Below are 72,089 nucleotides of genomic sequence, written 5' to 3'. Positions count from 1 at the left end.
AAATCAGAATAAGATAAAAAAAAAGAAAAGTGGCCAAAAAAAGGGATAAGAAACATATGCAAATGCAGAATTTAGACACAGAGACACACATTCACACACATGGGAATTCCATAAAAATACAAAACTTAAAGCTGTAATATATATACAAAGGAACTGTAAGAAAAAAAGAAAAACATAAATAACACAAAAATGCAAGAAACCAACAACATAACAAATGTCTTGCCAGTTATTAAGAAAGTAAAAGAATCTCCAAAAATACCACTAAGCTCATTTTTATTGTCATTTACTATACTACAGGACATAGGACTTGGCTTTAAGAGTGGTTTATATACCCAGTGACACCCTGCTGGGGAAAACTAATTTAGTCTTCATTTGAAAGTTATCAACTGGAAATAGCTTCTGGGTTAGGTGTAGGGTATTGTGTCTACTCCCCTCTCAGAGCAGGGACCCCATCTAACCCAGACCTGTACAGATACTGCCTGTTGTCACAGTCTCTGTGAGTTCATATGTATATCAGTCCTTTTCTGTTTAAAGGGCTTCACTTCATTGCTGTCCTCCCTCCCCTCTAGGTTTTACATTTTTTCACCTTCTCTACTACAAGGCTCCTTGAGCACTGAGGAAGAGATTTGATGGAGACATTTTTTTTCTTTTTGGTTTCTTTGAGATAGGGTTTCTCTTTTTAGTTTTGTTGTCTTTTCTGGCTCTTGTTCTGTAGATCAGGCTGGCCTTGAACTCACAGAGATCTGCCTGGCTCTGCCTCCTGAGTGCTGAGATTAAAGGCGAATGCCACCGTTGCCCAGCTGGAGACATTTCTTTAAGTACTAAGTATTGCAAGATCCTTCATTTTGCATATTGTACAGTTGTGGGTCTCTGCTCCTGGGTCCCTGACCTATCTAATCTCAAGTTCTTGGTCCCCCAAGCAGTGTCTGGTATTGGCTCCAGCTTATTGAATGCTTCTTAAATCAGATATTAGTTGGTTGCTTTCAAAAACTTTATGCCCTTGTTTTACTAACTCTCCTTGCATATTCAGGGGTTCCCTTCTGGCTTTCTGTTAACTTTTAACATGCCTGGTACCTTCCAGGACTATGAACACTAGGTCAGTAGGGGTCTAGGCAGGCACCCGACCCATTCATCTGTGTTCAGTGAGTTGTGTAGCTGTTCTTTTCAGCAATATGGCTTTACTGCCAGTGTGTTCAGAGCAACAATAGTCTTGGCAACATTCTGTGTTGTTTGGGGTTTCCCATGTGAAACCCTTCACCAGCAATTGGATCAGATGTAACCCATCCCAGCATAGGAGGCTTCATTTGGTGATGAGATGTCCACCTGGGGCTCTGTATTATCCATTATTTGTGATTCTATTTAGATCACCTTTGCATATGTATACCTTTTAGGAAAACTTATACTGTATTAGGTTTCCAAATGAGCCCTCAATTATCCATTAATTTCATCTGGACCTCCCTTAATTCCCTCCTTCACACCTCTCTACCCTCCTCTTCATTTAATTCCCCCATTCCACCCCTCCCATCCATCTATCCAAAATAACCCTATTTTACCTTCCTAAGGAGATTTATACTGCCCCTTCTCCTTAATCTCTACTTCATCTTTTAAGCAATGTTGATTGTAGCCTGCATACCAAAGATTTAACATATAACATCCATATATAAGTGAATATATATCATATTTTTTTCTTTTAGAGTATGGGTTACCCCATTCAGAATAATTACCTCTAGCTCTATCCATTTCCTGCAAATTTCAAATGAGAAATATATTATTTTGCAAATGTAGCACATATTTGTTATCCATTCATTTGTAGATGGAAAACTAGTCTGCTACCAATATCTAGCAGTTTTGAATAGAGCAACAATAAACCTTTGTTCATCATATATTAAATTTATACCTAGAAACTAAGCTTTACAAGACTTGAAAGAAGGCTTAGAGTTAAAAGCGTATACTGCTCTTCTAGAAGATCCAAGCCTGGTTCCAGAAACCCATTGGGAGAACCCACACTTGCCTACTGCTCTAGTTCCAGAGGAAATGACATACTCTCTGGTCTCTATAGGCACCTTCACTCATGAAACCTGCCCTGTCCTCTCATACAGATAATTAAATTTAAAAAAATTGCAAGGTTAAACTTTATATGTTCACAAGACATGTCTAATAAATCTGTTTGTTTTCTTATTCAAGGATTTTTGTAGTGATATATTGTGTACCTAAGTAAAATTTACCTGAAGAACAGAACAAACTACTAGATTAAACATAGAGGCCAGACAGTTGTGGCACAAACCTGAGATCCATTCAGATGAGGACACAGAGGCTTCCAGTTTGAGGAAACAAGATTAGCTGAGAAGTTGGCAAGATTCTTGTTATAACCTTTAGTTCCTTTCTCCTCGAACTTTTTATGCCTTTCTTCACCCAGCCATCCCTTCCTGGGATTAAAGGCATGCGTGTTTCCCAGTACTGGGATTAAAAGTATGTGCTACCACTGCCTGGCTCTGTTTTCTTTCCTAGAGTGAATCAGTCTCATGTAGTCCAGGGTGGCTTTGAACTCACAAAGATCTAGATGGAACTCTGCCTCCTGAATGCTAGGATTAAAGGCATGTGCCACCACTGCCTAAACCTATGTTTAATATAGAGGCTGTTCTGTCTCTGATTCTCAGGTAAGTTTATTGGGATGCACAATACATATCAACCACAAAAGGCTTTTCAGCAGAAACTTCCCTTTCAGCTAGAGGCTTTTTCAGCTGGAGCCTTTTCAGCTGAGGAAGTTCATCCAGCTAGAGGCCTATCAGCTGAGGCCTTCCAGGCTGAGGCGTCCTAGAGGTATGACATGGCAGCAGCTTGTTCCTTTGTCTCTCTGGATTTCAGCATTTGCCCCAATATCTGGCTCTGGGTATTCTATTAAGAACCATTTAGGATTCTTGTTAAAGCTTTTAAAGATCATTTGACATGTAGATCCGTTTTTAGAAATGTTGCTGAAGAAATAGGAAAAATAAATGTCTTTCACTGCAACTTCAACTTCAGACGTGAATGTGTACGTACTCTATGAATATGCACCACTGTGTCTCATTGCGTGGTCTGCCAATGAAAGCCAGTTTGTATGTGGTACTTTGGGCTACATTTTGAATTTGGACACTATTTCAAACAAGTAAGAGTTTATAACTAGAACTAACATGGTAATATATGAAGAACTTTTTCTGAAGTTCAAATAATGATATCTAGTTGTTTTTTTTCCAACATTTCAAAATTGCTCTGGCCAATCAATGTGAACAATTCACATTAACTACTAATTACTGAGCCTCAAGGAAATCAGTACTTGTGAATATGTTTCTCATACCTTAAGAAATTTATTAATTTGTATAGTCTCAAATTATAAACAAGCATTTTCATATGAAAAAATAAATATGCTAATATGGAGAAGAGGAAAACTTAAGAGGAATCAAACATGCAAAAATAACTATAGGCAACCTAGGAATGCTAAGATCTGAGAAATAGTCATCCATATGGAAGAGCAGGCCATTTGGCCTCTAAATGCAAAGTGGTCAGCCATGATGACATACATAGAAGTAACATTATCCAGACTGAACAAACTGTGTTTGTGTATTTGGAAATATACCTGTATATAGTACACATAGAAGTATGGAACAACAATTAATTTTAAAAAGGCCATGATTTTGAAAATGAGCAAGTAGGTATATAAGTGAGGTTATGAATGGAGGAAAAAGAATGAGGAATTGATATAATTTTATATTACCATATCAAAAAAAGTGTATTTGAAAAGGCAAATTAAAGTGCTTTGGGAATACATTTTTCTTTTTCTTTTTCTTTTTTTTTAATGCAAAGACTTAAACATTCCATCTTGCCAAACTATGTGATGACCTCAATCAACAATCAATTTTATGAAATTTACCATGTCTTTATGGTAAAAATCCTAAACAAATTGTTCATAAGGCAAACATAATTAAAGTTATGTATAATAAGCCATCATTACAAAATCTCCTATATCGAAAAAGCTGAAAGCTTTCTTTCTGATAGCTGTGCTGAAAGATGAATGGAACAGCTTAATGTTGTAAAAATTCCACTTTAAAATTGATTTAATGTTAAGAATTTTGAATATTAATATATTGTACTTTGATCATATCCACCACCCAACTCTCCTTGTACTCCTTTCAGAGGTGCTTAGTTATGTACCACTCCAAAATTTTTGTTCTTAAAAATATTGCAATAAACACTGTCCTTATGTTCATGATCATAGGGCCAACCATCCACTAGACCAAAGACAACCTGACACAGTCCTCACTCCTGGACAGAACTGACTCACTTTCTTCCAGCAGTACTCAGTTGTCAGTAGCTCCTCAATTCAGGTTGGTACTTCAGAAGCTCATTCACCTATAACTCTACTGTAACATTTATTGGCTTGCTATAAGACAAACAACCAGTCATATCCAGAATACACTACATAAAAATATATATTAGTTTTCCTTTTTAATTAAAATGTTCTAAACAAGGGTTCTAATTGAGTCTAGTATATTTAACATGTGCACAAAAATGAATGATGATCTAAACCAGCACTCTTTTTTTTTTTCTTTGTTTTGCTCTTTCAAGACAAGATTTCTCTTTGTACCCTTGGTTATTTTTGAACTCATCTATAGACCAGGCTGGCCTCAAAATCAGAGATTCACCTGCCTCTGCCTCCTGAGTGGTGGTATTAAAGGGGTGTGCCACCAGATCTGGCCACTATTAATGATGTATTCTATTTTCTTTTATTTGTGAGCAATTGATATTTTATTCTGCATTATGTTTGAATTATGTCTTCTATATTTAGAATGTATTCTTTATCTACTTATATGTTAATGAATATCATATACTATAGCTCTCAGAAATAATATATGTATTATTTCTGTGTGTGTCTATTGTATGAGATTTTCATTTACTTTAGAAATACATCCAGAAGTGAAATATCTAGGTCATATGTTCTATATATAATTAGATTTTTAAAGGAACTTTAAAATGGGTCTCAATAATAGTTATACTAATTGACATTCTCAACAATAGTGTATGACACAGATTTTTTTCTTCTCATCCTGGATGACATACTATTTTTTAATAATTGTCATTCCAATTAGGATGAAATATTTCATTGAAGTTTTTTGACTCATCTTTCCAAAGGTTAATGATATTAAGATTTTATTTCATATATTAATTGGCCTTCTTGTCTTGCTTCTTTTGAGAAGTGTCTATTCAAATTGGTTATCTTTTTCTTATAAAAAGTGGATTGCAAGGCATTTTTTTACATTATAAAATATTTTAAGTTATTTATGACTTCTGGATATTGATTGTCTGTCAGATGTCTAGGTGGCACATAAATTTAACCATTTTGCAGGTGGTGTGTTTGTCATTTATTAATTCTTTTATGTTTAGGAAACTCAGTGTGATGCAGTCTAGTTTTTTGTTTTGTTTTTTGATTCTGTCTGACATGCTTTTGGTGTCATGTTCAACTCATTTCCTTCATTTAACAGTATTAAAATGTTCTGCATATTCTTCAAGTAGTTTTGTTCTTTCTGGTCTTAATGTGTAGCTCTTGATCGATTCTGAACTGCGTTTTTAACAGGATGAGAGCTGTGGTTCAAATGGCCCTTTTCTACTTATGGACATAACATTTTCTGAGCTCTAGTCATGGAAGAAGATATTCTGTGTGTACAGCAAAGTTTTAGGTCCTTAACTGCAGGTTTTGTCATTCCTGCCAATAAATACCTGAGGAGAAACACAATAATGGAAGAAAGTTTTATTTAGGGATGCAGTTTGAGATGATTAAATTAATCATGAAAGGAATCACATTATTGTGGCAGTGATTTATTATTTATGGTAACAGGATTGTGAAGATACTTTCTCAAAACTCAGTCAATCAATAAGCACGGACCAGACAAGGTTTAAGGTATAGGTAGAGTTTTACTGTCCTGACTGCCTGCTCCCAAATAATCACCCAGAGGCTTAGTATAAATTATAAATGCTCAGCCAATAGCTCAGGCTTATTACTGACAAGCTCTTACAACTTAAACCAATTCTATTAGTCTATGTGCTGCTCTAAGGCTCATGGCTTAAACCTTTATCCCATTTTGTGTGTCCAAATCATTCTCTATCTGCCTGGAGATTCATTCCTTATCTATTAATTCTCAGTGTGTCTTTCTCACTGAACTTGATCCTCTTCAGCTATTGACCAATAAGCTTGTTTATTAAACCAATCATAGCAACATATATTTAAACAGTGCACAGAAGGATTATTCCACAGCATCAAGATCAGGATGTAAAAGATTAAGACTACCCCCTTTTAGTGATCCATTTTGTAGCTAGGTTATAATCTCCAAATAAAAACACCAATTAAGGACCACAGGTGAAAACATGTGATACTCTTAATCCTGTGAGGAATAATTTTTTATTCAGATCATTAATTTCTTCCCTTTGCCATTATGTGTTCATAGCTATCTCATAACACAAAATGATTCACTCAACTTTAACAATTTTTATTGTCATTAACATTTCCAATACTATTCAATCATTTTAAGTAGAAAATCCCCTTTAGGACTCAAGATAATCATTTAACTATGATCACCTGTAATATTAAAAGACATAGAGCATATTTCCAACATCTAATTGCATGTATATTATCATTTTAAAATGGACAAATAGGAGGATAAGTATAGTGATATTTTATTTATACTGAAATGTGATTTGCATGTTAATAAATAAAGTTGCCTGAATATATAAGGAACTCAAGAAATTAGACATCAAAATGCCCAACAGACCAATTAAGAAATGGACTATAGAACTAAACAGATAATTCTCAACAGAGGAAACTCAAATGGCTGAAAGACATTTAAGGAATTGCTCAACATCCCTAATCATCAGGGAAATGCAAATCAAAACAACTCTGAGATACCACCTTACACCTGTCAGAATGGCTAAGATCAAAAACACTAAAGACACTTTATGCTAGAGAGGATGTGGAACTAGGGGAACTCTCTTCCACTGCTGGTGGGAATGCAAGCTTGTACAACCACTTTGGAAATCAATATGGTGCTTTCTTAGAAAATTGTGAATCAAGCTCCCCCAAGATCCAGCTATACCACTCTTGGGCATATACCCAAGGAATGCTCAATCATACCACAAGAGCACTTGCTCAGCTATGTTCATATCAGAATTGATTGTAATAGCCAAAACCTGGAAACAACCTAGATGCCCTTCAACTGAAGAATGGATAAATAAATTGTGGCACATGTACACAATGGAATACTACTCAGCAGAGAAAAGCAATGGCATCATGAGGTTTATAGGCAAATGGATGGATCTAGAAAAAATGATCCTGAGTGTGGTAACCCAGACTCAGAAAGACAAATATGGTATGTACTTACTCATTGGAGGATACTAGATGTGGAACAAGGATGACTGGACAGCTACTCACATCACCAGGGAAGCTACCTGGAAAAAAGGACCCCAAGAAAGACACGGGGATCACCCAATGACAGAGAAATGCATGAGATCTACATGAACAGCCTGGACAAGAGTAGGGGTAATGAAGGGCAAGGGTTGAGGGAAAGAAAGCTTGGTGCTGCAGGAAATCCCAGCTGGACCAAGAACAGAGAGTGAGAACAAGGGATAAGAGACCATGACAAATGAAGACCACATGAGACTAGGAAGAAGCAAAGTGCTAGAGAGGCCCACAGAAATCCACAATGGTTACCCCACAATAGACTGCTGGCAATGGCCAAGAGACAGTCGGAACTGACCTACTCTGCTGATGGGATGGCGAAACACCCTAATAGTTGTGCCAGAACCCCCATCCAATGACTGAGGAAACTGGATACAGAGATCCACGGCTAGGCCCAAGGTGGAGCTCCAGGAGTCCAATTGGTGAGAAAGAGAGGATTTCTATGAGCAAGAATTGTTGAGACCAAGTTTGGATAAAGAACAGGGACAAATAGCCAAACAAATGGAAACATATGAACTATGAACCAATGGCTAAGGGGCCCCAACTGGATCAGGCCCTCTGAAAAGGTGAGACAGTTGATTGGCTTGATCTGTTTGGGAGGCATCCAGGCAGTCAGACAGGGTCCTGTGCTCAGTACATGAGTTGGCTGTTTGAAACCCGTGGTTTATGCAGGGACGCTTGGCTCAATCTGGGAGGAGGGGACTGGACCTGCCTGGACTGAGTCTACCAGGTTGATCCCAGTCCTCGGGGGAGGCCTTGATCTGGAGGAGGTGGGAATGGGGGGGTTGGCTGCGGGGAAGGGGAAGGAAGCAGGAGCAGGGAGAACAAGGGAATCCGTGGCTGATATGTAGAACTAAATTATATTGTATATATAAAAAAAAAAAAACAATCCCAAAAGCAATAGAATTGATCTTATAAAGAGAGCTGATTGGATCTTGCCTAGAACTGTCTGGCAAAAACCCATATCTGGAGTTCATACATTTTATACAGATGCCAAGAAACAAGGAAAGGCATGTTACAATTCAGAAAATTTAAATAAAGTGGTTCAAAGTCCTTATAATTCAGTTCAAAAATCAGATTTGCATGCTATTCTGTTGGTATTAATGGATTTTTCAGAACCTCTCAACATAGTAACTGACTGTCAGTATGTTGAAAAAGTAGTATTCCATATTGAGACTGTAGAATTTATCCCTGATGCTTCAGAATTTACTTCACTATTTTTTCAATTAGAAGATACAATCAGGAAAAGGAGTCATCCTTTATGTATAACACACATTCGATCCCATACTAGTCTGCCAGGCCCTCTATTGATAGGAAATGTGCTGGAGGCCTCAGAATTTCATAAAAAAACATCATGTCAATAGTAAAGGTTTAAAAAAGGATTTTTCCATAACCTGGCAACAAGCCAAAGAAATAGTAAAGAAATGTCCTACTTGTTCCTTCTATAATCAAACGCCATTACCAGTAGGATGTAACCCAAAGGGTACTCAGAGGAATGAAATTTGGCAGATGGACGTGTTTCAATTTGCAGAGTTTGGAAAATTAAAATATGTACATCTTACCATTGATACTTATTCAGGATTTTAGTGGGCAACTGCTTTGAGTTCTGAAAAAGCTGATTCTGTAATCACTTATTTGCTAGAAGTTATGGCCATCATGGGTATACCTGCACAAATCAAAACTGACAATGCTCCATCATATGTCTCTGTTAAAATGAAACAGTTTTTTGCTTATTACAATATAAAGCATATTACAGGTATATCACATAATCCTACAGGCCAAACAGTTATACAAAGATCAAACAGAACTCTAAAGGATATGCTAAATAAACAGAAAGGGGTAACAAAACCCCCAGAAATAGACTGCATAATGCTCTATTAACTTTGAATTTTCTGAATGCCAATGAGAAAGGAACAACAGCTGCAGAGAGACATTAGATAATAGAAAAAACTACAGAATTAAATCAGCCTATATACTTTAAGGATGTGCTGACCTCAGAAAGGAAACCAGGATATGTATTACATTGGGGATGAGGTTTTGCTTTTGTTTCTACAGGAGAAGATAAGCTGTGGGTACCATCAAAATTGATAAAAGTTCGATTTGAACAAGAGAGACCTCTTAATTAGAGGAGGTGATAGTTCATCAACCAGCATGAACATCCAATTTAAACTAACTTATACCAGTAACACATACCTTTTCATTTAATCAGATAATAACTTGCCAGAAAGGAACATCCCCAAAATTAGCCTTGGGGAAAGGTTTTTGTTTTTGTCTTTTAGGAGAATGAAGGTTAAGGAATCTGAAGAACACTGGACAAATGAGACAACTGAAGAAAAGGGACAAATCATCTATCCCAGGAAATAGAGTGAAATGGCGTATGGGTATATCATGTAAAAAATTTTATGTCTTCCTAAATGTTTGTTTCTGCCCTTCTTTAGAGACATTTAACACTATTGGTCTTCTTGTAGTTCCAGTTCAATTAAAATTTAAAGCTGTCTTTGGAGTTGGAGAATGGTTCTCTCCTTCTTTAAACTCAAGCATGTTGTTCAAAGGAAAATGCAAACTCCCTGTATCATGCCAGAAGAAAAGAGCCATCTTCTGCTATGGGACTGGACAAAAGCCAAATTAATTAAGGGACTATTCTATTACCAATCTCAACTCTTTGATTCTATTCTGATTCTTTAAACTTTTCTTAAAGTATGAATTTTATATCAAAATTTACAAGATTTATATATATATATACACATTTTAAACTTTGTTAAGATACGAATGATCATATAGAGTACTAACTAATTCTAGAAAGAAAAAAGGCTTCAATTAGCTGTATGTGTGTATATATGCATATATCTTTCCAGTCTCTTATCAGTTTTCTGCAGGAAATCACTGCCAGGCCTAACATTAACTGAAGTCTCCAGGAAGAAGATGGGGCCCCACAACAACAATTCCATGTGGACAATAATAATATCACTAAGCTGACAAACATTATCTACAGATCAGCTTTAGACTACAAAGTGCTCAGAGCAATTTTGAGATGACTAGCTGAGATGATCTAGTCTCAAAGACTACTTGAAAAAGGACTTGAGATAAACCCTGAACTTTGGCATTATAAACACACTGGATAATGAAGGATTTAGTTACCTTTCCTAGAATTTGAAAATTAACCTAAATTTTTTCTTTTCAGGATAAAGATACCTTCACCCATACCCAGGAGGATGCAATTTTAAAGAATACGATGCCCACATTCCCAAAGAAGTGGTGTAGGGGGTGGGTGGTGTTTTTGGTCTTTTAATGGGTTTTGTGTCTGGGATAATTTTCATTGTTTAGGGGCGTTGGTTACAAGTTGTTGTCAAGGGTTAGAAAAATGGCTAAGCAAAGGAGGTTAGATTTAAGGTTCTTGTTTTAAAAAAAAGAAAGAAAAGCATTGGTGAAATTATTATGGCCACTCCATGTAGTTAAAAGGAAGATTTATTTAGTGGGCAACTTACAAAAAAGGGAAAGGTAGGTTGTGGGGTCTGGGGAAGGTGTATCAAAGTCCAGCGGTGTTCTCTGGAGCTCTGCTCAGTCAGTCTCCACCATCTAGGGTCCCAGGACAGAGAGAGGGCTGGCCCATCCAGATCTTGGGTCTCCAGGCACCTCCCTTGGCCCCGCCTTGTAGGCGTGAGAGTTAAGGAAGCCTCAATGGGGGTTGGAACTTCCAGATCCAAGCTGGAATGGCTACCCACTACAGAAAAGAAAAAGAAAAAGACAATTACTAGTTTTAAATACTTTACATTGGATTCGATTGTTTTATATTGTATACAAATTATATATATTGAAATTGATATTGTTAGAAAAAGCTATATGTATATTTCTAATTGTACTTATACCATTCATTTAACAATGTAATGCAATTTTCTGATCCTTGAATGTTATTATTACCATTAGGATATAAAGAAATGTAAGTTAGTAGTTAGACATTATAACAGAACTTGTAGTAATATTACTATGTTTTTAAAATTGAGCAGATATATTTTAAATAGACAGGTCATCTTCAAACCTTTCAGAGATCTACAGAATATGGCATTTAAAATGTTTTAAGAACTTAGAAAATTTTTCTTTACTGTTATGACTATGAGACATGTCGGCTCCTGGCAGTACTAATCTACTTCAGAGAAAATATGGGCGTTGAAGAAACTGCATATGGAGTTAACTTTCATTGTGGCAAAAGTTAGCCACTGGACAACAAAGTATCCTCGAATCAACTGTTGACAACAGGACAAAATGGACAGACAGGAGAAGAAACAAAGGACTACTGATTCTTGCCAAAACAAGTGTGGTTATAAATTTATCAGAAGGCATCTTCTGAGGCCAGGACAATATGGCACCATCCCTGATTGGCCTTCGCAATCCGGAAAAGGTACAGTGCCCTTTTCTTCGAAGGCAGCTGAGCAGGCAGTGGGCCGATGGCTTCTGTTGTGCAGTGGAACAGCAGCTGAAACAGTTATTCTTGAAGAGTAACTAAACTCACACCTCTCAATAGTAGACTGGCATTTAATAGAAGGATATGGAAAAGAACAGAATGCTGAGATGAAGCCACACACACACACACACACACACACACACAGCCAAGAAGAATGGACAGCTTTAAATTTAAAAATACATGAACAACTTCCAGAATTTAAATTCCTGAATTATGACATGACACTAGTAGAATTCAGGTGATTCTGGTACATGGACTGCTCTTACCCAATGTGAAGTCAAACTATTGACCTTGTGTACATCCTACTTCACAAATGAGTCTGTCAGATATGCTAAGCCTATAGGCTGAAGATGATGCCCCAGCACTGCGGAGAAACCTCAGGTGACTGTCCAGGAAGCTGGCTGTTTCTGTCAACTCACATTTTTTTTTTTTTTTTGGATGCTGCTTGCATGCACTTCACGTTTTTATTTTTTATTAGGTAATATTATTTCCTTCTTTGGTCTCTGAGGGAGTTGAAAATTAGTTAGTTATAGTTGAAGATTAGTTAGGATAGAAAGTGAATTAGGTACATTTTGGACTTACCAAAATAGGATAGATAATGGAATTATTTTTTCTGAATTTGTCAAATACAAATGGACTGGACATTGTTTAGATATTTTTTTACTTGTATATATTGTATTTAGTTATTGTACTTTTGTATATAGTTTTTCTTATGTTAGTTATAACCTTTTCCTTTTTTCTTTTTATTAAAATAGAAAAGGGGAAATATAGTGATATTTCATTTGTACTGAAATGTGATTTGTATGTTAATAAATAAAGTTGCCTGGGGGTCAGAGCTATTAGCAAGCCATAGTGAAAGCTGGCCGGTGGTGCACGCCTTTAATCCCAGCACTTGGTAGGCAGAGCTAGGTAGATCTCTGTGTGGTCAAGGATACAGCCAGCATTGGAGACACACGCCTTTAATCTCAATACCAACCATAGAAGACCTGGAGGTCTGCACAGACAGGCAGTGACGAGGAGGTCATGTGGTTGGGTTTACAATCAATGAGAAGGCAGAACAGAAACTATAAAAAAAGACAGACACAGGAAGTAGGTCTCTTTTGGAGAGGTACAGCAACAGTGAAGGGTAAGGTTTTTAGCTCTTAGCTATTGCTCTGACCTCTTGGCTTTTATCTTTGTATTGACTCTGTGTTTTTTATTGAATAAGACGGCTATTTCTACAGATAAGAGGAATCATTGACCACAGCAAGAACAAAAGCCAGCAAGGAAAACATCAAATTCTGCTACTCCATGTCTTGCATCTGAGACTTTTCATATTTGCTCTAAAACACATCCTTCAGCTCTGGTGCCAATATCCTCTCTTTTAAGCTAGCTCCCATCAGAGTCTGCAGCTGTTTTTAGTAAACATCCTTTGTTTCTGGATTCTCCAAAATTGCTAAGTTTTATTGCAAATTCACATCATTAGCTTCATATACAACCCATTTAGGAGCCCCATGCAGAGAATCTGATCATGCTCCATGTTGTGTAGAATCATATATTTTCTAGAAATCAAATGCAAGCCTGTAGGGCCTCCTTTTCTCCTGAATTCTCCATACCTGATAAGCAAACATTTGGATATTGACACCAAATTCTCCTTCTTGTATAGAATGGTGACTCTGCCCTCACAGCTGCAGTGTCCTCTGTGTTCTATGTGACTACACTAGGGAAAATAAATGCCTAGGAAACAAATGCCCCTGCAGAATGCCCTCAAAGTTCTCTTTGATCAGGTATTGTCTTTCCAAATTAAAACTTTTCAAATGAAATTGCATTATTGTATTCCAGAGCTTTCAATAAGTATTGTTTTTCTTTCGAGGTACTTTTTAATTTTCTCATTACAACGTATGTGATTAATTCTTAATCACAAAACTCTATTTAAAATCTATGGCCAATTTCCCTCACTTTTCTTGTTTTCAATTATAATGAGATTCATGGTCTTTTCATTATTATACTCCACATTTTTCACATCTTTCTGCTACAGTTTCAGCTTCTTCTTCCTGTAAATTTTAGTAAATGCAGTGAAGAATAAAAATGATACAGTTAAAATTTTTTATTGTCAGGGGAATTTCTCTACCCAACATTTTCATTTACTACTTTTTAATTCAGCCTCAAATTTTCAGGCTGCATGCACAATTCAGCTATATACTTTACTACGATGAATCATGGGTGATTAGGGACTCTTTCTCTGTTAGACTTCTTTTCTCCCTCAGGAAGTACCATTTGGCTAACAGACATTAAAGCCACCCTAAATGGTCAACTCCCTATAGTAATGCACTTTTTCCTAATAATGGAACAACTGCTCACAGAATACTTAGCACTTGGTGACCAAGACTCCAAACTGATGATCTTTTAGTACATATGTCAAATTCAAACAGTAACACATAATTTTATAAAAGATAAGTTGGCTCATTAGATGTTCATATTTCTGGGATTTTTGTTCTGTTCCATCATTCTAAATGGCTGACTTTTTTGACACCATATTATTATAGTTCCTATGTCTATTCATTGTTTTAAAAGTAGGTATTGTAAAAACTTAAGCATTGATCATTTCATTCAGTGTTAATGTTTTCTGATTTCACATTAATCTTTAAAAAGTGTACATATGTTGTTGTTATTTTTATTAGTGTTCATTAAATATATAAGTAACTTTGAATAGTTTTGACATGTTAATATTTCTTCTAAAATATGAAAATGTAAGGTCTTTCTAAGTATGTATGACATCATGTGCTTCAACTTTTCTGGGCTTTTTGTAAATTATTACACACATATTTTACCTTCTTGCTTATATTTATATGAATGAGTTCTGATAAAATAATTTGTAATGGACTCTTGCTTTTAATTTATAGCGTTCAAATGATTTTCCATATCTACCTAGAGTATAATGAAGCTAGACTCAATTTGTATGAATCTACTGAAAATGATGCTTGAAACTCTACAATGAAAGCCATGGAACTATGCAACCACTAGAACACGGAGCCTAGGCTTCATTCTTTTTGAACTTCTGAAGAGATTTGCCTTTGGCCTGGAGCTATTACTACAGTAATAACCCACTGTTTCCTCCAGGGAAACTGTTTCTGGGAAGCTGTTCTTGTTTATTGAAACACAATAATTTTTTTTTCTTACTTTCTCTTTACCAGTCTCTCCCCAGCTTTTGATATAGCAACAGTTCTTGAAAAGATCAATTCAAGTCCAACAACAAACATAAGACTCTTGGAGATAATTAGTGCTTGTGGAAAAAACTCATAAAGGAAAAATGCAAGTAAGTATTTGGATTGACTACAATTCACCAAACATGACAGAGGACTAATTAGCACAACAAGTTTGTGAAACTCATTGTTTTGTCATCACACTAAGGTTTGAATAGACACTAATATAGATGAAGACAGAATTATTTTAAGTTAAAAATATGTGAAGATATCAATGAATTAGAACAGATAGACTTGAGTTAGATTGTGGTTTTGAAAGGAGACACTATGTTGTGTTAATGAAAATGAAAATAATATGATATTCACGTGTATGATCTACAATATTAGTGACCTTTCAATTGACCACAAATTAAGTGACATGAAAAGGTTTACCTGGGCCTTTCTTTGGTAACATATATGCTAAAATGCAAACCAGAGAATATTTTAAAATTCAAAAGCTTTGATAAAAATAAATATAGATATCCTTGAAGACTTTTATGCTATAATATGATTATAACTACTTGAAATATAAATATTTAATCAAAATTTATTGATGTCAAATTCTGTTCAAAGTCTTATTGACAGAGTAACTATGAATACATGATATAACCTCCTTTGCTTCAGTATCCATAACAAAAGTTTAGAATGAGACATGTCTAATCATGATGAATTTAAATTAAAATGAGTGTTGTAAAATATGTGGAGTTATGAATTAGATTCAGTAAATATGATATGGAGATGCTATGTGTTACCATTAAGGGCAGCTTCAACACTGTGGCAAAACAAAGAAAACTGTCATCTGTAATCAGATGGTTTCTCCAGTCCCACCTCTCCCTGCAGTCCTGCAGCCACTTATAAAATAATCACTCAGAGGCTTATATTAATTATAACTGCTCGGTCATTAGCTCAGACTTATTACTGACTAGCTCTTACACTTAAATTAACCATTTTCTATTAATCTATGTTTTGCCACATGTTCCATGGCTTACCTGTCTGCTGGCATGTTGTTCCGTAGGGGGAGACTGGCGTCTCTTTTGCCTCTGCTTCTTTCTTCTTGTCTCTGTCTTGGATTTCCTGCCTGGCTACTGGCCAGTGTTTTATTAAACCAACGTACAAGAGCATTATCCCACAGCATTTACCCCTTTTTGTTTAATTATAAAGGAAGCTATTAACTTTAACATAGTAAAATTATATATAACACAGTTATCAAGCAACAATTACAATGATGATATCTAGTCTATGTTTATTTGGCAAAATTAAAGAAAATATTCTATCTATCCTATATTTGTGGGTCTAAGATTTCATATCTACCTTATTTCTTATCATAACCAAGGAAAATTATAATTATAACTAGTCTTCAACTACATTAATAACCCCAGAAGGATATAATATTATCTAAGTACACAAGAAGTGCATTGTAAGTATCTTCCAAAAATCTAGAATGACAGAGACAGCTGGCTGCCTGTACAGTCACCCAAATTTCCTCTGTAATGTTGGGGTATTCATCTTCAGCCCATAGGCCTAGAGCCTCTCAGTCATTTTCCTGGTATCCTGTAGAATGTTTGGCAGTCTCCTCTGCAAAGCAGGGACCTGATGGACCATTTTGCCTTGTTTTGAAAAAATCAGTGATCATTTTCCTGTCAGTTCTGTAATGTCCAGTTTATACAACATTTTGTCCATCAGTCCAATCAAGAACAGTTTCTTGCCCAAATGCCTATTTTTGCCAAGAAGAAGAAGAAGAAGAAGAAGAAGAAGAAGAAGAAGAAGAAGAAGAAGAAGAAGAAAAAGAAGAAGAAGAAGAAGAAGAACAACAACAACAACAACATAAGGAGTGTTTTCAATGCCCATCTTCCTCTTTGAAGTAAATTGGTGCTGCCAGGAGCAGACATGTCTCAATGTACAGAAAGTCTAAGTTTTTTGAAACATTTTAAATGACATATTCTGTATGTCTTTGAAGTTTTTGAAGATTACCTACTTAATTGAATCATATCTATCTATACCTAGAAAACTGAACATGACTATAAGTTTGACTATCATAGAAGACTAATTATTAAACTGTATTTCTTAATTACCATTATAATTTAAATGAGTTACATGAACATAAGGTATCTGTTTTAAGGTATTTTAAAAGAGAATATATATATATACATATATATATATATATATATATATATATATATATACATACTGCTGTGGGATGTTGTTCTGTATGCTGTGAATATATGTTACTATGATTGGTTGATAAATAAAGTGCTAATTTAATTGGCTAGTAGCCAGGCAGGAAGTATAGACTTGGTAAGCAGACAAGGAGAATTCTGGGAATAGGAAGGCTTTATCAAGAGTCACCAGCCAGACAAAGCAGAAGCAAGATGACAAGGCAGAACTGAGAAAAGGTACCAAGCCATGTGGATAAACATAAATAAGAATTACGGGTTAATTTAAGTGTAAGAGCTAGTCAGTAATAAGCCTGAGCTAATGGCTGAAGAGTTAAAATTAATATAAACCTCTGTTTGTTAACTTGGGGGATGAGAGTGGGGGAGATTTGTCCTGACTTCCGGGCGTCTGGGACATAGAAAACTTCCAACTACAATATACAGTATAACAAAATTAACTTCAAATTTATATCAATAATCTAAAATCCATATCAATGTAAAACATTTTAAACAAGTTGTTACTCTTTATCCTATCATATCTATATCCCCTTTTCTTCTTTTGAAAGAGATTGCATTTATAATCAACCCTCTAAATAACAATAAACATTTATAAACAATATTTTGGGAATTTGGGTGTAGTTTCTCTTACTACTTCCTTCTGAATGGGGGTGCTGGTAATCTTAAGGGGATTCTGATAAAATTAAGAATTATTGTCAAGTCTTGACTGGAGTAGTCTGTGAGGCTGTATTCTTTGTGCCAGTTGCCTTGAATCTGTCCTGGATGTTGGATCATCTGGAGACTTTTCAGGGGGTCTTGGCTGATCAAACCTGATGTATCTTAACCTGGAACAAATTCATAACCTATTGCTTTCTGTGGAAACAAAAGCAGAGTCTCCTTTTCAAAGATGTAGCTAGAGTTTTCCTGCCTTGCCCACAGTCAGGACAAATCTTTGTCACCCACCAGTCCCACAGCCACTCAGAACCAACCAAGTAAACATAGCGACTTATGTTGCATACAAACTGTATGGCTGTGGCAGGCTTCTTGATAACTGTTCTTATAGCTTAAATTAATCCATTTCCATAAATCTACACCTTGCCACGTGGCTGGTGGCTTACCGGCGTCTTCACATGCGGCTTGTCATGGCGGCGGCTGTCAGTGTCTCTCTGCCTCAGCCTTCGCTTCCCAGAATTCTCCTCTCTCCTTGTCCCACCTACTTCCTGCCTGGCCACTGGCCAATCAGTGTTTTATTTGTTTACCAATCAGAGCAATTTGACATACAGACCATCCCACAGCACAAAACAACTTATCCTTATACCCAAATTTTGAAGTCAAGATACCTTTAAAATATACGTAGTGGTTTAACTAAGCAGCCTTTATAATCAAATGTCTTTCTGCAGTTAAAAATCCCAAAGACAGTATAATCCAGTCTGTGTAATTTCTATCTTTATGTGGCTTATTTTATATTACTTTTACTATCTCTTTAAAAATTTTATTTTTTAAAAACTGTTTCTTTATATAACTGTCTATTCTCCTTTTCCACTTTTTTCCAAGCTTACATACATTTTAAAAGACATTGTAAACCATTTAGGGTTTATGCCATCTGAGTCTGTCTTATTGTGAATCTAGTTCTTTAAACTGCAGCAATGCTGGGACAGAAAGGGCAGCTTTGGCTGTTGACTCCACCCACCTCAGCTTCCCAACATGGCTGAGGTAATTCACTGCCTGCTCTGTGAGCCATGTTCTCTGCTGATTCTGGGAAGCAGTGGGTCCATGCCTCCATCCAGCAGTGTGTAGCCCAAAAACCCCCCTCCTCCTCCTCCTCCTCCTCCTCCTCCTCCTCCTCCTCCTCCTCCTTCTCCTCCTCTTCTTCCTTCTATACTAGCAAAAGCTAAATCCACCATGCAGTGCACTGCACAGCTTGAAGATACCACTATATACTGTGGCGGGAATCTGCCATGCTGCACTCAAGCACACATGCTGTGAACCCGCCATATTGTAACTCAAGTACTCATGCCAAGGCGTCTCTGTACCTTGGTGTCTCTATGTATCGGACTGAATAAGACAAGAAATAGAAAGCTGTTCTTAGCTCAATTTTAGAATTTCTTTTTTAAATTCCCTCAAGTTTTAGGTGGAAAGTCTTGCTACCACATCTGGGTGTCATTTTCAGTCAGTAGGTTTCTCTGGTCCCACCTGGCCTGTGGTCCCACAACTGCTTATAAAATAATTACTCAGAGGCTTATATTAATTACCAATTGTATGGCCTATGGCAGGCTTCTTGCTAGCTAGCTCTTATAACTTTTAAGTTACAAATTACCCCATTTCTATTAATCTGTGCTTTGCCACGTGTTCCGTGGCTTACCTGTCTGCTGGCATGTTGTTCCCAGTGGGGCAGGCTGGCATCTATCTTGCTTCTGCTTTCTTCTTCCTGACTCTGTCCTGGATTTCCTGCCTGGCTACTGGCCAATCAGTGTTTTATTAAACAAGGGTGCAAGAACATTATCCCACAGCAGCCATCAAAGTGTCCAATGATGGCATAGCAATTACAAAAAAAGTCATCACATACTGCTGTAAAGACATGAGAGCATGCGTGACACCATGTAGAAGACAAGCTTGCTGTTAAGGACACACTAACAGTATGTATGTGAGTTCTGACTATGTCATCTGTAATGATTGAAACATATTAATAGAATGATTTAAGTGTGTTATTAAATATTTTGATAAAAGTAGTTACTAGATAATAGCATGAATGTACAAAGTATCATAAAGCTGGATTATATGTAGCTCAAAGCAGTAATGGCTTTAAATTAAAGCTGAGAAACAGTGACCATAAAGTGTGATAGGAGAACCATACCCTGTCAGAGTCACACAGTGACACAATTCTGAATGATAGTTCACATGGAGTAAAAGTTCATTCTATCTTAGTGTGTGAACTAAGGTTCCAATCAACTAAGCTTGTAATTATTTTGACAATATTTTCTTATATACATGGAAATATTGGGAAGGGAGGACAAGACTCAGGGAAGAATTTAGATAAATGAAAACAGACATATTTTTGCTTCAGTTATAATTGTATTGTGTAACAGAGTAATTTTATTTAACCATAGTTATTAAAGTTTTTTTTTTTTAATTTTTTTGGGAGAGCTTCTGAGGTTTTGCTCCTCCCTCGGTTGATTATAATAGACAGAGAGTGTGGAATTTTCTATGATTTCAGGGTAATCTGCATTGCAGTTTTTTTCTTAGCTCTTCATTTATTTGTGGGACCTCTTGAAATTTCTCCTGTTCATGTTGGAATACCAACTACAGAGATATACAACTAGTCAAAACACAGAAATTAAGTGACAGTAGGATATCCAAAAATAATTTGTAGTATATATTTAATGAAATCCCTACACCTAGCATCTTGATTGGGGGAGGTGATTACAAGATCCTGAAGAACAAGATGATAGATAGCATCTTCTAGATATGTCAAATAAAACTACACCCATGAAATATCAAAAACATGGTTGCCTAAAATGTATTTTGCATTTTTTTAATTTGAGAAATTATAAGATATTAGGGGATCAAATATGCCATAATCCTAGAAAAATATGTTAGTGTGTTAAGCCAATTGAAAATGTGACCTGCAGTGGAGGTAACAGTTAACAAAATGCGATAGTACAAATACTTTGATTGTAGTAGTTTGAGCATTTATTCATAATCTCTTAGTCACTTTCTTCTAACCATCTGTATATGCACAGGTAAGCATGTAATCCTTTCTTCCTGTGATTTTTTTTATTAATATTAGCATCTGATCACACTTGGATGAAAGAACACTGGATGTATATTGGTTGTTAGAAAATATACTGAGCATGCACAAACACCGGTATGGATACCCAGTAACAGCAGAACATGAGGTATCTGTGTGCCTGTAATCTTCGTACTCAAGAGGGAGAAAAGAGATCATTCTCACTAATATCAGGAATATAAGGTCGTGCCCCCAGTCACAAAGAGAAATGAAAATAGTTGAAGTACATAGGATTCATGACACTTCATTCACTTGATGTGACTAATAAGTCATTAATGTTACTAACTGTTTCAAACTTTGTGACTAGTAGTTCCAGGTGACAGTGTAAAGTAAATTCATTGGGATAATTAGGAAGGGATCATAAAGTTTTGCTTTTGAATGAAAATCAATTATCTTGAATTATTAACAAAATGATGTTTTGATATGATCAGGAAGGTTTTTAAAAGGGGATGCAAGTCAACTGAAGAGGTATATATTTAACATAAAGAGCTATTTCCTATTTCTTTCTAATAACTATAATGTGTCATTTTGTTACTATGATACTTTGCTTTATATTAGCTTTAAGTAAGAAATAAAATTTCCAGAAGTTCCATGTAAAACTGACTTCCAGTAAGTCTGCTTCTTTCCTGTCATAACCTAGTAATTTATAGGAAATACCAGTCACACTCAGTCATTAATTTTGTCTCAAATAAAGATCATCAAAACTCATTATTCTTTCCATATAAAGTAAACTTTGAGTCAGTAATTTGAGTGACAAACCTGAAACATGACTGCTATATTCTGGGAACAAATTTTAATCTTATTTAAAAATTATCTCATTTAAGTAGAAATGAATTAAATACTCTAAGGTACCCACTTCCATCAGAGGAAGTAGATCTCCCTGACAAACATAATAGAGAGTAATTGAGAATACTGTTCCCTTGGGGCATTCTTTTAATGTCCAAACTTTCTATTGAGATACTCTTCCTTGCAGGTAATACAGAAGTTGTATTGTTTACTTGAGATATCTACTAATGTCATAAATTATCTTTATTATATTTACAGATAAAAACATTGTTCCATATTAACATGGACGGAATCATAAATCATAGTATATTTTGCCTCTGTTTGTTTTTAAATTTCAGACCACTTACTCATTCTTTCCAACCCACATAAAATAATCCCTACTGCTTCTATTTGGTTTTCTATTTAGTATATGGAAAATCATAGGAGAAATGATTCAGCTCAAAATTATCAGAAGATATGAATAGATTAAAGAGCACAGCTACTTCAACAAATTATGATAGTGTAAATGGATTTCAAGACAGACTATAAACAATAAGCAAATACAGCATCAGTTTGAAGTTCAATCAATGAAATGAACAATGAATTATCAATTTCAAAAACCTTGTTGAATGTAAGTTTAATGAAACAGAATTGTAAAATGGTGAATAAATCCAGTTCCGTGTCAGAGGGAACACTAAGATGTTTCTGAAAATGGGAATTTATAAAATGTTATAAAATAATAAGTACTTCCCATTTTTGAAATTAGTTGACTATAAATATTTGAATTTTTAATAAGTATGTTGTTTTATGTTAAGCTCACTTTAAAAGGTACTATTAACTATCTCAGGGAAGGGAACCTGAGTGTTATTAAACATCAACAAAAAAAAGTTCATCTAAATTGAGTAATATTTTTTTCTTACACCAGTATCTAGTACTGGTGGATGGAGAAAATTGACATCTACAGGCCATCCTCTGACATCCATAAAATACACAGATATGCATACATGTACACATGTGCACATACACATATTCACACACACACACACACACACACACACACACGAATAGATGTATTTTTCCCCAAATGTTCCACATTAAAATCAAAATCTTACATAGCATGTAAATATAAGTATGAAAATCATGCTATTTAGTGTTTTGTATATTTATTAATTTTTTAAGATTTTTCAAATGAGTATGTGTGATGTTCAAATAAAATGTAGTATTTTATGGGAAAGACTATCTCACTGAAAAAAATAACCAGCTCTTTAACAGACACTTCTTAAAATCAAGACATGAGCTCTTGATTTTGAGAATTCAAAAATTATTTGATACAATAAGCAACATTAGAAATGCTTATTAAAATGAATTATTTTATAATGTATATGACACTGGAGTCAGTGTCTCATTAAATGAAAATATCATTCTTAATTTAAAAATAAATCAAAAGAAATGTATAATTTCAAGTAAATTATATTTGGTTAACCCAAACCATTTTAGGATTTGTATTCAAAAATGAATTTATCTCTTGTTTCTTACTATAGAAGACACAAATCATGAATATTATCTTAGAATAGCTAAACTAAGAAATATGTTCTTAATTTCTAGAGATTATGAACTCAGAAGTCAGGAGTAAATTGAATTTAACTGTGTACATAGAGCTAATAACATATAGAAGATAGATACAAACCCTATGTCTAGAGAGCCTGATCTATTACTTTAAGTTCATATTGTGAAATAGAAATAAGAATGTTAGCACATTTCATGAACACAACCAAAGAAACTGAGATGACAATATACTTATTATGAGAATGTGGTTTTTATAAACTATCTCTGAAAAATAATTTACCATTGTTTTTGTAGTAAATGGTATAAGAAATTTCTATAATGAAAAAATGTCCCGTATCTGACACCCACAACTTAGAAAATGATTACATATCTAAGTAAATTAGCAAATACATAAAGCCCAGTCATTTTTTTTATTCCCCAAACACATCTTCTCTCAAGACGTTTGCATCTAAGATAAATAAAACTAAACACAGACCAATACCAACACATGCAACTTAACTGAGAATGGATATGTAGGTCTTTGCAATTATCATGCTCTTTAAAGTAGGCTAAAAAAATAGTTTGTCATTACTGTATTTATCTTTCCTTACTATATATTTTAACATGACACACATTTAAATTTTATATATTAAAGTGAAATTTAGATGTAATATATGTTGAAGACAAAAATACTTAAAGGCAATTCATAATTCATATTTCAAATCTTGAAAGTAGACAAAACATTTATAATTGACTTGCACAAAAATCAACAGTAACATAAAATACTATGAAATTATTTTCTCCTCTTTAAAAGAACATTTGTGGAATACATTAAAAATATTGTTGCATATTTACCCTATGAGAAAGTAAGAAAAAATTGGAAAAAAAATCCAAAATTGTATCAAATTATATATATATATATATATATATATATATATATATATATATATATTATATATAATATATATATTAAATATATATATAATATATATTAAAAATGGACTAATATTTTTCCTTTTTTAAAACATGAATAATTAATAGGATCATGTAGTTCTGCAATGGAAGATGTAAAGATTTATCCTAAAGGAAATAGTTAATCCTTGGTCAATAAAATTTCAGTATACCCAACATTTTAGTGCTCATCAATTAGGAGTTTATAAGTGTCAAGATTTCTTAATCCAGTAACTTGCCCTGTTGAGGGAGATTTGTTTTAGGTGTAGTCCAATGTCATTAAGTGACTGCCAGCATGTCTTTACCTAGAATGGGTTTCCAATATAATTGATTGACTTTAGGTTTACTCTGAATAGGGCTTAGTATAGCTGATAACTTATTTCGCTAAATATCACCTAAAGCTATATTTATTTACCATAAGTGTTTCAAAGCATCATATCATGAAAAATGAAAAAAGTACAGGTACATAGCTTTTTGTATAATAATGCAATAAATGTCACTATTTTATTGTTTTTCTTTGGTGAACCATTTAAAATCAATTTAAAGTATAGAAAAGTGACAACAATTTTAAATTAAACAAAACCTTAAAGTACAGATATTTTTTACAATAAATGGCTCATGATAAATCAATATGTATTTATTATGTTTACTCATAGAGTTATATGTACTTGAATTTCATAATAAAATATTGAACAGCTAGAGACTTGATACCATATAGAATATAAAATATTGCACATTTAATATTCATTAAAATATATGGAATAAATATGAAGTAATTTGTCAAATATACAGCTTAGATCACTACATATTTTTAAGTGCCTTACTTCTTGGAATTTTCAGTTTAGATCTTGACATTTTTAATAACTAACTTTCCCCAAAGTAGCACCATTAGAATGACTGTCTTATAACAGTCTTATAATGGTTGCATTTAAGTTTCATGACAGCCCTCACTATTTCTTAATTTAACAATTTTTAATATTATACACTTCTTACTTGATGTACAAAAAGTACTTATGAATATTGTTCTTGAATATGCCCTAGAATCCAGAGAGCAAAATAATATTTCTCATGGTTGTCTAATTATTGATAGCATTTCTCCAAATATCTAGAAAATTAAATAAGAAAAGTGGATAAAAGTGTAAAGTCCTTCTAAGTGTAGGTTAGTTGAAGAACACTGGCATATTCATGATTATTTAATTGTAATAATCCTCCATGATCTGTAAGACATCATTCGATTTTTCTTAAAACTCCTTCTTACTACTTGATTATAATATTACACTTTCAAATTTACCAAATAGTCTCTATATTATCAGGTCCATCAGACATACAAGTATTTATATGATATCTTATAGTCCAAGTACATATCGTAATATTTTTTAACTTTTGAATAATATGAAAATTGACTCACATTTGAGCTATATTTCTTGCATTGTTACTATGTAAAACACAAAGAGTTATAGTGAGAGAAGGATGAGAAAAAATAATAAAAGGAAAAACTGGAGTAAGAATGACAGGTAGAAGAAAAGCCTGAAAATGTGGAAAAGGAAGTTTACAGTGATTTTTAATATTCTATTGCAAACTATTTTTTGTAAGCTTTATACTAATATGTTTAATAACTGGTCAAAATTCATCAACAATTTTAAAGAATGGATTGTAATATTGTTGGTGACTATGAATTCTATTGATGTGAAGAGACACCACAACCAAGGCAACTCCTATAAATGAAAGCATTTAAATGGGGGCTGCTTATGGTTTCAGAGGGTTACTCCATGCTTGTCATGGCAAGAAGGAGGCAGACATGACTCTATAGAGTAGTTCAAAGCTTTGCATCAGGTTCCACAGGCAACAATCTAAGGAGAGAGAGAGACTTGGCCTTGTTTGGGCTTTTGAAAACTCCCAGTTCACGCCCAAGTGGTATACCTCCCACACCGCCTCACCTCCTAATTCTTATCAAACAGTTCCACTAACTGGGGGCCAAGCATTCAAAATATGGACCGACAGGGGTGTTCTCACTGAATCACAACAGTGTCTTATAAGTAATGAATCAGCAACATTAATTACAAATTTGAACCCGAGGCTAGTGAGATATTTCTGACCTTGATATATGTGCAGTGACATATGCTTTTTAGAGGTGTGGTCTTCCATTTGTAGTTAGAATGATAAATTGTACTCTCTGAATTTAAGAATTTGCAGAAGTTAAGGAATCTGAGTGAAACACGATTCCCTTGTGATCTAAAACACATTGTAGGTTGCATGTTCTTTGAGGATAAAGAGACTGAATGGCAATGACTGTGTGTGGTTTGGTAACTCTGAGGATCTTGAAGGCAAGTGAAATTTGTGACAGAAAATATAGACTTCCGGAGAGTGATTCCTGGAGAGCATCACATGAATGATCTCTATAATGAAAATAAAGAATGACACATTGGAGGAGTGTGGAGAAAGGCACTGAATTTTAACCCAAAGTAATCGCAGTTAATAAAAGACTGGGAAGATGAGCACAGGGAAGTTTATAAATGGCTGCCCATACATATGGCACTCTTAAAGCATCTGTACTCTTTCCTGAGGATAATGGGAGCTCTCAAATACAATTAGGTAGACAAATGGAATGGAAATATTTGCATTTTAGAATCATTTTTATGTCTTCACTAAGAAATACAGATTGTGGGAGAGAAGAAAAGCAGTAACTAGAAGAGATTGCAATGGTTGTGGGACTCTAATTGATTAATGGTAATGATGCTACAAATGAAGAAATGGCAAGTGCTACTTAGACAAGTCATGCATTTAACAGAATTAGGAGATAATGCCAAAGGAGTTTGAAAACCTATGCATCTTTATATAGTGATAGAGATTTTTCTGTTTGGGAGGATTCATACAACAATTCATGTAAGTAGAGGTTAATCAAGCACTCGTTAAGAACAAGAGGAACATCAGTCTGTCTCTTCAACCCATTCTTCTTTTCTGTCCTCTTTTTTTCATTCAATTTTCCTTCCTGTGAATAGTATTTTAAATGCACCTAGAGTAAGTTAAAGTTTTTTTTTTTTTTTCAAAAGCTTCTCAAATATCTTTCTTGAGAGAGCAATGTAGATTTGTGGCTTTCAAGTAAGATAAACATTTTTATATAGAGGAACAAAATATATGGATAACAATATCACTTAAAATAATTATAAAAAAAAGGCTTTAGTGTGTAAGTAAAAAAAAATCAACAAAGTATAAAAGAGAATAAGAAGATTGCAGCATGTTCAAGTTAAAAGCAGAAGAAACATACAGATATCTAGTGAAGAAGAGTGGCAATAATGTGTCCTTGGTCAGTAAAAATAAGAACAAGATGACAAATATGCATTAGATTAGAACTACATGAACAACCTGGACATGAGTGGGAGCAATGAAGGGTGAGGGTCGAGGGAAAGAGAGTGGGAGATCCCAGCTGGATCAAGAACAGAGAGGGAGAACAAGGAATAGGAGACGATGGTAAATGAAGACCACATGAGAAAAGGAAGAAACAAAGAGCTAAAGAGGCCCACAGAAATCCACAAAAATACCCCCACAAAAGACTGCTGGCAATGGTCAAGAGACAGCCGGGACCAACCTACTCTGGTGATGGGATGGCCAAACACCCTAATAGTTGTGCCAGAAACCCATCCAAGGACTGAGGAATCTAGATGCAGAGATCCACGGCTAGGCCCCAGGTGGAGCGCCAGGAGTCTAATTAGCGAGAAAGAGGAAGGTTTATATGAGCGAGAATTGTTGAAACCAAGGTTGGATAAAGCACAGGGAAAAATAGCCAAAAGAATGGAAACACATGAACTATGAACCAAAGGCTGAGAGGCCCCCAACTGGATCAGGCCCTCTGAATAGGTGAGAAAGATGATTGGATTGATCTGTTTGGGAGGCATCCAGGCAGTGGTACCAGGTCCTGTGCCCATTGCATGAGTTGGCTGTTTGAAACCTGGGGCTTATGCAGGGACGCTTGGCTCAATCTGCGAGGAGGGGACTGGACCTGCCTGGACTGAGTCTACCAGGTGATCTCAGTCCCCGGGGGAGGCTTTGCCCTGGAGGAGGTGGGAATAGGGGGTCAGCTGGGGGGAAGGGGAGGGAGGCAGGAAGGGGGAGAACAAGGGAATCTGTGGCTGTTATGTAGAACTGAATGGTATTGTAAAATAAAATAAAAGGAAAAAAGATTTTTTTTTAAAGAAAATTGTAGATGTAACCAACCGTCTTATTAAATAAGAAACACAGAAACAATGTAAAAGAGAAAGCCGAGAAGTCAGAGCTCAGAGCTAAAATCTCACCCTTCCTCCTGCTGTCCCAGCTTCGCGAAAAGAGACCTACTTCCTGTCGGCTCGTTTTTTTATAGTATGTTGTTCTGCCTTCTCATTGGTTGTAAACCCAAACACATGACTGCCTCGTCACTGTCTGAATGTACAGCCCCCTAGGTCTTAAAGGCATATGTCTCCAATGCTGACTGTATCCCTGAACACACAGAGATCTTATGGGATTAAGGGCGTGTGCCACCACCGCCACACTCTTGCTATGGCTCTAATAGCTCTGACCCTGAACACACAGATATCTATGGGATTAAAGGCGTGTGCCACCACCGCCACACTCTTGCTATGGCTCTAATAGCTCTGACCCCCCGACAACTTTATTTATTAACATACAATCAAATTAATATTTCAGTACAAATCAAAATAATATTTCAATACAATTAGATTACCACCACATTTCCCCTTTTCTATTTTAATAAAAAGAAAAAAAGCAAAAGGTTATGACTAACAAAAGAAAAACTATATACAAAAGTACAATAACTATATACAATATATACAAGTAATAAATACCTAAACAGGTATTTGACAAATCAGAGAAAACAATTCCATTATCTATCCTATTTTGGTAAATCCAAGATGTATCTAATGTACTTTCTATCCTAATTAATTTTCAACTATAACTAACTAATCTTCAACCATAACTAACTAATCTTCAACTCCCTCAGAGACCCAAGAAGGGAATAATTAGCTAACAAAAATAAAAACCAGGAAGTGCATGCAAGCAACTTCCAAAAAATTTGTGAGTTGATAGAAACAGCCAGCTGCCTGGGCAGTCACCTGAGGTTTCTCCGCAGTGTTGGGGCATCATCTTCAGCCTATAGGCTTAGTGTATCTGACAGACTCATTTGTGAAGTAGGATGTACACAAGGTCAACAGTTCAACCTCACATTGGGTGAGAGCAGTCCACATACCAGAAACACCTGAATTCCACTAGTGTCCTGTCATGATTCAGGATTTTAAATTCTGGAAATTGTTGACAGTTTTTCAATTCAGCTGTCCATTCTTCTTGGCTGTGTATATATGGCTTCGTCTCAGCATCCCCTTCTTCTCCACATCCCTCTATTAAATGCCAGTCTACTTTTGAGAGGCATGAGCTTTCAGCTGCTGTTCCATTGTACAACAGAATCCATTGGCCCTCTGCCTGTTAAGCTGCCTTCGAAGAAAAGGGCACTGTACCTTTTCCGGATGCGAAGGCCACTTCAGGGATGGGGCCATATTGTCCTGGCCTCAGAAGATGCCTTTTGATAAAGCCATAACCACACTTGTTTTGGCAAGAATCAGTAGTCCCTTGTTTCGTGATCTGTCTGTCCATTTTGTCCTGTTGATTCGAGGATACTTTGTTGTCCAGTGGCTAACTTTTGCCAGAATGAAAGTTGACTCCATATGCAGTTTCTTCAATGCCCATATTTTCTCTAAAGTAGATTGGTACTGCCAGGAGCTGACATGTCTCAAAAAAGAAAAATTTTCTAAGTTATTAAAACATTTTAAATGCCTTATTCTGTAGATCTCTGAAGGGTTTGAAGATGACCTGTCTAAAACATCTCTGCTCAATTTTTAAAACATATCTAATATGACTACAAGTTCTATGATAATGTCTAACTACTAGCTTTCATTTCTTTATATCCTAATAGTTGATAATAATAACATTCAAGGATCAGAAATTTGCATTACATTGTTAAATGAATGGTATAAATACAATTAGAAATATACATATAGCATTTTCTAATAATATCAATTTCAAATTTGTATACAATATAAAACAATTCAATCCAATGTAAAGTATTTAAAATTAGTAATTGTCTTTTTTTTTTTTTTTAAACAAGAAACTTAAATCTAATCTCCTTTGCTTAGCCTTTTTCCTAACCCTTGGCAATAACTTGTAACCAACCCCCCTAAATACTGAAAATTATCCCAGACCCAAAACCCATTAAAAAGACCAAAAAACCACCCACCCCACACCACCTCTTTGGGAATGTGGGCGTCGTATTCTTAAAATTGCTTCCTGCTGGGTATGGGCGAAGTTTTCTTTATCCTGAAAGAAAAATTTTAGGTTAATTGTCAAATTCTAGGAGAGGTAACTATATCCTTCATTATCCAGTCTGTGTATAATGCCAAAGTTCAGGGTTTATCTCAAGTCCTTATTCAAGTAGTCTTTGAGACTGGATCATCTCAGCTAGTCATCTCAAAATTGCTCTGAGCACCTTGTAGTTCAAAGCTGATCTATGGATGATGTTTGTCAGCTTAATGATATTATTATTGTCCTCGTGGAATTGTTGTTGCTGTGGGGCCCCATCTTCTTTCTGGAGACTTCAGTTGATGTTAGGCCTGGCCATGATTTCCTGCAGAAAACTGATAAGAGACTCGAACACAAAAACATATATATGCAGCTAGCCTTTTTTCTAGAATTAGTTAGTACTCTATGTGACCATTCATATCTTAACAAAGTTTAAAATGTATATATATATATTAATCTTGTAAATTTTGATATAAAATTTATACTTTGAGAAAAGTTTAAAGAATCACAATAGAATCAAAGAGTTGAGATTAGTAATAGAATAGTCCCTTAATTAATTTTGCTTTTGTCCTGTACCATAGCAGAAGATGGCTCTTATTCTGGCATGATACAGGGAGTTTGCATTTTCCTTTTAACAACATGCTTGAGTTTAAAGAAGGAGAGAGCCATTCTCCAACTCCAAAGTCAGCTTTAAATTTTAATTGAACTGGGACTATTAGAAAACCAATAGTGTTAAATCTTTAGAGAAAAGCAGAAACAAACATTTAGGAAGACATAAATTTTTTTTTTTTTTTTTTTTTTTTTTTTTTTTTTTTTTTAGATAATATATACCCATACACCGTTTCACTCTGTTTCTTGGGATAGATGATTTGTCACTTTTCTTCAGTTGTCTCATTTGTCCAGTGTTCTTCAGATTCCTTAACCTTCATTCTCCTAAAAGACAAAAACAAAAACCTTTCCCCAAGACTGATTTTGGGGATGTTTCCTTTTGACAAGTTATTATCTGATTAAATGAAAAGGCATGTGTTATTGATACAAGTTAGTTTAAATTGGATGTTCATGCTGGTTGATGAACTATCACCTCCTCTAATTAAGAGGTCTCTCTTGTTCAAATCGAACCTTTATCAATTTTGATGGTACCCGCAGCTTATCTTCTCCTGTAGAAACAAAAGCAAAACCACGTCCCCAATGTAATACATACCCTGGTTTCCATTCTGAGGTCAGCACATCTTTAAGTATATAGGCTGATTTAATTCTGTAGTTTTTTCTATTATCCAATGTCTCTCTGCAGCTGTTGTTCCTTTCTCATTGGCATTCAGAAAATTCAAAGTTAGAAGAGCATTATGTAGTCTATTTCTGGGGGTTTTTGTTACCCATTTCTATTTATTTAGCATATCCTTTAGAGTTCTGTTTGATCTTTCTATAACTGCTTGACCTGTAGGATTATGTGGTATGCCTGTAATATGCTTTATATTGTAATAAGCAAAAAACTGTTTCATTTTAACAGAGACATATGATGGAGCATTGTCAGTTTTGATTTGTGCAGGTATACCCATGATGGCCATAACTTCTAGCAAATGAGTGATTACAGAATCAGCTTTTTCAGAACTCAAAGCAGTTGCCCATTGAAATCCTGAATAAGTATCGATAGTGTGGTGTACATATTTCAATTTTCCAAATTCTGCAAAGTGAAACACGTCCATCTGCCAGATTTCATTTCTCTGAGTACCCTTTGGGTTACATCCTGCTGGTAATGGCGTCTGATTGTAGAAGGAACAAGTAGGACATTTCTTTACTATTTCTTTGGCTTGTTGCCAGGTTATGGAAAAATCCTTTTTTAAACCTTTACTATTAACGTGATGTTTTTTATGAAATTCTGAGGCCTCCAGCACATTTCCTATCAATAATTTATCAATTTCATCATTGCCTTGTGCTAGAGGGCCTGGCAGACCAGTATGGGATCGAGTGTGAGTTATATATAAAGGATGATTCCTTTTCCTGATTGTATCTTGTAATTGAATAAATAGTGAAGTTAATTCTGAAGCATCAGGGATAAATTCTGCAGTCTCAATATGTAACACCACTCTTTCAGCATACTGAGAGTCAGTTACTATGTTGAGAGGTTCTGAAAAATCCATTAATACCAACAGAATAGCATACAATTCTGATTTTTGAACTGAATTATACGGACTTTGAACCACTTTACTTAAATTTTCTGATTTGTAACCTGCCTTTCCTTCTTTGTTGGCATCTGTATAAAATGTACGAACTCCAGATATGGGGTTTTGCCGTACAATTCGAGGCAAGATCCAATCAGCTCTCTTTATAAGATCAATTCTATTGCTTTTGGGATATTTGCTGTTAATTTCTCCCAAAAAATTACTGCAAGCTCTTTGCCAAGGTTCACTTTCTGTCCATAATTTTTCAATGTCCTCCTTAGTTAATGGTACGACAATTTCTGCTGGGTCTATGCCTGCTAATTGACGAAGTCTCAGTTTTCCTTTGTAAATCAAGTCAGAGATTTTTTCCCCATAAGTTTTTAATTTTTTATTTGGTTTATTTGGTAAAAATATCCATTCCAATATAATATCTTCCCTCTGCATTAATATTCCAGTAGGAGAATGCCTAGAAGGTAAGATAACCAAAATGTAATCCAGCTTTGGATCAATACGATTCACGTGTCCTTCATGCACTTTCTTTTCTACCAAGGCTAATTCTTTCTCAGCTTCAGGTGATAATTCTCTTGGACTATTTAAGTCCTTGTCACCTTCTAAGGTTTTGAACAAATTAGTCAGTTCATCATTTTTTACCCCAACAATAGTTCGTAGATGAGAAATATCTCCAAATAATCTTTGAAAGTCATTAAGAGTCTGTAGTCTATCTCTCCGAATTTGCACCTTTTGGGGTCTAATTTTTTGTAGCTCTATTTTATATCCTAAATAATTAATAGAATCTCCTCTTTGTATCTTTTCAGGAGCAATTTGTAATCCCCAGCGAGGCAAAATTTTCTTTACTTCTTCAAACATTATTTCTAAAGTATCTGCATTTGAGTCAGCTAGTAAAATATCGTCCATATAATGATAAATTATAGATTTAGGAAATTTTTTACGTATCACTTCCAATGGTTGTTGTACAAAATATTGGCACAGAGTTGGGCTATTCAACATTCCCTGAGGGAGGACCCTCCATTGAAATCTTTTAACCGGTTGAGAATTATTATAAGTAGGCACTGTAAAAGCAAATCTTTCTCTGTCTTTTTCTTGTAAGGGTATTGAAAAGAAACAGTCTTTTAAATCAATAACTATGAGAGGCCATCCTTTTGGTAACAGAGTAGGCAAAGGCATCCCAGATTGTAGAGAGCCCATTGGCTGAATTACTTTGTTAATTGCTCTAAGGTCTGCTACCATTCTCCATTTACCAGATTTCTTTTTAATAACAAATACAGGAGAATTCCAAGGGCTGGTTGATTCTTCAATATGCTGAGCATTTAACTGTTCTTCTACCAGCTCTTCTAAAGCCTGGAGTTTCTCTGTTGTTAAAGGCCATTGCTGGACCCATACAGGCTTGTCTGTTAACCATTTTAAAGGTAGAGCTTTTGGTGTCTTTGGAAGATCATCAGTTATTGTGCCCTGTTCTTGTATAATATGGATGGCTGGTGACCACTCATTAGAACAATATCTTCTAATATTTCTCTCAGTAACATGTGCTAGTTTATGATTTGTTTCTGAGATTGGAGGGATGTTAATCTGAGTATTCCATTGTTGCAACAAGTCTCGACCCCACAGGTTCATAGTTATGTTAGCCACATATGGTTTTAATTTTCCTCTCTGTCCTTCTGGACCTATACATTCGAGCCATCTTGCACTCTGTTTCACCTGAGATAATGTCCCAATTCCTAACAGTTGAACGTTTACCTCCTGAAGAGGCCAAGTTGGATGCCAAAATTCTGGTGCTATTATGGTAACGTCCGCACCTGTGTCTACCAGACCAGACAACAAAACACCATTTATTTTTATTGTTAATTTTGGTCTTTGTTCATTAATAGAAGTTTGCCAAAAAAATTTTCTTTATGTTTTCTCCTGAATTTTCTATTCTCTCTGTTTCATCATTCTGACCAGCATGATTTATTCCAATAGGCATTTGGTTATTTAATCGCTCTCCAGAGCAGGCATTTCCTCTATGGCTGCCGGAAAGGTTTGAACTGGATTTGCACTGGGGGCCTGCCTGAGGCCCCTCTGGGAGTTGCCCGAAGACTGAGGCAAAGGATTACCCTGTCTGTCCTTTGTTGATCTACATTCGTTGGTCCAGTGTTTTCCCTTACCACACCTTCTGCATACTCCAGAAGGAAGGGGCATTCTGTTGCCATTGTTCCTTGAAGAAACATTGTTTCTGGGAATGACCTGTCTACAGTCCCTTTTCAAATGTCCTTGCTTTCCACATCCAAAACATCTAACACTCCTCAAACCTTTTGAAATTACTTCTCCTACCCATGTATCATCATGCTCATCAGCTTCAACATTAATTGTTTCTCTAATCCAATCTTCCATAGGTGCAGATCTTGCCCTTAATGGCCTGATTATTCTTTTGCATGCTGCATTCGCATTCTCAAAGGCCAAAGATTCAATTATTGCCTTACCAGCTTCTGAATCCGAGACCATTCTCTTTACTGCTGAAGCCAGTCTTTGTAAAAAATCTGTAAAAGACTCTTTTGGGCCTTGCTTCACCTTTGTAAATGACTCAGATTTTTTTCCTGGTTCCTCAACTTTGTCCCATGCATTCAAGGCTGCCGTTCGACATAAAATTAGGGTTTGGACATCATATAAACATTGTGCTTGTGCTGAAGCATATTGGCCTTCGCCCATAAGCTGATCCTGGCAAGCTTGTACTCCTTTATCCCTCCATTGTTTTTCTATGTTTTTAGCCTCCTCCTTAAACCAAGTCAGAAATTGAAGTCTCTGGCTGGGCTCCAGAACACCTTGTGCGAGGTCCCGCCAGTCCTGTGGTACTATCCTATTATATCTTGACCAAGTGTTTAACATTTGCTTTACATATGGGGAATGCATGCCATAAGATACTATTGCCTCCTTAAACCTTTTTAAATCCAACATTTCAATTGGAGCCCAAGTATTTTGTGTAGCCATTTGATCAGGCATCTGCTGTACGGTTACAGGATAAATTAAGGGTGACTGTGTGAAAACAGGCTTTCTTTCTGCAACCTTATGATCCCGACTTGAAACAACTTCACTGTTAATTTCTTCTGTCTGAATTTTTACAGGTTTAACAAGTTCTTCTAAAGCTGTTATCCTGGCACTTAAATTGACTATCTTTTTAAATATTAAAATGTGGATTATTATAGTGATAAGGTGCATAATTCCACCAATACTAATATTATATAGTTGTTCCATTGCCAGACTGCCTAAAATTTCGAACAAAAACCAATTTTCTTCCAATGTACACATAAAACCCATTTGTTTTTTAATGTGGAAAAAATTCTCTTTTAGATAGTTTCCTTTAAAATATCTGATATGTTATGACTTACCAAATCTGCGTAGAACAGTAGAAATCCGAGGGGATTTTCAAAGCAGCCACCTAGTGTCCCAGGTGTAAATCCAAAAAGAAAGAGAGAGAGAGAGAGAGAGAGAACAAGAAAGCGTAGCTGGCTAAAGTTTAAATGCAGCCACGTGTTCCCTCTTGTGCCGAGTCAAGGCTTGGGTCTGGCTTCCTTAAGCTCTGACCACGTGCGTTGGCTTTACAGGCAGGGCCCTGTTCGGCAGGGCAGGTCTGAGTTGTTTATAGCACCGGCTTTAAGCAAGCAGGATTTAAGCAAGCAGCTCACCGAGAGTCCAGCCTGAGGTCAAGCAGAACTAGACCCAGGCTAAGAAGCCGCTGCTCAGACTAAGAAGCTGATCGCCGCCTACCGCCGCCGCGGGCCGCCTGCCGCCCTTGCGGGAAAGCGGACCTGCCGCCAAGCCAAGCAGTTTTTAATGGATTCTTGTCACGTTGGGCGCCAGATGTAGATGTAACCAACCGTCTTATTAAATAAGAAACACAGAAACAATGTAAAAGAGAAAGCCGAGAAGTCAGAGCTCAGAGCTAAAATCTCACCCTTCCTCCTGCTGTCCCAGCTTCGCGAAAAGAGACCTACTTCCTGTCGGCTCGTTTTTTTATAGTATGTTGTTCTGCCTTCTCATTGGTTGTAAACCCAAACACATGACTGCCTCGTCACTGTCTGAATGTACAGCCCCCTTGGTCTTAAAGGCATATGTCTCCAATGCTGACTGTATCCCTGAACACACAGAGATCTTATGGGATTAAAGGCGTGTGCCACCACCGCCACACTCTTGCTATGGCTCTAATAGCTCTGACCCTGAACACACAGATATCTATGGGATTAAAGGCGTGTGCCACCACCGCCACACTCTTGCTATGGCTCTAATAGCTCTGACCCCCCGACAACTTTATTTATTAACATACAATCAAATTAATATTTCAGTACAAATCAAAATAATATTTCAATACAATTAGATTACCACCACAGAAAATTTCTAAGAGATTTTTATTTTCGGTACTTATGCAATGTTAAGTTTATCAACATCACACATAATAATCTGATTACACTAACACTGGAAGATAACTTGGGGGAAATTACTTTTAAAATTTGTTGTAAATTCTGTTCATATGGAGCTTGCATAAGCAAGCAAGAAATAAATAACAGGAAAAGGAATTATTATGAAACTGTTTGCTAAAGTAAAAGACAGAAAATCAAATGTGCAAATAAGGTAGAAACTTTGAATTTATAAATGGAAAAGGTACTTAATATAGCAAAATAGATCCTTTATAAAAGCATATTCAGGGTACAGAAAGTCTTACACTCAACCAATATAATGAATAAATTCCCCATGTATCTCTTGCATAAGCATGACCATGAATCATTTTTTAAAACATGATTGGAACAACACAGAGAACCTCTGGTCTCATGAAACACCTAGTTTGTAAGCTAATTAAAATATAACATTAAAATGGAGTTTCAGCAGAGGTACCTCACAAGAGTAAACAATGCTCTTCCTTGAAGACATAGGTTATTAAATGAAAATTACACTGCCAATCTGAAGCAACCTACCTTTAAGCTGTTTCTCATTGACCCCACCACCACCAGAGATATATACAGACTACTATTTCAATTGCTCTTGGTATCCTACATACTAGATGGTTAGACCCTATTGTGAAGTCATGACACACTTTGCTTGCAGGACACAAAGAATTCAACCTAACCAAGGAATACTTTATTGACTAGGCTTGAAAGTATTTTGTAGACTTTTGGGGGTAAACAGGCATGATGATGAGAACAACCACTCGACCCTGTATATTACAAAACTGACCAAACAGGGAAGATGTTCACACTAGTCTGTTAATAAAAACATGATGAAAGGCCAAGGTTATAGTAATCATAAGCCTAAGGGAAAGCATATTGATGTCGTTTTGCAAAGTAGTCATGTTGTCAAATTCCCTGAAAACATTTATGTTTCTGTACATAGATTTGTGCTGCTTTTATCATTGGTAAGCTTCATATAGCAGTGGGTAGTGTGTAATGCAATGACTTATAACTCTTTAAAATGCAGGGCTTAAGTGACTACTCAGCCATAGATGGTGATATCTATTACAATCTTCTGCCATCTGAGACTTATGAAAAGTTGCAAAAGTTTAGGCAGAAAGAAATTACAGGAGTGCAAATAGAAAGGAATCCTATCAAATGTTCTTTGGATATAACATAACATAGTTTTTACATAAATAACTCACATTAGCAATGATAACCTACAAGCATGGACAATATGAAGTCACATACAAATCAATCATGGGGGTAGGGAGCATCTGTGACCCCATTCCTTGCTGAGGAGCTATTGTCAGTTGATTGCTGCTATGAAAGAGAGACTGATATTCTTCTGGCGGTGGGCTATTAATGCATTACCCATGCTCCAGTATATGACCACACTTTTAAGTTCATGGAAACACAAACACTATTTTGGTTTCATGGATTATACAATAAAGGATTGGAGTGAAAGATTGGGGGTGTGTATGATCAAGAGATATTTATGCATTAATGACCTTTTCACAGACTAAAGAAGAATACAGAAAGGATACTTCTACTTTTTAAGACAAAAGTAAGTGCAAAAGTGAATAGTATTGCAGTTCAATTGGGAATGCTGAGAAAGTGCTCAAAAAATAGAAGAATCTCTAACTTATTAGATTGAATAGCAAGGCCATCTTGTAAACATGTAAAGTTGTGTTGTAGACTTGCAATAAACAGAGTAGAGAAACTTATAGATGTCTGATTGAGATGCTATGTGAAAAAATTAAGTGATAAGGATAGCTTTGATGGTTCATTCAAATTGAATGTCCTCTGTAGTGTACAGTGTATACAATGGTTCCATACTGAGGAGTACCTTCTCACAATTTTCATTAGTCTTAGATTTTAAAACAAATCAATAAACAGCTGCAGTGGTTCAGTATTAGAACCATTTTTGCTGTATATTATAGTTCAACATATATAAATAAATGCAGAAAAACAGAAAAAATGTTTAAGGAAATAAATGAGGACATAGACACACATTTGTATGAGATTAACAACTTAAGTCATGAGGTTGAAGAACTGCAAAAGTAACAAAATTGGACATTAGAAATAATAAAAATATGTAGTTTAGTATTAAGAACTCTGGCACGTCTGTTTTGAAATGGAACATTTCCAAAAATCTCGTGTAAAAGTTAAGATTTTAGGAACAAGGATAGGGATGAAGTTGAGAGGTGGCTGTGCTTGTCCAACAGTAGTGTGGTATTTGTAGTGTAATAAAGCAAACAAAACCACTACAAGAGTGGTTACTACGTCCTGGTGGCCATGGGAGAGGATCAACGGGGAGCACTTGAATTCAGAAGTATGGCCCACCCGAGTGCAAGGCACTGATGGGTGAATAACAGATAGGCAAGGCTCTGAGGGGACTTCAGCTCCAACATGTTTCTTGCTACTGGTGTGCCTTTACTTGTTTGCCACTGCCATTTTTCTCTGGTATCTGGCATGGTGTGAATGGGTGTGGGGGGATCCCCACTGCCTTTTTTGTAGTGTGATTATCTCATGGAAATATTCCTTTCAACTGGGCATTTGTACATTTGGATTATTATGAAGGTGATTTCCTCTTAAGCTGTAGTGTTGAAAGTGTTACCCTTGCCCCTGATAAAGCAGAGATGGTAAAGAATAGAAAATAAGATCAAGGAAGTGTCACACAGCTAGGATATATGAGTTTCTCTTAAGGATCCATTTAGACTATGGTTTAAGTTAATGATTAAGCAAAACAACTGAGTCCCAGGAATTAGCTTAAGTTCCTTTTGATATTGGGAAACGTGTCCATGGGCTTTGGTGTGCATCGTACCTAAAACAAACCTTTAAGCAATTGACTTCATGTATTTAAAAACAAAGAATTAGATGGTTAGTTAAGATAATTGGGCAGGATTCTAAAATATAAAAAGTAAAACAAGTATCCTATTTTTCTGGCAATTATAAAAACTACTGCATATGTAAATGGTTATGACTGAAAGGTTCCTGACCTATGAGAAGTCTAAAAGATAAATGCTTAATTGCATGTGGATTATTGGAAATGATTTTTTTTTCACCTGTAATATGTAAAATGTTTAGTCATGTATGGGATCTGGAAAACATGTTTTTTTAACTTGTATTCATTCATTTAAAAGTAGAACATAACCACATTGTAATTCTTATACTGCTTGAAAGGTTCTGCTGGGGTAGATGAGCTGTAAGGCACAAAGTAAAGACACAGTAGAAGGAAAACACCAGACAAGATGTAGAAGGAAGACGTCAAGAAAGACAAAGGAAGAAAACATCAGGGTAGAAGAACAGAACCAAAAAGAGTAGAGTAGAGGCCGGGCGGTGGTGGCGCACGCCTTTAATCCCAGCACTCGGGAGGCAGAGCCAGGCGGATCTCTGTGAGTTCGAGGCCAGCCTGGGCTACCAAGTGAGTTCCAGGAAAGGCGCAAAGCTACACAGAGAAACCCTGTCTCGAAAAACCAAAAAAAAAAAAAAAAAAAAAAAGTAGAGTAGAACAGTCAGGAGAAAGAATAATAAAGGAAAGAAAGCTTTTATCCCTCAGAAAAGAAGTCTGTGTGTTCTTCTCCCTAACTCTGTATCTTGTTCCACTCTTTCTGACCTGCAGAAAGCTGGACTCTCTGCAACTATGAAATGTAAATGGCCACTATCATTGATATTTTCATGCAAATGACAGACTCATGTTATTAATAGTGTTATGCAATTGATGGCTGAGATGAAAATACAAGTTGTTTTTTGAGCAGTATATTAAGCAATTAGCCTTGTATAACATTAAGTAGGAAACATTGGATTCCTAATTAATGCAAGACTGTATCATACCTTTTGTAGACCAAAGAGATCTTTGATGTTGAGATGGGGACATACAATCCACATGTGTGAATATATCTGGAACACCAGAGAGCTAATATTCATACTTGTAATCAGATTGAAAATGAACACAGGAGGTGTCATCAAGAAGAAATAGTCATTAAAATATTTTGAATCACACCATTATTATAGTGGCTACCTCATGATGAGTTACTACATTATCTTGAAGCAAACAAATACCAAATTAATGCTGGAAGCATATTTCAGAAATTGCATTTAAGTTTTAAACAAAACACTATTTATTTGCCCCAGTAAAGAATAAAGTTTTAAAAAACTTTATGGCTCTTAATTTAATCAAGTTTTACAATCCTTTTTTTCAATGAGAACGTTTCATTAACTTATTACAAATAAACAAACAAACAAACAAAAAACACAAGCAGGCTTAGGATAAAAGTACATGCTCTTGGAGCTAGAGAGTTAGTTCCGTGCTCAAGAGAACTTGCTGATCTTACAAAGGTCCTGGGTTCAGTATCGAGCACCTACCTGGTAGGTAAACAAATATTTACTACTCCAATTCTGGAAAATCTGATGCCTTCTGCTGGCATCCAGGAAAACGGATACAAATTGTCATACCTTACATGCAGCCATTTACTCATAAGCTACACACACACACACACACACACACACACACACACACACACACACACACAGAGGGCTATTGTAGAGAAGGCATTAAATTCATGATATAATGCAGACTAGTAAAACAATAAAAGATAATGTATGCATAAGATGTGTATCACAGTAATCAGATAGAGACAAATCAATAATGTGAGCAAATTTTTGTTTAGTGATTTCATCTTGAGTGAAAACCTTATTTCATTATGTGATAGGGTTAAAACATAGGAACAATTCCTTTTTTAAAATTAATTAATTAATTGTATATCCCAACCTCTGTTTCCCTCTCTCCTCTCCTACCATTCCCTTCCTACCCCTCCTCCCAATTCACTCCATTTCTGTTCAGAACGAGCCAGGTCTCCCATGGGTATTAACACAGCATGACATATCAATTTGCAGTAGAGCTAAGTTCTTCTCCTTGTTTTATGGCTGGGCAAGTGTAGATGAGTTGATAAATGGTCTTATTAAATAAATAAATAATAAATAAATAAACATGAAGCCAGATATAGGGATAAAAAACCTGAGAGGTCAGGGAAATAGGAAAAGACACAAGCTAACCTTACTTCACCAACACCTCAGTCTCCAAAGAGAGCTACTTCCTATATCTCCACACCTATATGCCTTTCTGTTCTGTTTTCTTCTTGGCTCTCTAAGCCTAGCTACATCACTTCCTATTCCTGCCCAGCTCTGTCACTTCCTGTCTGTCTGTACAGACGTCCAGACCTCTATGGGTAGTGCTAGGATTAAAGGCGTGTGTCACCACACTTGGCTCTGTTTCCTAGTTTGGCCTTGATTTACAGAGATCCAGACAGATCCCTGACTCCCAAGTGATAGGATTAAAGTCATGTGTGACCATTGCCTGATTTCTATGTTTACTATGCCGGCTTTTTCCTCTGATCCTCAGGTAAATTTTATTGGGGGACACAGTATATTAGGAGACACAATTCATCACCACAGGCAAGACATCCAGTATGAGGGGTAGGTTCCCATATGCCAAAGAGTTAGGGATAGTCTCTCCTGTGACTTAGGAATCTCACTAGAAGACCAAGTCACACAACTGTCATATACATGTAGAGGTCAGTCCCATGCAGGCTATCTGGTTGTCAGGTCAGACTCTTTGAGATGGTATGAGACCATGTAAGTTGTTTCTGTGGGTTTTCTTGTGATGTCCTTTACCACTGGCTCATACAATCTTTCCTCCTCCTATAACCAGGCAAGACTTCCAGTGGGAGACCTGGTGCCCTCTTCTGGACTGCAGGGACACATGTAGGCAGAATACTGTATAAACAAATACATCTTTGCCAGGCGGTGGTGGCACACGCCTTTAATACCAGCACTGTGAGTTCAATGCCAGCCTGGTCTACAAAGCGAGTTCCAGGAAAGGTGCAAAGCAAAAAAAAAAAAAAAAGACTTCTAGTGGAGGGATTGGGACATCAACTCAGCCACACAACCTTTGACCTACAGTCTTGTAGGGAGCCGCCATTCTAAGATGGCGCTGGCTTCCTGGTAGCCTAGCTGTAAACAACTCCATATTTGGCTATGATGCACGAGTATGGTAATTGGCCTTATGTCCTCAGCCTATCCCGTGGCTCCCCGTGCTAGCATTCTGGCGGGACCCAATCACAGTACGGCACGTTTGCCTGATTCCCTATATAAGCAGCTGCAGTTTAGTCCTCGGGGCCCCTCACCTCCCGCTCTCCCTTAACCAAGAGGCGCTCCAATAAAGTGTGTTCTGAGAAGGATCCTCGCATGGTGGTCGTTCTTCCTCGCTGGCCGAGGAGCGCGCTGCACAGTCTGTCCTGCCTATGGGATGTGTAGGGGGTAGGAGTTGTTCAGATATCATGGGAGTGGCCAAACAATGACTGGTTCAGCCCCAGACCCACGCCACTTGATTAACCCTGTGCCTGAAACTGTCTGGAGTGCCAGGACCTAGATGCTGGATGGCCTGGAGACCTGGGACATAACTAAAACTATTGGAGATTAAAAAAAAAAATGTCAATGTAATGATGCCTAATGATATTCTGCTGTACTCATAGAGTGGTGACTACCTGAATTGTCATAATAGAGGCTTTATCCAGTAACTGATGGAAACAGATACAGAGACCAACACCTGAACATTAGACCAAGCTCAGGGAACATAGCAACAATTCTTACTGGGACTTGGTAATTTTTTTTCTTTTTTGTATGTAATTATTTATTTAATTTTGGTTTTTGAGACTTGGGCTCAGTCTCTATCACAGTCTAGTCTTAAACTCATTATGTAACCCAAGCTGTTTCAACACCTGATCTGACATCTCTTTTAAGTTTCTTGCCTAGACATATATAACTCGCACAACTTAGTTTTGAAATTCTAAGACAATCATAATTATATACATGTACGTGTTCTTGTAGTGCATAAATATGATAATCACATAGATAGAACATTGCGTGTGAGTTACAATGAAACAAGATTTTGCTGTGCTCCTCAATATATGGGTCATGACCCTTTTGGGGGTTGAATAACCCTTTCATGGGGGTCACACATAAGATACTTACATTATAATTCATAACAGTAACAAAATTACAATTATGAAGTAACAATAAAATAATTTTATGACTTACTGTCACCACAACGTGAGGAACTCTATTAAAGGGTTACAGTGTTAGGAAGGTTTAGAACCAGTGCTTCAAAGCAATCTTCAGGCTTGCCATAAAAGCTACTTTGCAGGTTTGCTTCCTGACAACATGCATCTGGAATTAACAAATGCAGCTATATGATATTTAAATGTTTTCCAAACAATGTTCGTCAAAAATCTGGCTGTTCATAAATTCTATACCACTCATTCTCATTATTTTATGTCATTCACAATTGTCTGTGAAAAAAGCACATATAATGCCAAGGATGGATGCTAACCAGGAGCCCAGCAACTTAGGTTATTCTTTGCTTGGGCTAATGTGACCCTCCAACTGTTAGTAAATAAACATCAAAATGGACCATTACTTGGCATTCTGATGTGATATCTTTCCTATATGGGGAAGCTATTCACTATGTAGCAGAGGATAGAATCCTTCTCCCTTTTGAAAAAGCAAGTCATCTATTCTCACTGTAATTTAATAGTGGACTTAATACGGATTTTAGTTCATTCACAAATGATTACATTACCATCACCAGAAAGCTCACAGAAATGTATTTCCAGGATCAAGAAACACACCCCAGTGCTCTCCTTGAAGGAATATATTCCAGTACAAGAGATACAAGGGACGCTTCTCTTTCTATGTGTGCACCACTGTAAAATCCAATACCATAAGCAGTAATAATATATGACCTACTACAACACTGAAATACTGTATATCTGATGATTATTTACAATATTTATAGCAAAGGAAGAATGCGGAGATTCAAGAGTCAAATTAATCAATGGAACACTGTGCTCTACTATTCACTATTAAAATACAATATCCCTGTGGAACCTTACTCTGAAATCATGAGATACAACAATTAGGATGCATGCAGCCCAAGTGACAGTTGAGGGGGTAAGAACACTTGCTGAACAAGCATGAGGATCTGAGTTTGGAACCTAACACATGCAAAAGCCCAGCTTGGCAGTGAGAACCTATAAACAGAGATTAGGTAGATGAAACAGACAGATCCTGGCAGGTTACTAGACAGCAAAGCTCACCAAAACAATGAGCTTGAAGACGAGTGATGTTCAATAAGAGGGACTTTCTCAAGAAAGTAAGGCACAGAGTGAAGGAGCAGGACATCTGACATTTTCCTTGGACTGATGTACCTATACACACATGTACGTATACATGCATACAGCACATGAACTTCCATAATTCATAACATTCAAATATTTATTAAGTTGTAATTCATTTTTATGTCTTTTTTCAATTATAATTATATACATACGTGTTTGTGTGGGGGCATGTGTTTACTCCCATTCAGGCTGTCTTCATATTACTCATATAAAAGTATACTTTGATGATTAATTTTAAATGTTGAGTTTAGAGGATTAAATATTACTCAGTGACCCAGTAATGTTTTTCTTTTAAAAAAAAATATTTTCTGATGTGTCTATGAGAGTCCTTCTGGAAGAGACTAACACTGAATCTATGACATGAAATCAAGAGTGTGAGGAAAAAACATTTGTCTCACTTGGTTAAATATCCACTTGGATGGGATCTGGCATATGGGACAGAGAATTAGCTTTCTTTAAGGATGTACTGCACACAATACGCTGTTCACGATCCAGTGGAGTGGCCCCACACCATGTACCCATTGCAGCACTGAAAGGAATCAGGGAGTTTTTTTTTTTTTTTTTTTTGGTTTTTCGAGACAGGGTTTCTCTGTGTAGCTTTGTGCCTTTCCTGGAACTCACTTGGTAGCCCAGGCTGGCCTCGAACTCACAAAGATCCGCCTGCCTCTGCCTCCCGAGTGCTGGGATTAAAGGCGTGCGCCACCACTGCCCGGCGAATCAGGGAGTTTTAAGAGATATCACATAAAGTTGGAAGGGAAAAAGAAGAATTGAAATGGGATGTGGATTTGATCAAAACATATTACACTCAGGTATGAAAATCTCCAACAACAGTAATTCATTTGTCAATGGAAAAAAAAAAAGCTGACATGATGTGCTAAAAAATAAATTTTACACATTGTCAATGGAATTATAAATTAATAAAGCTACCATGGAGACTGGTGTGAAGATTCTGCAACAAAGTGTGGTGTTTCGATAGGCCCTGTATGTGGCACATGGCAGATAGATGTCTATAGAGTCAATGCAGTACTTCAGTTCACAGAAAAAGAAACATCAGGTCTTCCAGTACAATGTAGTTATTTGTATAGCTTCTCCTGAATACTCATTTATTCTTGTTTTCCTATGACTCAAGGCCATCTGCAAAGGGTAAGAATAATAGACTTCAAAGTGAAATATGTATTATACATTTCCAGAAACTTACCCCTGACCTCATAAGCACCTGCCAGTTGCTATGGGAAGAAAACAGCAGAACTACTCCAAGACTGCAGCTCAGGTCTAGATCATACACCCCCCACCCAAAGTCTGAAGAAAACTAAGGATATGCTCCTTGCACAAGATTCAGAGATGACAGCAATCTTTATCTGGGACATGTTTACTACATCATGACACAGCAGAGGAAGTCTTTGTTACCCCTGGTTGATTAAGTTAAAATGTGATCTAAGTCACATCTCCAGGGTACAATTGTGATCGCATGATCTAGTACTATATTAGTTCACATAGTACAATAAAATAATGGTGACAGATATAAGTAACATAAATCTGACACCTGTCTTAGGCCTGAATCTATGAAATCAATGTATTAATTCCTTCTGTTTTGGATAGGTGTGTATGCTGATGTGTATATGTGTTTATAGTATGCATGAATATATGCATATACGTGTGGAGGCCAAAGGGAGATGTCAAGTGTCTTCCTCAAACATTTTCACCTTACTTTTTAGTGAGAGTCTCTCACTAAACCTAGAGCTTACTAGCTCAGCACGGCATCTGGCCAGTGAGCAACAGGCATCTTCCTCTGTCTAGATCCCCAGATATGGTGTGCTGTTGTACCCTAGAAGATATTTTACTTGGATATTGGGGAAATCAACTCATTTATTTGTGTTTTAAACACAAATATTTTATCACCTGAGCATTCTCTTTAGTCTTCTTCTGAAAGTTTTTATAATGCAATGTTTTCAAAAAATAGGAAACAATTCCATGTTGTCTAAAGCTTTTATACTAGAAGTCTCTAATACTGAGCTTCATGGTGTGCTAAGACAACTATGTTCTAAGATATATGGAGGTCAAGTTACCAAGCCACTAAAGGGAATTGTGTCTTGAATATTTGGTCTCAATACACAGATTCAAGAATACTAAAGACCAACCTTAATAATGTAGTTTACAGAAAGAAAGCACTATAAAAGTATTAGCGGTAATTGTGTCTGGACTAAAGGAGAATTAAACTCAGAATGCTTCCTGGTAACTCATAAGGCCCTTGCTATCAGATACACTAAGTAATAGTCATTCCATAGAAAGGGCCCAAGCCTTTATTGTTTAAACAAATTATACTCCATTGTTTATAGATTGTATCAGAATTACTGTAAAGGGTTATGAGTGGATTTTCCAGAATGGCACTTTAAATACACCATGATTGATTCTTTGGTTCATTCTCCCAAACATTTTTTTAACATTGGCAGAGCTTCTCGGAATATATTAAATGTTACAATCAGGTCATAACAAAAAACATATGCATGAATGCAATTTCAATCTTCTGTATGTATTAAATATAAAATTTATAAAATTTAATACAGTTATTGAAATGATTTTTAACTGTAAATATAAATTTATACATTAAAAATTGTAAATATGTCTCATCTTCAAACTGAAAATAATATATTTAATTAGATTATAAATGTGCTTCATAATTACTTGCTTGATGTCCCTTTTATACCATTTTTCTTAATATTATGAAGAGAGATATTTGTCTTTTTTTCTATACTTTTTGAAACAGAGTTCATTCATTTTCTGCTGCTTCTTATATGGACAAAGTTATCATTCATAAATGAACATTGTTCAGTTTCTTTTATCTCTTAAATAGTTCCCAAAATTCAAACTGCATTTTTAAGTTGAGGAAGATATACATTATTAATTATTCATTCACTTATTTGTGTGTATGCATCTGTGTGTCACAGCATGTAAAGCAGCTGTGTGCATAAACTACACATCTTTTTTGGAAATGTGTATTTGTTTACATTCTTGTGTAATGATATGGGGTAAGATTCTTAAAACTTTGCAGTTTTGTTCCTTGAAACATAGTCAGAAAGGCCAACTCATGCATATAGCTATATAAAAACTCTTAATAATTTTGTCTTAGGAAAATTATGTCATTTATTTAAACACTAAATATAAATAAATGAAAAGCTTTTTAATCTTTATCCTACAAATACAAATTTTTTACATGTCCTAATTTTAATAAAGTAGATATCCTCTTGAGAGTTAAACAGTGAGTTTAAGAAAATACTAGAGTATATTAAAGCATAATAATAAACTATTGTTTTTAAAAATATATTAATATTATAATTTTGATTTACTTAAATTAAGAGATAAAATATTACCCTGGAAGTTTTATAGTCTATGTTCATTACTGAGACAAGGCGCCTCGTGAAAATAAGATTCTTACTTAACAGTTTGTGAGGTAGAAATTTCTGAGTCTGTAGCATCATTGGTTAGGTTTTCCAAGTATGCTGAAGCAGACATTTCAGGGCAGGCTGGTCTTCAGAAATTGTAGTCACATTGCAGAATATGTCAAGAGACTGACTTGGGGATCACTTGGGAGAGCTAAGCAGTTTCCCAAGTGCTACATTACACCTCCCACATCAATCTCAAGACAACAACTTCAAGAAGTACAGTGCCTCTCAGCACTACAGCTCTAGGGACTGTGGCTGTCACATAAACCTACGGTGGAGATAATCAAAACTATATAAACAATGTAAAAGCTGATCTTTTCCATGTGACTTATATACAACACTCATTCATTATCTCATAAAATGACTTCTTTCTGAAGAAAAAAGAATACTCCTTCAGTTGTGGGGAGCCTCATGGCAAGTTTAATACAATTTTTTTTATTTAAACAAGGTCAGCATATATTGAACTAAGTATACATGTTAGGCATTATTGAAAGTCAAAATACTTTAACACATTAAAGGTATCTAATTTCTGAATATTTTATTTAATACAGTGACATACAGCATCTGCTTCAAATAAACTTTGGTATTTCTGAATTAGTGTAAACAAATAGATAAGTGATGCATGGATTTTTATGAAAAATATTCCCAATGGTTGCTTCCTTATACTTGAAGTTGAATTAGTGTTTATTTCACCGTGAAGTTTTTTATGCTTATATGTGTTTATAATAAAGCAAAATACTAAAGTGAAGAAAAGATAATATGCTTGGTACATTTAAGTTCATTTAGAGCTGAGATGTTATAACAAATAAAATTCATTCTACAAAATATAAAATAAAATGAGCTACTTTATACCTAAAGACTGTATGATTATACCAATAGTTGTATCCAGCAGTTCATATCCATAGTAACTGAATTGTATATGAGAAGTCAACCATAATAAAGCTGTTTTTAGTACTTCTGCTCATTCTGCCTCAGCAAAGGACTTGGGAATTGTTCAGTTTTGAAGTGAGATCTCCTTAAGAAACTCTTTACCACAGAACTTCTTGTAAAGTCATGTACAAGTTTCTCCTTATTATGAAGTTCTTCAGAATGTACAGTCTAATAACTTTCTAAGAAAAAACTGGAGAAAGGCATTCAGCTTACATAGGGCTAATTTTTAAAAAGTGGCTGCCTTAGGTGCACATAGACTATATCAAGTCTCTCCAAATATGCTTGATAATAGTAAAAGATAGTTTCTATAGTTGAAATAATTTGAGTAATATTACAAATTTTTAGAAGAAAGAGTTAGATGAAAAATAGCACTCTGTCATCTTTCGAGTGCTAATAGCTAGTGAGAGATTAGTTAAGAAAAAGCCGGCCATGATGAGTTGAAAACTTAGGCTGCCATACTGCCTAATCCTTGTTAGCTTATTAGCCATTGTTGTCCATGTACTGAATTATAAACTGCTTTAAATCATGCTTTCAAATTACCTGTCAAATGTTCATAGTAAGGAATGTAGACTTATTAGTTTGAAAGCCTGTGCAGAAAATTTTAACAGATTGGCAACTGTTATCTGATACCATTTAGCTGAATGACGTTAGCAATTATTCTTACAAATACAGTTAAAAGTTTTAAAGTTTTCGCATAACATAAATTTTTATTGCTTTTGTTTTTTCAAAAATGAAATCTAAGTGTGTGTGCTTGTTTCAGAGAGGTTGTGATTTAGGAACTGTGTCTGTCCAGAGGGAAATCAGAGGAAGAGGGGAGCCAAGACCAGAAGGCTTCTACTGTGTTCTCCACTGGCTTGTGCTACCTTTCACATGATAACAGGTAGTGAAACTTAATCCACTTTGGTAACTAGGAAAAAAGGCCTGCAAACCCAAATATCATCCCTCAGTATTGCATACCCACCCCACAGACAGTTTTCTGTTTCCACAGACAAGATTTATAGTCCTGCCCATGGTGGTGCAAGCCTTTAATCCCAGTACTCGGGAGACAGAGCCAGGCAGATCTCTGTGTGAGTTCAAGGACAACCCGGTCTACCTAGCAAGATCCAGGACAGGCATCAAAACAACACAGAGAAACCCTGTCTTGAAAAAAACAAAATAAAAAAAGAAAGAAAGAAAGAAAGAAAGAAAGAAAGAAAGAAAGAAAGAAAGAAAGAAAGAAAGAAAAAGAAAGAAAGAGAAAATTGTAGTGCTGTGTACACTTGGAGGATCAACTATTTGCACAATAATCTATATTAATATCTCATTCACATGTTTTTTTTTTCCATAATGTGTCATATGTACATACAGATTTTCACATAGCTTTATTTCCAGGGTCATGAAATCTAATGAGATAAAGTTAACTTAAAACTTGAAAGTTTGACATTTTGGCATTTTTAAATGAAGGATTCTTTCTGTTTTTTTTTTTTTTTCTATAATTCCTACTTTCCCTTAGTGGTCTCTGAAAGAAAGAAATTTGTGATAAAATCACTGAGAACACACATAATAAGCATGTTATATAGGTAATGGGTCATTTGTCATTTGGTCCTTTAGACATAAAAAGTGCTTATCACAGCACTTTATGCCCATTTCTAATGAAGATAAACACTCTTGCTTACAAGAATAGGAACTTTGATGCTCGATTTATCACTTATTATAATCCCAGTTCAGGGCTACCTAAGTTCTAGTTTAAATACTTATCTCATTGGTTTTTCTCATACAATAAAATAAAATATACTTCAGGGAAGACTTCAAAGTTGGAAATGATGAGTAAAACTAAGCTGTAATTAGTTGACCTAAAGTCGTAGTTAAATGCAATGTCTGAAGAGCAGAGAGACAGTTTTCTGCACAGAACACATCTCAAACTCCATTTCCCTTTTCACTTTTCAGGAGCAAAGACATTGCTTTAGTAGATCAATTTTCAACTGGCATTGGATGTTCACATTTCTATCTCAATCCAAAAGATGTTCTTATATATTTTCTAAAACTCAAAGAAATTCATGTTGCAAAAATGATGGCCTGTAATATAGCCTAGAGCCAAAATATGAGTTAAAATTTTACTCTCACAAAGATAATTGTTTAAAAAGAGAAGCTTCTTTCGAGTTGATGAGAGCTACACCTATCTGTGGGAATAAGTTTTAAAATGTAGTTAGGAATTACGATGGTTTATTAAAGTGATGGTAAGTAGGTTATCTTCTAACATCTATGACTTCATCAGGTAGTCATAGGTCCCCCAGGTAGTCGGCTTGGTTTCTAGTAGCAGACATGAGTTCCCTCCTGTTTGGTAGGATTTAAATTCTATTAGACAGCTGTTGTTACCACGTAGATATAAGTGACGCTATTACACTTTAGGGGATATTATCCCATATTGGGCATTGTTGTGCTATGTAAGCATCACAGCTAAGGCTACTGAATATTTCCTTCTCTTGGCAGATTGCAAGGCACAATGGAAGCTAGACCACAGGAAAGATGCATCCAGGTTAGGTCAATGCTGCATCATGCATACTCTTCATTCTAAACATGTGGTGTCTTCAGCCATAGAAATTATCTCAACCCCTAAGTGACAACTGAGGATAACAACAATAGACTTGTTTTGGAGTAGCATAGCCTTACTTGACCAAGTACATGGAAGTACCAAATACTATGCCTGGTATTGGACTTTTATTTAGGTTGCCTGTACCAATTGTGGAATGCAGCATCATGCCTTCATTTAAGATATATGCCATCAAATACTAAGTAAACATAAAACATACAATACTGTGATTTCTTTTGTTTTTATTTCAGATAACCTTGCTTTTCGTTTTCCTCCATTTTTCCATATGGATCTTCTTCTGACTTCCACTCTCAGAGTTCTATTCACCTTTTTCCCATTTCCCCTTTCTTATTTACTATATCCAGTTATAGAAGAAACATCTTAATTACCATAATAAAATACATTAGTGAAAATTTAAATGGTATATTTCTGTAATATTAGCACATATAAACTGAACAATTGCAAGGCAATGGGAAAAATTATTAGTCACAGCAATTTCTTTATGTCAGCAGAGTTAAAACAGATGTATTTATATTTAATTAACTGTATAGCACTGATATATGGTTCTATGTAAATATGTAGATCCTATAAAATGGTCATCAATCACCAGCTTTTAACTGATATTTGGACTTCAGAAATACTCATATTCAGTAACGAAAATCAGAATCATGAATTACATTTTAGATATGTTCAACTTTGAAACATAATTACCATTGGAAAATAAGTTAAAACACAAGAATGAAGAAGGTTTTATTTTCCTTTAATTTCTATTGCTTTCTTTGGAATAATCTGTCATTGAAATTTAAAGGTACTGAATTACTTCTTATTTTGAAATGAATTATATAGAGCACATGTGGTGACACATGCATGTAACCACAGCATACAGGAGGATGATACAGTGGGAACGTGCATTTGAAGCCAGATGGAGATACAAAGAATAATCCAAGGAAAGAGGGGATATATGCTCAGTTACTGTCTCAAAAATCAACCAATTTTTCAAACATATTGGTAAATGTTTAACCAATAAACAAAAATATTAGTAATAATGCAGAAGTCGTTGAAACACACATTATCCTTAGATTTCAAACATTTATTTATTTGATGTATGCCTTTCATTAAAATGATACCTAAATTGGCATATATAAGTCAGAAAATATTTAATAATATCTGTACTAGCAGTTATTTTAGGTATGTATACTTATGTATAGAACACTTACCCTCCAGGAATTGCAACAACAATTTATAGATTCATCTAGTTTTCAATTTTAGTCCTTTTTTGAAAACATGGAATTTTAAGGAAGTTACTTAATAATCTTAGAACATTTTTTCTTTTGAAAAATATGTTGTAAAATCTAAAATTTTATATAATAAGTAAGTAGCAATTTACAGTTTCTATATCATTCAGCATTATTACAGCATCATAAATTTTGCTGTAGACTTCAAATGTGGAGGATTTACATCTAATAAAGTAAATTTGGAAACAAAAATTTATCACTAAGATATTCACTTAAAGTGTCCACTTTACATATCAATTGTCAGTAATTTTCCATCTGATTTAGTGGATAGAAGAGAGAGTGTATCATTAAAATCTGTTGTCCTTTCTTTTGTTTCAGATAACCTTAAAAATGGGATCCTAAGCAGGATGTTCACTACCACAATAAAACAAGAATGCATATGTTTGTAAACTAAAATCTATGAAAAGTGTTATCCTGGCTATGTTCTCATCTATAGGAACACACAAATTGTCCTTTTTTATTGGTGTTGATTAATAAATAATCAGGATGAATCAAATGTAGATGTACTTGATAACATGAAATATGCACGTGCCCTTGTGGAGCATTGCAGTTACCTATATATAGCACTATAAAGCATTCTAGTTTCCTGCAGTGAGATTGTCTGAATCACATGTCTCATCACTTTTGAGCCAACAATGTCTATGACAAAGAAACCATGCTATTGTAACTGTAAGTACACATGGTATCCTTTTCATTATACTGTTGTCATTTCTGATGTGATTTAATTTGAGGTTCATATATTTTTTAAAGCTAAGTGAAACTGATGTTCTGAAATCCTAGTTTGTCTGATGATTTGATCAAATATTTGATTTTTAAGTCAACTGAACAATCACAACCACTGATCAAACAAAATTAAGGCCACAGCTGTAAATATTGTCATTAATAGTAAAATCACAAATACATTATATATTCACAAGAAGAGTATATATAGACTAGGGATTAGGAAAATAAAAGACTTCAAGTATGCATTCTAAAAGTAATATGAGAGAGATTTAACACAACAAGAGTTATATTAGAAAGGAATGTTCAAGGAAACTGATTCTACTATTAGGCACATTTCACATTATATTGAAGTTTACTGTTTTTAGCAAGACAGAGAAAAAAGTTTATCCTTTTGTTCCTTGGGCATATAGAGCAAAATACTGGAAAAATATGTGAAAAAGCCCACAACTATTAAAGCTACAGTAGTATCCACTGATCTTCTCTTTAACTGCCCCTTTGCTAAGGGGTATACAATTTTCTTCATTGCCATTGAATGTCAACTGACTTCCCACATGTTCCTTGTTTGTATCCATAATTACCTAGTACATTATTTATTACATTGTATTTCAACTCATTGTTATATAAATGGATAATACTTCTGTAGCATGAATCTTAAAAGTTCTTATTAATAAAATCAAACCTAAGGACAGTTATTGGGGTGAACACTAGAAGATCAGAGAGACAGAACAAGCCACAGCTAACCTCACCTGGCCATCTTCTCAGCTGATCTTGCTTCCTCAGACTGGAAGCCTCTGTGTCCTCATATCTGAATGACTCTCAGCTGAACTGTGCTGCTCAAAACCTAAAAGCTTAACCAGCCAAATGCTTCTGGTTTCTGGCCCTCATGCCTTATATACCTTTCTGCTTTCAGCCATCACTCCCTGGGATTAAAGGCTGGCTTTCTGGGGTTAAAGACGTGAGTCACCATGCTTGGTTGTATCCTTGAACAGATGTATTTCTGCCTCTGGAATGCTAGGATTAAAGGTGTGTGCTACCACTGCCTATCCTAAGTAGCTAGTGGCTTTTCTGTTCTCTGATCCCAGATAAGTTTATTGGGATACACAATATTTTGGGGAACACAATACCACCACATACTTCACCCTCAAAACTTGATATAGAACACATTATCATCAAAGGCAATAATCACAAATTATCTGATTTCCTTATTGAAAACTTCAAGTTGAATATCAGAGGATTTTGTTCAGTCATGGATTTATTATTGTGAAAAAGATCTTGGTCTCTTCATAAATCTGCAATATTACATATATTCCAACAAATTTTAGATTTTCTTTCTTCAAAATGACTCAGAATATTAATTTGCATAAAGCTCTGCCTCAGGAATATGTACAGCAATTGGGTTAGTGAATGCAGTAAGGGTAAAAATAGTAATAAACTGCTATGCTAAGCAGTGTATTCACAGTGGATAATCAACATAATCTGCTTATGTTTATGTGAAAGTAATTCCTTAAAAATATAGACATAGAAAAACATACATAGCGATTTCAGATGTAATAGCATATGTGATTTATAATTTTGTAAGCATTAAGCCAGTCAATCTATAATATGTAAGATGGAATTTTTCCATATAATATGGAGGCTAAATAGCTTTAACTTGAAAATCCCAGTATTGAAATGCTTCAAAATCTAAAACCTTATTAGTTTTGGTAAGTCATTTTTTAAAATCCTGCTTCTATTCATATGTGATGTGTCAGATTTAAATGAGAGTACACTTAAAATACTGTAAGGTTTTTATCATAAGGCTATGTGTGTATGTAAACATGAATTCATGTTTAGATTTAGGATGTTCACTCAAGCTTCTCATAATTTATGTATAAATATTGAAATACCTGAACAAATTTGAAATCTAAAACACTTCATTTCAGATAATGAATTCTCAAACTCATTCTTAAATTTTAAATCGCAGTTTGGGCATGATCACACATGCACATTGTCCTAGCAGACAAAAATCTGAAAGCAAAGGATGCAGAGTCCAAGGCCTTCCTGAACTACATACAGAATGCAACTAAGTCTCAGAAAGCCAAAGGTGGACGTAGTAAAATAATTGCCTGGCTTTCTCAAGTCCCTTATTAAAGCCACATTACAAAATCAAAACCAACTGTCTCACTTATTCAGAGGGCCTGATTCAGTTGGGGGCTCCTCAGCTATTGGTTCATAGTTCATGTGTTTCCACTAGTTTGGCTATTTGTCCCTGTGCTTTTTCCAATCATGTTCTCAACAATTCTTGCTTATACAATCCCTCCTCTTTTTCACCTATAGAACTCCCGGAGCTCCACCTGGGGCCTGGTTGTGGATCTCTGCATCCACTTTCATCAATCATTGGATGAGAGTTCTACCATGAGAGTTAGGGTGTTTGGCCATCTGATCACCAGAGTAGTTCAGTGGGACCGGGACCTGTCCTTAGTGCATGAGCTGGCTGTTTGGAACCTGGGGCATATGCAGGGACACTTTGCTCAGCCTGGGTGAAGGGAGGAGGAGACTGGACCTGCCTCCACTGAATCTACCAGGCTGAACTGAATCCCCAGGGGAGTCTATACCCTGGAGCAAATGGGAATGGGGGGTGGGCTGGGGGGATGGAGGGGGGAACGGGAGGATGGAGGACAGGAGAAACTGTGGCTGATATGCAAAATTAAATTAAATTATAAAATAAAAAAATAAAATCTAAACCATTATTTCTTAAGATTTTGTTATGTCTACATCAAAACTATAATTAATAGTAATTTAGCATTAAGTTCTTAACAACTGTGTGTGTGTGTGTGTGTGTGTAATATACAGAGAATTTGTTATCTTATAGTAAATAATAACTTATTTGAATGGATTTTATATTAAAAATATAGCTTGAATTCTATGTATCACCCATTCAATTTTATAAAAGAAAATCTATGCCATTTAGAGGAATAAATGTAAGCTACTGTTTTAGAACTGTTTTTAAGCCTTCTCTGAAATCATCTAATTGCTAAGAGAAGCACATGTTAAGTGCAAAAGGTATCTTTAATGCATTCATGTCCCTCAACAATCAGAAGACAAATCATTCTTATTCAAATGAAAACCTTCATTTTTTTTCCTTGCTCCTATGTTCAAGAGATATGCTAAGGGTATATGAATTCTAAAAGAACACTTCATTTCTCCTTTTTCTTAGGGTGGAGAACAAAAAGCAATGGAAGAAAAGCATCATAAAAAGAAACCTCAGAAAATAACTCATTGGAAATAAATGCAGAACATGGACTACTTTGTAGAGAATTTTCATATCCAGTAATTTATATTCACAACTCCTATGACAATTTTCTCTTGATCATACAGAATGTCCAATGTAATAACTAACTTTATACTTTAGAACAGAGACATTTTATAAATACTTTATTACTGAAAAAATGTTTTACTCCAAATTTGTTTAATGGTAATATTCCACGTAACAGTTTTAGATATCAAATATTGTTTCAAAAAGTAAAAAAGAGCTATATCAGGAATCACTTTTAGTGTCTGGATAAGGCCAAGTTATTTGCTGTTAAATAATGACAAATTTAATGGGATCTAGTAATGAAAGATGTCAAATGTATCTTGCAAAAATACTTTTAATACATTTGTGCTTATGGCTTTTTTGCAAACTATGATATGATTTATTATTTGTTTTTAATGTTCAAAACTAGAATTATTTCTAGCAATCCAATAACATAGAAAATAAACAAAATAAATTAATTCTTACTTTTGCAATAAAAGTTTGCTTCTCAAATGTGGGGATAGCAAGGAAGTAAAAATGGCAGGACATATTTAGGAATGGGCCAGAGCTAAAACTGTCCTTGCATTAAGTTTGTTTTTTTTTTTTTTTTTTTTTTTTTTTGTTTGTTTTTTTTTTTTTTTTTTTTTTTTTTTGTTTTTTTTTTTTTGTTTTTGTTTTTCGAGACAGGGTTTCTCTGTGTAGTTTTGCGCCTTTCCTGGAGCTCACTTGGTAGCCCAGGCTGGCCTCGAACTCACAGTGATTCGCCTGGCTCTGCCTCCCGAGTGCTGGGATTAAAGGCGTGTGCCACCACCGCCCGGCGCATTAAGTAAACAGAGACAGGGGGGTGGACACTTGCCATTGATCAATGGTTAAAAAAATAACTTTCATAAGCAGCCCACTTAGATTACCATTCCTTTTTTTGTGTAGAGAGGTTATACAATTTGCATTGAAGAAATATCAATTCCATAAAGAACACTCCTTTTCTTCACTATAAATGCCAGAAGCACTTAACTTGTAAGAGTAAGGATTGCGCTGTTCCATGCTGTGACGATCTCTGACCTTTGGATAAGTTGCCTCATGACTTTACAGCTTTGACAACGACATCCCCTCATAACAGATGTGTATAAAGGAAGTCTGCACATCTTATTAAGTGCAAGAGAGAAGGGAATGAAACAGTATTCCCTTTGTGCAATGACCTCAATGACCTAAGTAGTAACTTGCAGTAGTGGTACAATTGGGACAAAGTCTTAGATATATTAATTATAGCAAATCACCTCATTCAAACCACCACTAAAATATAGACCATTGTAGCTATATTCAATTTGGAGAGATGTATAAAACATGTAAAAACTAATTACTTTATTGTCCTCTTATTTTTCTTACTGCTATTTTCATTAAGGATCTCATGTAGGTAGACCAGGGTAGTCTATTGCTTCTCTGTATCCAAGGATGACCTTAAATTCTAGTCTGCCTTAATCTTCAACTCAAATCCAGAGATAGTTGGCACATGTCACCAAACCTGGATGACCCACAGTTTTACATAGAAATTTAGCTGGAGGACACAATAAGATATGCATATCAACAAGAAAATGTGAAGTCCAGTGCCTCAGTGATAAAAGATACCACCAGTCTGATAAACTGAGTTTGCTCCTCAAAACTCAAATGATAGAAAGAAGTGGTCCTCTGACCTCCACACTCAACAAACACACACACACACACACACACACACACACACACACACACACACACACTTGTTTTTAATAAAAATAATCAAGTGCTCAAGTGAGGTACCTCAAGGCACAAGGGCACTTTCCACCTCTTCTGACGACCCGAGTTAATTTCTGGGACCCACATGGCAGAGTGAAGGGAGTGACTCCAGTAAGCTGACCTTTGACTTTCCTATGCAAATGCAGTTTATGGCATGGGCCTACCCACAAATATGCAAATACAGACAAACAAAAATAAATTAAAAAATTATAAATGCAGAATAATAATAAAGTGTCAGAGTGTTTATAATAGAAACAACTGAAACAGTAAACAAATTAATAATGTAATTCATTAAAAATGACAGAATATATCGTACTAGACACTAAGATTTTCATTCAATAACCCATGTCTTCCGGAAGCAGCATTGTTCACCTATGGAGAACACTTTGCCTCACCCAACTAACTTATCAATTGCATTAGAATTAGACTATAACTTAATACATAAATACCTTATTGTATGAATCCTTATAGTATAAGAAAAAAGAAAAAAGAAAGATAATCAGAGTGAGGAGATGGGAATGTGGGGTGGGGTGGGGGGAGGGCAGGAGAATCCATGGCTGATATGTAAAGTTGAATTAAATTAAAAAATTAAAAAAATCATTATGACTTCTTTGAAATGTAAGCACTGAGAAAGTAAACATTAGTCAATTTTACAGGAACAGTACAATACACTTGGCACTCTCATATAAGCAAATTAAATAAAGTGTTTTACTATATATGTTGTAACTTCTAGTAAGATGGTTTGAAAATAGTAGTTTCAGACTACTGGCAATGGTCGAGAGGATACCTGGGCTGACTTACTCTGGTGATCGGATGGCCAAACACCCTGTCATGATAGAACCAAGCCCCAGGCGGAGCTCCAGGAATCCAATCGATTACAGAGAGAGGAGAGATTATATGAGCAAGAGATATCAAGACCATGATAGGAAAAAGTACAGAGACAACTAGCCAAACTAGTGGAAACATATGAACTGTGAACTAATAGCTAAGGAGATCCCATGGAACTGGACCAGACCCTCTGGATAAGCGAGACAGTTTTTTAGCTGGAACTGTTTAGGAGGCCCCCAGGCAGTGGTACCGGGACCTGTCCTTAGTGCATGAGCTGGCTTTTTTGGAACCTAGTACCTATGGTGAGACACTTTGCTCAGCCTTGGTACAGGGAGGAGGGGACTGGAGCTGCCTCAACTGAATGTACCAGGCTCTGCTGACTCCCGAGGGGAGACCTTGCCTCGGAGGAGGTGGTAATGGGGGGTAAGATAGGGGGAAGGATTGGGAGCAGGAAGGACAGGGGAATCTGTGGTTGATATGTAAAACCTCTTAATAAAAAGAAAACAAAAAAAAAAAAAGAAAATAGTTTCAGTGTATTTTTCATAAACTTATGCAATAAGTTATTTTAAATAAAAATTAAAATATTAGAATGACTTTCAGCCAATAAGAAAATTATCCACATCATTTTAAAATATTTTCTATTGTAAAATAAAAATTAACACCACAGCCTTGAAATCATACTTCTCATTTTATCTTTCATTCCTGTATGAAACAGTTTTAGGGATACCTTTACTGTTTTTTCACACAGTATTGCATGGCTATCTTTGAGCTTTTGCTGAACTTCATTTTCTATGTTGAATGAAATCTTGTTTAGTTTTAATAATTAAAACTCCATTTTACCTTTCTTTACAACTGTAGCATTTTGCTGCATTGATGCTCCATCTAATAAATTCTTACAATGTTGATATTTTCCCTATTAAAGGGAAATTTATTTGTGTTCTTAGTTCCTTTAGTGATCATAAACCCAATGTGATTCTGAAATTAAAAACAATACGTTATAAAAGTTGGTGCTCAATATTAGGATTAAACTCAATGCTAACATAGAAATCTCTTCAAAGAGATTTTGGAGCATCAAATTGTTTTCACATATTATAAAAGTATGGAAGTACAGAATTCCCTATAATTTTCATGAGTTAAATTATTTATCTATGTAAGTAAATTTATACATATACTGAAATTTACCTTAAAGGAACTACACCCTTTTATCTATATTTTTTCCACTGCTTATATTGGAGCAAAAATCTGTCCTAGTTTTTAATGATAACCACATAAACTGAAATCTATCTTTTCCTGTCTCTTCCAGATATCTTTTCCCAAAAATCTCTTGTGCTGTTCTCCCTAATGTGCCTCACAATTTTCTGCTATCAGTGAATATGGAGAAAAAGAAGGAAATATAGTAGATAATCGTTGATGGGGATCTAATTGGGTATTTCTATGCTTCCTATTCATTGTCTCTGTTCTATTTATCTGGATATTTTATTACACGCGTTCCTCAATATTCACCACATCTTGAATTCTCATGTTCTTTTTTATCTTTTACACACAATTTACTTTGGCTTTGGGTAAGCAGCTAGAAAAGAACATGACTCTATCAGAATACTGAGAAAATTTAAGATGGGCCAGTTACTGGCTAACTTTCATTACAAGCAGGTGAATGTCATCAACTGACAGCCTACTTTAATAGAGCAGAAGAACCTGCCCCACTGAATCAACTAAGCGGGGCTCACATTGGTTCATGGAGACTGAAGCAGCAAACTTGGGGCCTGTACGGGTCTGTACCAGGTCCTCTGTGTGTATGTTATGACTCTTAGCTTGGTGTTTTTATGGGATTCCTAACAGCAAGGCTGATGTGTCTCTGACACTTTTGACTGCTCTTGAGATTCATTTCCTCCTTTTGGGTTTCCTTGTCCAGCCTCCATAGGAGGGCTTTTGCCTTTACTTATTTTACATTACTTTCTCATACTTGGTTGTTGTCTCTTGGAAGCCTGCTCATCTCTGAAGGGAAATGGAGCGAGGAGTAGATCTGGGGCAGAAGGGGGGCAGGAGAAAGCTGAGAGGGTAGCAGGAGGGGCAACTGTGGTCGGAATGTATCCTGTGAGAGAATAATCTACTTTTAAAATTAAAAAAAAAATAAAATAGGTGTCAAATGACATTAGTGGTTAAAAAAAAAAGTAGCATTGTGTCACATTAACTCAAATTCTAGTCACTGGCATAGGAAACAGAACTACATAGGACTAAAATTCATTTCAAGCTTGTATCCCACATCTAAAAGAGATAAGAACACTACTAAATTTGATGTTTAAGTATGTCTTCAATATAATTCATGTGGTTATGTATTTAGACACTACCAGGTTTTTGCATATTTTAAATTTTCTGTATATTTAATAATATCTTTTGGATCAATAGTTTATTGAGAACTTCATATTTTACTTCACAGTCACCCATAAAATTACGAAGTTCTAGCTCATTTCCTTTCAGGGACTATTTATTTCATTATATAGATACATTATAGCTAATCAATCAACTTTCCAGTTAATGCTATTTCCTGTCATGATTTTGTTCCTGTAATTAAAAGTTGATATTTATTTTTGAGGGGGAGTTAATAGAGGGTGAAGTGATAGAATATCCCCGAGCAAAAGAGTATAATGCAGGTAGCAAAATATACAATTAGTACAATAAAGGGATGGCTTACAGAAAGGAGAAAATCTTTACTGCCATGTTTCTGAGAGGGACATAACATTTCAAATCACAAATTGCTGCAAATTTTAAACACCAAAGAAACAAATATTTCAATCAAAGGTGCATTCACTGAATAGTCAATTCTCAGAAGAATCACAAATGACTAATTAATACTTTTGAAATTCTCAGTACTTTAAGCCAATAGCAAAATAAAAATTAAAACTACTTTCAATTTCTGTCTCTTCATTCAGAATAGCCACTTAAAGAAGATAAAAAGGGACTAACATTTCTGGCAAGGAGATGAAGAAGTATTTTTTATACACTTGTTATTGGTCTTCTGTTGTCATTAAATCCTTAAATAAATCAAACAATCATCTATAGTGAAAAAGTATCAATAAATATTTTCCATTTCCTCAGACACAGAACATACAGTGCAATTTTTTAGTGTTTTTATTTTGTGTGACATAGAAATTGGTTGTTAGTCTAAATGGATTTCTTTTGAGTAACAGTTATGTTATTTTCAGAACCTTTTAAAATAATTTGCGCTTGAAGCTGTTGTTCTTGTAATTTACATTGCCATGGCCTCATTACCTTATCTTTGTGTCTTTGTTACTGCTAATGCGAAGATTTCTTTCCTATACAATGCAATTTCCATTACCTTCTGAATATTTCACTTACATTCTTACTTCATATACTTCTTAGATGGCTTTTTAGTGAAACTGTTACGGTTGTCATTTTGGCTTGGGGACGTGGTCCCTCGGGGGAAGAGTTGCTGTGCAAGCGAGAGAATATGAGCTCAGACTCCCAGAGCCCGTATGGAGCAGATTGCAGTAGGACAGGGCTATAATCTCAAAACTCTTATGTCAGTTGCAAGGAAGAGAAAGGAGCATTCTTGGTGACGAGGTCCAGCTACCCTACCCTGGCTTAGATAGTGGTGAACAGCAAGAGATCCTGTCGTAAGCATCGTGGAAGACAAGGACTCAACCTGAGGCTGTCTTCCAGCCTGCCCAACCGCTCTACGTTTTGTTTTATATCTGCTTTATTTTACATTTGAATAAGATCTCACTGTTCATCCCAAATTAGCCTTGAACTCACTATATAGCACATATTGGTTTTGTATTTGTGGTGATTTTTGAGCCTAATCTTTACAATCAGTAGAATTACACATGTGTATGACCACACCCACCTGTCATTTATTTGTGTTTAAAAAGATCACTGTCACATTTTAGAGTTTGTTGTTTTGTCATTTATATGCAATACATGGTGAATACTTCAAAATTTAAAACTAATTTACAAATTATGTCTGCACTTTGCCTCATTCTTAATTGTTAAAACTACTGATAGTTAAGTCTACCTGACATAAACAAAAGAATTTGTAGACATTTGAGTTCATATTTCTCATTATTACTTTCAACTTGTAACCATTGCATTTTGAAAATGTTCACATACTTTTTGTTTACACCTTTTTCCTTTAGAAATAAATTTTAATCTCAGAACATTGTTCTACAGATTTAATGACACTCCCCAATCCTCCTTGTAGCTTTTCTGCCTCAGATGGTCTTCTACAACTTGTCTTCCCATTTTCAAGTTCGTTTACATTTTCAATTGTTTATTCGTATTTATTTTCTTGTTGCGTGTCTCCTAATCCCATCATTTGGAGAAACTGTGGAATAATTGGGCTGTTAATTTGTGTTAGTGGCGCTTATATTTGCTGGAACATTTCCCAGTGCTTATGGAAATTTTTATTATATGCACGGGGCTATTTCTGTCAGAATTGGCTGTGGTCTCCACTGACGGTGCAGCCCCCTGGAGAGACATTGGGTTTGCTTCTCCCTTTTACTCCAGTCACGCTTCACACTTGTGATGTTACCTTTGTTTGTCTCTTCTTTTAAGAGAACTTGGAAAATGAAACTACCATGAAAACCGATTTCATTTCATGTGAGTACAGAGACTTACTCATCCTTAGGAATTTTTTCTTTCCCCATGTAGTGAGCCAATTGCATCAGAATTTCCTCTTTTCGGTGTGAGCAGATATCCTGTCAGTGTTTGTCTAGTGTACAATTTAAAAACAGTCTAAACATTGTGAAAGTATTAGGATAAAATCATCCCAGGGTGTCTTCCCTAAATCAGTTTTCCATAAACCCGTTTAGATACACTGAAGACACCTTATGCTGGAGAAGTTGTGGAACTTGGGGAACTCTCCTCCACTGCTGGTGGGAATGCAAGCTTGTACAACCACTTTGGAAATCAATATGGCACTTTCTTAGAAAATTGGGAATCAATCTCCCGGAAGATCCAGCTATACCACTCCTGGGCATATACCCAAGAAATGCTCAATCATACCACAAGAGCACTTGCTCAGCTATGTTCATATCAGCATTGTTTGTAATAGCCAAAACCTGGAAACAACCTAGATGCCCTTCAACTGAAGAATGGATAAATAAATTGTGGCACATATACACAATGGAATACTACTCAGCAGAGAAAAACAATGACATCACACGGTTTGCAGGCAAATGGATGGATCTAGAAAAAATCATCCTGAGTGAGGTAACCCAGACTCAGAAAGACAAATATGGTATGTACTCACTCATAGGAAGATGCTAGATGTGGAACAAGGATGACTAGACTGCTACTCACATCACCAGTGAGGCTACCTGGAAAACGGGACCCCAAAAAAAGACACGGAGAAATGGACGAGATCTACATGAATGTTGCTTTTATAATATCGTTCCTCTTGAAGTCATGCCTTCCTCACATTCCTACCTCTTGCTGCTTTTCCCTTCACTGTGTATGTGTGCATACACACACACACACACACACACACACACACACACACACACAAATATCTGAATACATTATTTACCTTTGCCATTCAAGTAATTTAAAATACATAAGGTAACAGTAGTTTAGGGTATTTTTGTAGAATCTGCAAGTAATGTAATTCACTATCTTGCTAGCTAAAAGAATCCAGAGATATTTATTGTAATTGTTTTCTCAGAAGGAAACAAAAAAATCTGGGCAAAAGACAAATATTTTGCACAACTCATTAGAGTAATGCACTTGATGTATCTCTTAATATTAATATACATGTGTTGAAAAGTATATTTGATTTTATATTCTGAGTATAGTACAATTGATAGTATTAATTTTTCTTGTTTTAATATCTCACTTTGAATTTGCTTCCACATTCTTCTGAATACCCAACTATAAAATTGTTCTGTTGTATGCATTTCTGTTCAGATGTGATAATCTGTCTACTAACATTGCCTTTACAAAAAGAAAATATGCTTTTATTAAAAGCCTTAATAATTAGATGACACTACCCTGAACCCCATATCAGATTAACATAAAAAATAATGCTAGTCAAATGAGCAAGGATAATTGTTCCTAATTACAAAGTTTCTGCATATTGTATTTCTTTTAAAATTGACATTTATTACTGAACATCAGGGTAAAACTGACAACTATAATAAAATATGTACAGGGATACCTTCATATATCTTTAATGCAATGCATGATTCAATTCTAGTAATTGAATTGGAATCATACACTAGCCTTGCCCAAGAGAGGAAACATACATTAAACATGACATTCATCCCTCCATCATAAAATGATCTACAGTAACTTGAAATTTATATTACCTTTTAGTTAATCCCATTTATTTATAATGTCTAATTATGTTTATGAAGTAGACAATGAAAGCAATAATATTATTTGTAAGAATTAGAGAATTTATCTAATAATAAAAAAAGAATCATCCTTCAGAAAAGTACACAAACTCTTAAAGATGTTACAATATGATGAACAGATATTGGAATTTACCATGTATATTTTACAAAACAATGATTATGAGCATGAAAATTATTTGGCAGATTTTTAGAAAATTGCCACCAAGAATGAGTGCCAGAGTTTGATCCCAGATACCCACATGTTGCCTTCTGACAATCACATGTATGTGTATACCTAAATAGACACAATAACTAACTAAATATAACTTTATATATGTGTGTGAGCACATACAAATAATAGCTTTTAAAAAGTCAGGCATTTTAAAGAGAGTGTGGAGAGACACAGATATAATGTTAAGGGGCAGATAAATGGTTGGATATGATTTAAATATAATATTAATGAATGAAATTATCAGTAATATTAAATGTTACTTAATATTAATATTAAATATTAAATAGTAGTCAAATAACTTCTATAAACTTGGGTACTAGCAGTTAAAGTATAATAATTGAAAACAAAAATAGGGAAAAGTTACATTATCAACTGTGTAATATGACCCAGTAGATTACTTTTAAAACACACAGAACCAACAGACTGTCTTAGCATTCCTTTGATTGTATATATCTGTATATATCTTCCTCTCCTGCTCAGATAAGTATGTTTTCTTTTACAATTATTTTCAAAAAGTAATTTTTACATTAAAATGATCTAAACAAACATGTCTATAAGCTGAGCACAGGGATATCTTAGCTCCTATTCATGTATTTGTCATTTAGAGTGAGTGTGATGATGTAGGGTCCTGTGTTCCATGGTGAGCACTGAAAATAGTAGAGAACATGAAGAAATAGTTTATTCCTTCCACTTTGCTTCATCAAAGGTCTTATTCCAATACATCACTATAATATAGTCATAGGATATATTGACTAAAAACTGAGTGTTAAATAAATGGTTTCACATGCTAAATTAACTATAGAAATCAACATTGATTATCTTACAATGTTTGATAATGACACACAGTGATACAAAATAAAATTAACCAAAAATAATGCCTTGTATCTTATATTATCTAAATATTTACAATATTCTTAAATTAAAAAAACAGTTTTATTAAAATCCAAAGTCATATAACATACTGATCGTCCATTTAAGGATTATAAATCAATTGTTTTAACACAGTTTATTATTCCTTTTAAATATACTATAAAATAGATGTACCAAATCTTTTTAGTACTATAACATAATATTTGTCATTTCTATCAGTCTCCATTCTGTATGAAAGTAGAACCAAGAGAGTATTATAAATGCACACATGTGCCAGAGACATAGGACTCAGTAGATGCTCCATCTAAGGATCTAGCAGCCTTAGAACAGGAAGGACTGATGCTGGAGGCTCATTCTGAGGGTACTGGTTTAGAAGCTCCCTGCAAGGTCGTTAGTGTGGAAGGATGTTGGAAGGCAGGGGAGGGTAGAGTCTGATGTCCTTCGCTCATGACAACAGCAATGGACAGTTTACTAAGGAAGGTTTGTGCTCACGCACCCTTGCTGGCTCCTTCCTTCTACTTCATCTCTGCTTGCAGTGTGTGGGACGATATAACCAACACTCAGGGCACATCTTACCCTTTTAGCTGCTTTCCTACATATAAATCGTCTCTAGAAATGAGATGATGGACACATAAATATATATAGATCCCTCATAGATATGTCTGGATGCATGTGTTACTAATATCTAGATGTCTCTCGATCAAATCAGGATTATCTATCAACCTATTTATAACTATTTATAAGAACATGTGCACATATATGTACAGTGTTCTGTGGAATTAGTAAAGTCACAATATTGTGTAACCATTCCCATCAGTCAGCTGCGGCACACTTTACATCTTACAAAGCTGAATACCTGTACCTATAAACAATAAATCCCCTTCCTGAACACCCACCACAGTATCAGCAAATACGATTGTACTTTCTATGTATGTATGAATTTCTAGGTACCTACAATATTTGACTTATTCATTAGCACAATAGCCTCAGAGTTTATCTGTGTTGTAGCATGCATAAGAAGTTCACTCATTTTCAAAGATGAATGGTAATCCATTGTTTATCTGTTAATCTGTTAATGTACATTTGAGTTATGTCTTCCTTTTGGTTACATGTGAACAAGTAACTGTTCAAATCCAGATGGGCTAATTTCTAACCCATTCTTTTAGGTTCATATATTTTAGTATAGAGGAAAATGAGTTTCACTTGCTTTCTAATACATATACCTCTATGAATATATGTACACATATCTGATTTAAGAAAAATTCCTACATGGTCTGACAATGTTCCTCAAGATCGATAGAGTATTTAGCACAATAACCAATACCAGGCATGAGAATCCTTATACTTTCAGGTTGTTGTTCAGGGGAGTCCAAGAGACTCCCCAAACATTGCAGTCCATTACTTTTGCTTTTGATTGCCTTCTAGAGGTTAAAGATAAGACCCTGTTGCTAAGAACATCATGCACTTTGGATATAGGACCTGAGGAATCCAATTTGATTCTGACTTGAAAGTCTCCTCCATGGCATACCAGCTTCCAAATAAGGGAAGCAATAGATAGTCCTACCTGCCTATGACACATAAAACTCTAACAATGTTTATATTCTCATGATACCCCTAAGTGCAATAGTTGTTCAAATATCTTGTTAGATAACTGTAGCTCTCTTAATGAACGTAAGGTCAACCAAATGAGAAACTATGCATGTTACTGGAAACAATTGCCTGTGGTTAGTGAGGCACTGGATCTTGGAGGACAGCCTACAACCACTACTTTACTAAAACCATGTAATTCCTAACGGCATTATAAATATTCATCTTATATCCATAGAAAAATGTAGGCACTACATCCTAATTAAAAATCTTTCTTTTTGTAACAGACAAAGATCCTGACTACCTCAAACTGGTCAAATAGCAGAAAATTGTTCTCTCTTGTGGATAGGGAATATTGAATAAGTAGGATGTGAAAATACTGTATAAAAGTTAAAGTAACCTAAAGGCATCTGTGAAAGTGTGTCTCCTAGAAATGTCAGCGAAGTTGCACCAATGAACTTTCAACAACACTGAGGCATTAGTTAGAAATAAACAAGTACACCAATAGACAAAGACATTCTAACACTGAAGAGGGATATCTCATGGGACTCCAAACCTGAAAAAAAGCTACAGGAGAGTTGAAATCATGAAGAATAGTCTTCCATAGGGAAGAACCCCATAGCCCCTAATTTGTTATCCAGTATCAAGTGATCTGACAGGTAATCCTATACATAAGAGTAACATTATATGGCCTATGAAGTTGTATTTATATGGCTAGAAATATAGAGATAGACATACATTTAAAGTCGGTACTAACATTATATGTATTAGAAGAAGAGATTGACCAATTTTAATGATTTTTCCAGACTCAATACAGTGTTCAGGAATTTGGAACCGGGAGGAGGTTAACATTGGAGTTACTAGGTTCACATACCCATTGTTAGTGTTAGGATTATCCTTGAGGAAGACATTGTCTCTGCCACCCGAAATGACTCTCACAATCCTCAAAGCCAGAACTTACATATCAGTTTCCTTATGTCTGGTGGTGCCAAGCAGGAAAAATAGCTATAAAAGAAATGCCTGCAAGTGGTCTCTGCTTCAGTTAATCTATGCACTTCAGATATGGTGCTTTTATTTGGTGGAGTTTCATTAACCTACAAATCTCTCCCTATTTCCCATATGGTAAGAAATGGACCTGCACGTATGTGAGATGAATTTTAGTGAAAGGCCCTGTACTCAGGACACTGCAATAACAATGCAAGCTTTGTCAGTGAGTCAAGTCACATCTGTCTTACTAGCTCTTCTAGGTGAATTTTCATCTCCCACAGCAATTAACTTGAAAGGGTTTAGCCTCTTAAAACAGCACAAAAATAACTCCATTCGGAAGAACCCAAGACCTCAACTTTCTCTATCAAGAGGTAAAACCTCTTTCATACCCTTCTGTTGTTGTGCTGCCCCAGTGACTACCATGGCCATAGAATTGAAAGCAACAGACATTACTGGAGTTCTAAAACCTAGCATTAGGAAACTATGTTGGAGTTCACCTTTGTCCTCTGGAGATCCACTTCAGCATGTCAGAAACCACTGCGAGGAGGAAAACAGAGCTAGTCATAGATGTAGGACAAAGAGAGGACACTTGGCACTTCTGATGTATTTTAATCATTTCAACTCACAAAAATAAATGAGTATCAGAGTTCTCTTAGTGATGCTACTACAAGTGTCAGCGCCTGAAAAAAAAGAGAGCCTGTGCTTGAAGAGCATCTGCTAAATTTCAACAGGTACGAATGATGACTGTTTATCTTTTAAGTTTCTTTTTTAAGAAGAATTACTTTCAGCTATCTATTTACAGGTACACAAATTATATATTAACAACACACAAAATGATGGAATTATAATCATAAAAAAACAAGATCTGGGTAGACATAACTAGGTTAAAATATGTTATAAAGTATCTATATTTAGCTAAGTATTGGTTAAATGTTACAAGTATTTAGTTAAGATTTCCATACATATTGTTAATACTTTGGCATATTTCTTGACCATATCTGTACTAGAGAATATTTAATTAGGTCCAGATTAAATTATATAATTATGAAAAATTAGTGGTTGTCACGAACACAGTGACAGAAATATTGACAAACATGTTGATGTCTTTCTACAAGATCAAAATTTGCCAAATGAAAATAGATTTATAAGCTACATTGTTTCATTAGAAGTTGTATGTCTAGTAGTACTGATTTTTCTTGATATCAGAACTAGGCAAAAATCAGTCCTTTTATTCCAAAATAAATTACTAATTTTGATGAACAGATCACATATGGCAACAAGATCCATCTGCCATCTATGTATGTATATGTGTATCTACTCATGTATGTGTGTATATATACATACATATATAAATTTATATGTATACACATATTAATACAGTTACATACACACACACACACACACACACACACACACACACACACACACACACACACTTACACATACTAAAGAATCTCCACAAATGGTTCAAGAGTACTTGACAGAGTCTGAGAATTACCAAAGCAGCATCACAGAAAGATAGAACCAGGAAGTGAGTAGGATATCTAATAGGATCTCCTGAGATGGGAAGACACTTGCAACTCCAGTCATAATAAAGCCTAGCCTCATGACTGAGCCGAGTTACAAGAATGAGTTGTAGGTCTGCAGAAACTCAGGGACAACAGTCAGGACCGGAGCTGTACAAGCCCATGAGCAGACAAATTAA

The sequence above is a fragment of the Peromyscus maniculatus genome, chromosome 9, assembly GCF_049852395.1.
Source record: "Peromyscus maniculatus bairdii isolate BWxNUB_F1_BW_parent chromosome 9, HU_Pman_BW_mat_3.1, whole genome shotgun sequence".
Taxonomy (NCBI): Eukaryota; Metazoa; Chordata; class Mammalia; order Rodentia; family Cricetidae; genus Peromyscus; species Peromyscus maniculatus.
The sequence above is the reverse complement of the archived record's forward strand: the minus strand, read 5'-3'. Positions refer to the sequence as shown.